The sequence below is a fragment of the Haliotis rubra genome, unplaced genomic scaffold, assembly GCF_003918875.1.
Source record: "Haliotis rubra isolate DU_JTF1 unplaced genomic scaffold, ASM391887v1 Scf76, whole genome shotgun sequence".
NCBI lineage: Eukaryota > Metazoa > Mollusca > Gastropoda > Lepetellida > Haliotidae > Haliotis > Haliotis rubra.
Genome location: NW_025767479.1, coordinates 1,737,158 through 1,809,246, shown reverse-complemented (window position 1 = coordinate 1,809,246; position 72,089 = coordinate 1,737,158). Strand labels below are relative to the sequence as shown.

At 39.9% G+C, this 72,089-nt stretch overlaps 5 protein-coding genes and 1 long non-coding RNA gene across 8 annotated transcripts; 3 read left to right on the top strand and 3 right to left on the bottom strand.

Moving 5' to 3' along the window:
• Positions 1-23,821: 23,821 nt before the first annotated feature.
• LOC124260314 (putative uncharacterized protein DDB_G0290521) lies at positions 23,822-25,247 on the top strand. Its single transcript, XM_046694593.1, has 2 exons — positions 23,822-24,646; positions 25,110-25,247. Exons 1-2 carry the CDS (start codon positions 23,822-23,824, stop codon positions 25,245-25,247), a joined length of 963 nt encoding a protein of 320 aa, XP_046550549.1.
• A 42-nt stretch (positions 25,248-25,289) lies between these two features.
• LOC124260336 (trypsin-7-like) lies at positions 25,290-31,635 on the bottom strand. Of its 2 annotated transcripts, XM_046694623.1 has the most exons (7): positions 31,485-31,635; positions 30,247-30,330; positions 29,737-29,932; positions 28,377-28,486; positions 27,730-27,870; positions 25,832-25,974; positions 25,290-25,512 (listed from the first exon to the last, which is right to left on the bottom strand). In XM_046694623.1, the coding sequence occupies exons 1-7, from the start codon at positions 31,579-31,581 to the stop codon at positions 25,336-25,338; spliced, it is 948 nt and encodes a 315-aa protein (XP_046550579.1). In that variant the 5' UTR covers positions 31,582-31,635; the 3' UTR covers positions 25,290-25,335. The 2 variants fall into 2 exon arrangements, with proteins under 2 accessions (XP_046550579.1, XP_046550580.1); XM_046694624.1 differs by lacking the exon at positions 30,247-30,330 and having other exon boundaries at positions 31,485-31,634.
• Positions 31,636-33,305: 1,670 nt separating this feature from the next.
• Positions 33,306-40,664, bottom strand: LOC124260338 (putative serine protease 42). 2 transcript variants are annotated; one of them, XM_046694627.1, is made up of 7 exons: positions 40,558-40,664; positions 39,928-40,008; positions 39,407-39,554; positions 38,470-38,588; positions 35,468-35,597; positions 34,757-34,908; positions 33,306-34,490 (listed from the first exon to the last, which is right to left on the bottom strand). In XM_046694627.1, exons 1-6 carry the CDS (start codon positions 40,625-40,627, stop codon positions 34,854-34,856), a joined length of 603 nt encoding a protein of 200 aa, XP_046550583.1. In that variant the 5' UTR covers positions 40,628-40,664; the 3' UTR covers positions 33,306-34,490; positions 34,757-34,853. The 2 variants fall into 2 exon arrangements, 1 of the variants encoding a protein (XP_046550583.1); XR_006894052.1 differs by lacking the exons at positions 38,470-38,588; positions 39,407-39,554; positions 39,928-40,008; positions 40,558-40,664 and adding an exon at positions 36,369-36,865.
• A 2,150-nt stretch (positions 40,665-42,814) lies between these two features.
• On the top strand, positions 42,815-48,793 carry LOC124260313 (plasma kallikrein-like). Its single transcript, XM_046694592.1, has 6 exons — positions 42,815-42,953; positions 43,363-43,482; positions 44,698-44,893; positions 46,362-46,480; positions 48,100-48,260; positions 48,638-48,793. The coding sequence occupies exons 1-6, from the start codon at positions 42,884-42,886 to the stop codon at positions 48,791-48,793; spliced, it is 822 nt and encodes a 273-aa protein (XP_046550548.1). The 5' UTR covers positions 42,815-42,883.
• Positions 48,794-54,199: 5,406 nt separating this feature from the next.
• LOC124260340 lies at positions 54,200-55,619 on the bottom strand. Its single transcript, XR_006894053.1, has 3 exons — positions 55,468-55,619; positions 55,136-55,137; positions 54,200-54,210 (listed from the first exon to the last, which is right to left on the bottom strand). It is a non-coding gene; the product is annotated as an uncharacterized LOC124260340 (long non-coding RNA).
• A 4,424-nt stretch (positions 55,620-60,043) lies between these two features.
• LOC124260335 (trypsin-1-like) lies at positions 60,044-70,522 on the top strand. The gene is made up of 7 exons (XM_046694622.1): positions 60,044-60,154; positions 64,734-64,853; positions 65,808-66,000; positions 66,902-67,020; positions 68,010-68,156; positions 68,941-69,101; positions 70,117-70,522. Exons 1-7 carry the CDS (start codon positions 60,085-60,087, stop codon positions 70,291-70,293), a joined length of 987 nt encoding a protein of 328 aa, XP_046550578.1. The 5' UTR covers positions 60,044-60,084; the 3' UTR covers positions 70,294-70,522.
• Positions 70,523-72,089: the final 1,567 nt, after the last annotated feature.

Sequence of the window (72,089 nt, the reverse complement as noted above, 5' to 3'; positions counted from 1 at the left end):
TCCATTCCATGGCCACCTCACTCAGTTTTTGTCCATTCCAAGGACATCTCACTCAGCTCATGTCCATTCCAAGGACATCTCACTTAGCTCATGACCATTCCAAGGACATCTCACTCAGCTCATGTCCATTCCATGGCCGTCTCACCCAACCCATGTCCATTCCAAGAACATCTCACTCAGCTCATGTCCATTCCAAGGGACATCTCACTCAGCTCATGTCCATTCCATGGCCATCTCACTCAGTTCATGTCCTTCCAAGGACATCTCACTCACTCAGCATATGTCCATTCCATGGCCATCTCACCCAGCTCATGTTCATTCCAAGAAAATCTCACTCAGCTCATGTCCATTCCAAGAACATCTCACTCAGCACATGTCCATTCCATGGCCATCTCACTGAGTTCATGTCCATTCCATGGTCATCTCACTCAGCTCATGTCCATTCCAAGGACATCTCACTCACCTCATGTTCATTCGAAGGACATCTCACTCAAGAACAAAGCCATTCCAAGGACATCTCACTCAGAGCATAGCCATTCCAAGGTACAAGCCCATTCCGAACACATTCCGACATCCTTTAAGTCATCTCACTCATCTCATGTCCATTCCAAAAACATCTCACTCAGCTCATGTCCATTCAAAGGACATCTCACTCAGCTCATGTCCATTCCATGGCCGTATCACCCAACCCATGTCCATTCCAAGAACATCTCACTCACCTCATGTCCATTCCACGGACATCTCACTCAGCTCATGTCCATTCCAAGAACATCTCACTCAGCACATGTCCATTCAAAGGACATCTCACTCAGCTCATGTCCATTCCATGGCCATCTTACTCAGTTCATGTCCATTCCATGGCCATCTCACTCAGCTCATGTCCATTCCAAGGACATCTCACTCACCTCATGTCCATTCGAAGGACATCTCACTCAGAACAAAGCCATTCCATGGCCATCTCACTGAGTTCATGTCCATTCCATGGCCATCTCACTCAGCTCATGTCCATTCCAAAGACATCTCACTCACCTCATGTCCATTCGAAGGACATCTCACTCAGAACAAAGCCATTCCAAGGACATCTCACTCAGCTCATATCCATTCCAAGGACATCTCACTCACCTCATGTCCATTCGAAGGACATCTCACTCAGAACAAAGCCATTCCAAGGACATCTCACTCAGTGCATAGCCATTCCAAGGTACAAGCCCATTCCGAACACATTCCGACATCCTTTAAGTCATCTCACTCATCTCATGTCCATTCCAAAAACATCTCACTCAGCTCATGTCCATTCAAAGGACATCTCACTCAGCTCATGTCCATTCCATGGCCGTATCACCCAACCCATGTCCATTCCAAGAACATCTCACTCACCTCATGTCCATTCCAAGGCCATCTTACTCAGTTCATGTCCATTCCATGGCCATCTCACTCAGCTCATATCCATTCCAAGGACATCTCACTCACCTCATGTCCATTCGAAGGACATCTCACTCAGAACAAAGCCATTCCATGGACATCTCACTCAGTGCATAGCCATTCCAAGGTACAAGCCCATTCCGAACACATTCCGACATCCTTTAAGTCATCTCACTCATCTCATGTCCATTCCAAAAACATCTCACTCACCTCATGTCCATTCAAAGGACATCTCACTCAGCTCATGTCCATTCCATGGCCGTATCACCCAACCCATGTCCATTCCAAAGAACATCTCACTCACCTCATGTCCATTCCACGGACATCTCACTCAGCTCATGTCCATTCCAAGAACATCTCACTCAGCACATGTCCATTCAAAGGACATCTCACTCAGCTCATGTCCATTCCATGGCCATCTTACTCAGTTCATGTCCATTCCATGGCCATCTCACTCAGCTCATGTCCATTCCAAGGACATCTCACTCACCTCATGTCCATTCGAAGGACATCTCACTCAGAACAAAGCCATTCCAAGGACATCTCACTCAGCTCATATCCATTCCAAGGACATCTCACTCACCTCATGTCCATTCGAAGGACATCTCACTCAGAACAAAGCCATTCCATGGACATCTCACTCAGAGCATAGCCATTCCAAGGTACAAGCCCATTCCGAACACATTCCGACATCCTTTAAGTCATCTCACTCATCTCATATCCATTCCAAAAACATCTCACTCACCTCATGTCCATTCAAAGGACATCTCACTCAGCTCATGTCCATTCCATGGCCGTCTCACCAAACCCATGTCCATTCCAAGAACATCTCACTCACCTCATGTCCATTCCACGGACATCTCACTCAGCTCATGTCCATTCCAAGGACATCTCACTCAGCACATGTCCATTCAAAGGACATCTCACTCAGCTCATGTCCATTCCATGGCCATCTTACTCAGTTCATGTCCATTCCATGGCCATCTCACTCAGCTCATGTCCATTCCAAGGACATCTCACTCACCTCATGTCCATTCGAAGGACATCTCACTCAGAACAAAGCCATTCCAAGGACATCTCACTCAGAGCATAGCCATTCCAAGGTACAAGCCCATTCCGAACACATATCTCACTCAGTACAGAATATAAAAGGCATATCGTAAATCTCTTTTACTCGACATATTGTTCGATACAAGGTAACTATGGAAGCATTATCGACACTTTTAAGATACATGGAAAGTACGCACAAGTCGATGAATAGACTCTCGTCCCCGATTTCGAGATAACGAAGCTGGTCTTTGAATTATCTCGTAACCAGTTCAGAGTTCAAACTACACACTGCAAGATTCATGAGTAAAGTATATTTTATGACCAGAAATTATTGAGAATTTTAGGAATATGTTTAATTGGATTTCTAGTATAAACAACCTTGACCAGCTATCAAGTGCTTGGTTTCATGCAAGAGAGACAACTCCGTTAATCCTTTTTCATTAGTTTGTGAAGAGTTATCCCCCTTTGTTTACTTGCTAGCAGACGACATTTTCAGTGATCCTCAGTATGGATGATTCAGAGAAGAGGAAGTTGATTTTAGAGTATTATAAGAAGGACATCAGATTAGCTAAAGTGATTTCAAGTAGAACAGGCATCCCTTTGTCCACTGTTTATCGTGTTTTGAAAAATATTGCAAATGGACATGGCATTGAGCACCAGGGAGGCGCGGATAGGCCCAGAAAATTGACTGTCGGTGACAGGAGGCAGCTTGGTATTCTTTAGAAAACTTAAGTCTGGATATGATTGATAGAGGAACTGTGGCTGTCTGCAAGGAGACAATTAGAACTGCAATGGGTTGGCAGAAAAGTCGAGGAATTCCATCACCGATCATGAAATCTGAACAAAAGGAGCGAAGGTTGAAGCTTACAGCATAGAAATTTTAACTGGGACAATGTGATTTTCTCAGATGAAAGTTCTGTGTGCCTGTTTCCTAATACACTGAAATTCTGGACCAAACAAACTGAAAAACCTTTGTATTAGCGCCCAAAGTACAGTCCGAAATTAAACGTGTGGGGTGGCATATCTGTGTAAGGGGCAACGCCCCTCTGTGTATTTAAAGGGAAAAGGAACAGTGAGCGGTACAGAGATATTTTCGAGGGACATTTATTTCCATCTGCTCACGTGTTCTATGGAAATTTTGGGATTTTCCAGCAGGACAACGACCCAAAACATCGTTCAAAGCATTCACAGGCCTGGTTTCAGACCCAAAATATGACATTATTAGATTGGCCAAGCTACAGCCCTTACCTAAATCCAATAGAAAATGTTTGGGGAAAGTGTCAATAAGAAGAATCTGACAAATATTGCTGAAATGAAAGAAGAGGTGGTCCGATATTGGGACAGCATGGACCACGACTTTCTAACTTCTTTGATCAGTAGTATGCCCCGCCGCATTGAAGCCTGCATTGCTGCCCATGGTGACTTGACAAAATACTAACTGTTCACCTGTCTTTGAATCTAGAGTTATGTTCTGCTAATATTCACATTTAATACGTGAGTAATGAGTGAAAAAAATATAAAAAAATTACAATCTTTAAATTCTCAATAATTTCTGGTTGTACTGTATATATAAGCAAAACATGATTGTATTGCGTTCTGGCCATCGTCCACAGTTCTCGCCACTCTTTGTACCACTCTGTCTGCAATGGTCAGTTCAGAGGTTTGAGGTGATCCAATCGAGGTGTTTGCTGACTTGTGTGTAGACCACAGGGATGTTTAAATTGCAGTTGCTGTCACTGATGAGGCCGAACAGGCTCCATGTTCCTGTACCATCTTCACATACCAGCATCCCACCCTTGTCTCTCTAAAAAAATAGGTAAAATCATATTCACCATCTTATACTATGGGGCAACATAGAAATCAAATTCATTATGCATTGATGTGTCTTAGTATTTTCTGAACTGCGAAATGCGATGTACCGTGTACAAATCCCTTCCATTGTGTACAATGAAACCCCGTTAAATCCGGACCCCGTAAGTCCGGGCATCTTACCTTCTTCACAGTTACTTTGGGAACATCTATAAATAATCACAATAAAGTTATTGTTCTCATGATTCGTTAGTGTGGACATTCATTAATCCAGACAATTTCTCAGGAACTGGTGATGCCCTGACAAACGTATATAAGTGGGACAATGTAAATATTTCAGCGTAATTTCTCAACATATATGCCATCCAAAACGTTTGGGATCGTGAATAATTGAGGGGATGTTTATATAAAATTTGTGTTCAGTCCTCACTATGAATATAATTTCTCAAATTATTCACAATACCTAACTATTTTCTTCAGTATATGTCACGCGCTAACAGAACAGTGAGTGTGGATTGAAACAGTACTATTAAGTAAGTTGAAAGTCTTATGAACAAACAATACTAATTAAATTGCATCTTTATATATGTGTTTGCATGTCTTGTATGTTTAATGTAGGTAAAGATGTTAAACTTTTCAGGTTTAAGATTACGGAATATTTGTGTGTACCTGACAAGCGTTGGTCCGATCAAGGAGGGGATGAGAACAAATTTTGTCCGACGGCAGGTTGTTTCCTTGTCCAGTTACGAATGCACAGTCGTTGTTTTGCATAATCTTCACTTTAGCCTCGTGGAGACGACCGTCCCCGACTGAAAAACATTGGAGTGAGTGAGTGGGTGGGTGAGTGAGTGAGTGGGTGGGCGAGTGAGTGAGTGAGTGAGTGAGTGAGTGAGTGAGTGAGTGAGTGAGTGATTTTCTACGCTTTAACCATGTGAGTGAGTGATTGGTGAGTGTGTGGAGTGAGTGAGTGTGGTGAGTGAGTGGAGTGAGTGAGTGAGTGAGTGGAGTGAGTGAGTGAGTGAGTGAGTGAGTGAGTGAGTGAGTGAGTGAGTGAGTGAGTGAGTTTTCTACGCTTTAACCATTAGGTTACCCTACCGTACCTTCAGGAGCCTATTGGTGGCAATTAAACGCGTCTAACGCCGCCCACCCCCTCAAACACCCCATCCACCCCAATATTCAGGTACAACACTGTATGTCGGCTTCTGTTTGAGGAACATCCAAAGTGATGCTGGCCAGGGAATGGTGCACACAAAACCAATTACCATAATCAGTACGAATGCGGGATCATTCGATCAACCATACTGTTTGCACCACGACAAATGTGCTGTCTGTATTTGAAACAGTGAAGCCTGTATTGTATCAACTTTGATTTCATCATTAATTCAACACTGATGTTTCTGTTACATCAGGCCGAAGACCCGGGTTCGAATCCCCACATGGGTACAATGAGTGAAGCCCATTTCTGGAGTCCCCCGCCGTGATATTGCTGGAATATTGCTAAAACCGGCGTAAAACCAAACTCAGTCAGTCAGTCAGTGTTACATCAGCGGTTATTCGTGTATGTGTCATCTCAGAACAGGGTTGTTTGGATTACCCAGTTTTGCTGTCTGCATAATACAATATAAGTTATTCACTGGTCTCGAGGGCCTCATGGGCTGATGTACCCTTGATGTATGTTTATGTTCCCTGAGCCCGAGGGACCAGTGAACAACGTATTTATCTTACCGAACACCTCAAAGGTAATTTTGAACTGTTTAAAGCACGGGTAACGGTTGATAGTCTGGAGTACCAGACGACAAGAATTTGTTTTTAGAGTTATCTCCCTTACATCGATTTGCATTCGCGAAACATCGGTAATTTCCGTACGTCATACGTGATTCAATGTTATTCGAGATAAAGTATTACTACTACGAAGTACCAAATGAGTTCGGCATTCAGCGGGGTACATTGAAAATGTTACTCGCTTGTAAGCGGGGTACATTGAAAATAATAGAAGGCTGCTCAGCCAATCAGAAAACGACATTTATGGTTGAGGCAAGATGATAATAATAATAGTCCATTTGTAACGGGCTGAATCCATGCATGCTCAGTACATGCTCTAAGCCCACATACCCGAGAGGAGATGGGATGGGTTACACAGAGAAGGCAAGTCTGAACAGGAAGGTTTTGAGTTGGGTGTCACCGAAAGAACGTTGTCGGTATTACATCAAGAACGATGTCTCCAGTCTCTAACAATGTTGATGGGTACCCGGTGGTATAAGTCATGTGACTATTGAGCGCCTCACAGGCAGCTTGGGTTATCCGGGGTAATAATGTCTATCATGTTGTATGCGCTTAGAGCACGTCCCTGTGTCGTCAGCGGTATTTAAGTGGCCAATTACTATTGTTATTATTATTTACTCACGTGTATTCGGCCCCCAGCCCGCTATGTAGCATCTGCTGTTCGAGCCGACGGTCTCCCCAATCCGAGGGAGGCACACAGGTTGCGCACATGAAGATCCATCAGACGGAATGGCCGATTCCAATGTCAGAATTGCTATGTCGTCAGCTGTGAATTGTTGGATAGATTTATGGATATATGTACATGTCATTGTTAATATGTATCCCCTTTGTATATGGGCCTATGGCCTTTCATGCTATAAAGAACTGAAATTAACAAGAGATGCTTAACTCTTATGAAACCTTTAATGTTGTTTTATGAATGTCATTTAAATTAATGAATGCGTAAACATCATGATACGCTCATTTGAGAACAATCAATTCTAAGCCAAATAGGGTGCTTCACATACGAACAGTATTAGTAGACTGTCGTCAAGCAATACATGTGTTGACATCGGCGGTGGGGTAGCCTTGTGGTTGAAGCGTTCGTTCGTCACGCCGAAGACCCGGGTTCGATTCGAATTCTCCACATGGGTAAACTGTGTGAAACCCATTTCTGGTGTCCCCCGCTGTGATATTGCTGGAATATTCCAAACGGCGACGTAAAACTAAACTTACTCATTCACCTACCTCTTAATGGCTGTCCTTGGTCGGCCGGGTTCGGATTTGGGGTGGCTACACCAGTAACAGCCACGGTCTGCTCTCCGTTTTCCCAGAAGATGTCGATGTTACTTTCGCCAACAGTCACAACCACCTGGCGACTGGTAGAGAAGGAGACACGTTCCTCGATATTGTAATCAGGAATAAATGGATTTTTTATTTATTCAAGATTTTACATCCGAAGATTTACTATACCTCATATGTTACTCAGAGCAAACACATGGTGCTTATATTTACATCAATATTAATTGGTGCCTTATCAAAATCAAGCTATATAAGTATATAATTTTCATCATCTATGAGAGATAATCCAATACAACAGAAGGGATAATCTGATATATCTTACACATTGAAAATGTATTTACAGAATATTAACTACTCTGGCTCATAATTCCAGTCTGTATTTAAACTGAGCCCCAGACTAATGCAAGCACACCATGAGTTTAAATCGCACAAAAATTTAACATTACGAAGAAGCAATAAGGATAAAGAAATTGGTGTAAGTTACGCAACGTGATCGCAGAGCTTGGACTATCGTAATAACATGTGAGTGTCATCCTTGCCGTCGATAGCCAAGGAATCAGTAATATTCTAACAAAGAAATAATGCGCTTTTTAACAATTACTTTAAAAGGTTTGCTCGTACAGGGAAATTGAAACTTAATAACTATAATGTATTGCACGTATCCTCTATTTCACATGTATTATTATTAATATTATTATGTTTACAGATTAAAGATAGTATGCAACAGAGAGGGTTCGGGTGATCCTGGCACAGTCAGGCTGGTAAGGCTCATCATCAGCTCAGGGCCCTCGCCCCCTCTACACGCAGCCCAGACAGTGAATGGGACTTCTCCCAGGAAACGCTGCCTAGTCGAACCCACCAAGAACTTTCCGGAGAATATGAAGGCTCCCCAACACTGCAGCCTTCTGCATTACCCAGAGTGTCAGAAGGGCTGTACTCCCGGAGGAGAACCCGGGCACTCTCCTGATCTGCGCCAAGAGATCAGAAGGTACCAAACCAAGGGCACCGAGAACAATGGGGAGCCTGGCGACAGTGTACTTGGGATGCAAGCGAGACATTTCAAAGGCGAGGTCCGCATATTTATCATGCTTTTCCTGAATCTTGCCAATCATATTGGTGTCAAAAGGGACAGAAAATTCAATGACATAAATAAATTCATTGGCTTTATCAAAAAGCACAAGATCAGGTTTGTTGGCAGGAATTCATCTGAGGCTGTATATGGGCCTATTCCACAGAAGTTTGAAAGCATCATTTTCCATGACGCCCTGGACATGTTCAGGGTCGTACCATGGATGGACCTCGGAGTCAAAGCCACAGGCATGTCGGAGACGGTAGTAAAAGCAACGAGCCATGCCATCATGTCGTTTAAGATATGCTGTTTGTGCCAAGGAAGGGCATCCACTGACAAGGTGTTGGACAGTCTCTCCAAATTCATTACACAGTCGACATTTCATATTGATATTTTCTTTAAGAATCACATTTTGGCGATTACGAGTGGGAAGTGACTGGTCCTGAGCAGCAAAAAGGAAGCCCTCAGTTTCACATTTGAGACCAGCTGACTTCATCCAGGCGAAGGAGTCGGTGGGATTGTCATTCCGTTCCACACACTTCATGTACACACGATGCAATGGCTTCTCAGAAAGCTTCTCCACAAGAGACCGACTCTGGGCAGACTTGGTGAAGAACTTCACCTGGTTTACTCCCATCGCTGTACCGTCCAGCAGTACATCGCCATCAGCAAAATCAACCTCAAATTTCAGATTCTGTCCAACTACCTTGGCACGCTTAAAATAGCTGTGGAATTCCTTGCTTTCATCATGAGTCTTCACATGCATCACCAGAGGATCATCCGATAAATACATATGTGCAAAAGTACACACAAGAATTCTATCATGAAGAGCCCCCACATTAATCAAACCCCGACCTCCAGAATTGATTCTTCTTATTAGTATTATGTATGAAAGGTTTACAGTTGAAGTTATGTGTTCTGTTTGTTTTAGATGCGATATTGCTGAAACGTCGTTATAGCATATGAACTTTAATCACACATTGATAACGTCTTCTGAGTTGAAACGTGCAATAATTTATTGATTTTAAATCACGTGGTTATAAATGGTTCATTGACATTTTGGCTCATTGATTACAAATGAACTCCTTGTCCGAAACTGTTCATCCGTGCATATTTTACTGTCAACTATATTTGAAATAGACCAATGTCCTCGTACATTGACGAACAACTTACCCGAGCACACAGCTGGATGTGGTGAGGACCTTGTTAGGGTTGACGAGCACTCCAGCACACACATGGGAGCCAATGTTGGAGGTTGTTCCTAGCTTGATAGACACCATCCAGGGCCACTGACACGATGAGCTCACGGACATACCACCCAAGATACGACCAGTTACAGGATTAAATCTGGGTCGTGAAGCACATGCTGCAAAAACACTATGTACCGTCCATGAATCACAGCAAACACAATGTGTAAATAAATTAAACGAATATCTTGAGTTTCTGCCTTGGGAATTATCATTACACAAATTAAAGTGAGCGAGTGAGTTGGGCTTTACGCCGCTTTTCGCAATATATCACGGTGGGGGACACCAGAAATGGGCTTCACACATTGTACTCATGTGGGGAATCGAACTTGGGTCTTCGGCGAGACTGGGCTAACCCACCGCCTCGCACACATTAAACGAATTCAAGAATAATAAAGAATCAGAGAAAGTCTAGGAGCATCTAATCACTGTTGTTAGCATGTCGAGGGTTAGGATTTTAAACTAAACTGTCTCCGAGTAAAACAGATGTATTCTTGTTTCAACGTTCATAAGTTTGTGACGTCATGACATCATGGAGAGAAAGTGTATGAATATCGTGCAAACGAAATATTTAAGTAAAAGCAAAGACAGAGATATTGCTTCAGTTTCAAAAACAAATTCATACTGAGAACGCATGACCGTAGAAATGTCGTCTGCAGTGATATTTTCCTTAAAGTATGAACCCGCGAAGATCCGAGTTAGAATTGGACACATGGTTGACACATGTCGCATCTCCATTGCGTGGAACGATGCTCATGATGTTAATCACTGGATTGTCTGGTCCAGACTCGATTACTTACAGATCCCCGTCATATAGCTGAAACCAGCGTTGAACAAGAAAACAATATTTGAAGTACACGATACATGGCAGTTGGGTGCTTAATGTTGATACCGCTTTCATTCTTCATTCTAATTATAAGGATAAGGATATTTGATAATGACACACAATTTCTTTGTTTGCTTCGATCTTCAGGATCGAGGGTGCTCATATTTCTCCCATTGTGTATATCTTATAAAATAGTTGAAAACTAGTTGGAGATTATAATTATTATTATCAACTAGCAACGAACCAGCCGGCACGGGACTCGTAGTAGTTGTGGTCGTTGTGGTCTGCGTCAGTGGCCTTTTCCAACGCCTCACACAACACGCTCCTCCGAACCGGCATCGAACGTTGAACTGAAGATGCACCTCAAAGTTACTGACACATCCATCCAAGCGACACACTCCGCCATATGAAGAGCAGGCTACAAGAACAAACATCTTATTGATCCTTCAGTAAATTTGTTTCTTGTATTTATCAATTCGCAATGTTATTAAAACATCAGAATATAATATAGGCATGCAAAAATGTAGTTGACAGGTGTCGATTTGGTTCGGTTCCTATCTGACTGCAATGTAGGATCGTTTCTTGTATTATCTTTGCTGTTTTTGTATTGTAATAACTACGTATAACTATATCTATCCACTCACTATGCATGTAGTTTGAGTAAAATCAGGGGGATCTTTGTTGGTAAGATAATGCAGCTAGTGTTGGAATCTGATCAGAGATAGGCAACTATACAGCAGTTTTTGTTTGTACCGAAGCCAAGAATGTTTGAGAAGTATGCAGATTTACATAGTAACGAATCAAATAGTAACATAAACAGATTATTTTGTCTTATAAGTGACATACAGTAAACAAGTTTTACCATTGTATTTGTGACGCTCGTGTTCATCTCAGGGCAATCATATCTCATATCTAATCAGGAATGGTATATGTTCTCATCAAGAACACCCACAAGGACTGATGGCTTAAAAGAAATTAAAATAGCAGATGCTATATTTGAGATTCTACTTTCTCAGTAAAGCACAGATTGTAGTACTTTGGCTGAATCCCTTCTGGGATTCTTGAGTGCTGGCTATTAGGTGACTGACTCTGAGAGTAGGGGTTCGAATCCCGGAAGGGACTCAACCCAACAAAAGCGCAAGAATCTGTACTTTACTGAAAAATAGCGATCCCAAATACAATATCTGTTACATTTGACCACTTTCTAAAGAGAAATTAGATCAACTCTGCATATGGGTAAGATGTTAGTATTTCTTACGTAGAGAACGAGCACAGCAGGTACCAGATCCGTCACATGGTTTTCGGCCTAGGACGTAGTCTCTGCTGTCACAGAATCGCTTGCATTGTCCACCATATTTCCATCCGCAGGTGAAAGCGCCTGGAAGAATTAAAACGCTGATGATAAAAACTGGATCGGAAACAGAGGGCGATACATATACATGGTTTTACAAATGGGGTCAATACTACCCTTGTCATAGAGTAACATAGTAATCCTATGTTCCTGGGTTCGAATCTCATCTTCAAATTATTCTCGGTTTGTCTGCACCATATTGGTTTCCCTACATTTGCAACAACTAGTATGATCTTCTTTTTACGCTAGCCGAGATGTACCCCGCTAAAACACCCAATCCAATCACTTGATCAGCATTAGATCAAGTTCTTATTAGGAGAACGTATGGATTTCGACAAATTTAGCTCGAAAACAAGTCTTTGAATTTACGAAACGTCATGTTCCTCACAATAAAAAGTTCCTCATAATAACAAAGAAGTTGACATCCATAAAGTCTCACCTTTTATAAACATTGGATGGTTGGATCAAATTGATTGATTCTGAATCATTCAAACTCACATAGACAGGCATACAGACAGACAGATATTAACTACTCATTATGAGAATTGATTATCAGCAGTCTTTGCGTGTCACATGAGGCGACTACCGACATCAAGTGGTCAGGTTCACTGAAAAGGTTGACAAATATCATCGTTTCGCAATTGTGTAGATCGTTGCTCATGATGTAACCAATATCTCAATTATTAAATAATGTTACATGTAGCTGGAATATTGGTGTGTGCGTTCTACACTAAACAGGCAATGGTCATTACAAGTTGAACTTTTGACCTGCGTCTTCATGGCAGCTGGAACAATTGTCATTAATATCACGGGTTTTTAAAGAAAATAAACAAATGAAACCTACCGAAATTGGGAATGAAAAATTGGGCGACCGTCTGAGAAACAAGAACTAGTCCTAACGTCAACAGCCTAAGTGCCACCATGATGGTCTTGCTCAAAGGTTAATTGTATGACTAAGCTCTTTTATATGGAACACTTAACTAATGGCTTTTATATTCAAATATTTGAACTAAAGGCGTCCCAAAGAGCCGTATTGTTGGGGAGGAGCTGTGTAAAACATTTAGCTTTATTTCAGAGATGTTTCTTTGGCACACCAATTAACGGATTGGATTAACAACACCCTTTTTGTCTTTTTGCACATTTTAATTTATACATCGTTGTGAATTACAAACCCATACAAAGGCTATGGTTATGCGGGTAAGGTAAAGAAGATCGAGCTTAAACCAGATTTCAAATACAAACATGTTGGTGAAAACATGGTTCAAACTGTGAAGGTGCATTATTACAAATCTCTTGTGAGGTGTGCAGAGTGTGACGTGCATGCCGGGCTTGGTGGCGTTGATGTTACCTTGGCAAAGGTGTGCATGTGCATGATGCAAATTCACTTCAAAGTAAATATCGTAATGTTCTGTTTTACCCCAACGTACTGATCTGTATCTTAGTACATGCATGTATACGTTTAAAAGGTTCTCCTAGCCTTGAGCTATTTATTTCAGGAATTATTTTAGTCGCTACCCCTACTCACACCTTAACCTGTGTCTACCGCTTCATGTTATTTGAAGGTGTACGTTTAAAACTGAACGATAAACATTAATTTTAATGTAGGGAGTCCGTGTATTTGTTAGCGCCCTTTTAAACAGTAGGGCCGTTAATGTTTTGTGTTTGGCAGCTTGACTCCTGAGTGTTTTGTAGGACTTCCGTCCTCTCCGACAACAAAACACATGTGGTCTCACCTTAAGCAAGTGAGTTTGTTCACAATTGCCTCTGTTCACCCAGGACCCGTGAAGATACGGGGTAGAATAGGTCTTCAGCAACCCATTCTTGTCATAAAAGGCGACTATGCTTGTCGTAAAAGGCGACTGACGAGATCGGGTGGTCAGGCTCGCTGACTTGGTTGACACATGTCATCGGTTCCCAATTGCGAAGATCGATGCTCATGCTGTTGATCACTGGATGGTCTGGTCCAGACGCGATTATTTACAGACCGCTGTCATATAGCTGGAATATTGCTGAGTTCGGCGTAAAACTAAACTCACTCACTCACTCACTGTTCACCCAGCAGAAACTGGGTATCAGGTGGGATTAGTCATTAACCTTCTACAGCCTCACAGGCAGCTTGGGTTATCTGGTGTAATAATGCCGATATGTTGTATGCGCTTAGAGTATGCTAGTGCGGTTCTGTGTAAGTGACCTTATTATTTATTATCATATCACATCGTACCAGCTTAATGTGGGTGGAAAGCAAGACGTGATACTCGTATGAGACAGGTACTATGGGGTTAAACCCATGAGCACAGGTATAATGCTGTCAAATTTAGAATCAAACTGAAGGGAAAACGTGAACTACTGATCATTACATTTCGGCACTTTTCGCGTGAGTGAGTGTAGGTTTATGCCGTTTTCAGCAATATTCCAGCAATATCACTGCGGGGGATGCCAGAAATAGGTTTCACACACTGTACCCATGCGGGGAATCGAACCCCGGTCTACAGCGTTACGAGCGGACGCTTTAACCACTAGACTTCTCCGGTAAGGGCAACAACTCTGCACAGCCACCTTCTGTCGCCTTAGACGACTTGCAAGCTATTCCTGAGACTCTCCAACCCAACTCATCATGCTAGTCATAAGTGTCATCAAACATGAAGATCCGTTTGTGACAGTTTGACTTTGCTGTTGGTATGATACGTTGGTGTCACTCACTCTTGTGACTATAGCTGTAGTGTAGTGTAAAATAGAATCACAAATACGTAAACAAATTGTTTGTCAGACCTTTTATTCGAAAATAATATAAGTATAATGATATGCATAGTTACATATTATGAAAGTATACACAACTGTGGTATCATTCTTAAGATATTACTACGAGCAGTATTCCGAGGTCAGTAATCTATTACTGAGATGTAAATTGATTTTCTATGCCTAATACTCTATTGGCCATCGTCATCTACTTTCCTACACCTAATGACCCTATGAACCTTATTGCATTGTCTGTGCTTGGATCAGTGAATTTGCTATGCCTCATGAACATTGGTTAGGTGTTATTGCATATGAGCTAGTGTGATTACATTTGCAGTACTTAATTAACTATGAACCAGTGTCTTTACATTTTATATTCTTAATTAACTATGAATCATTTCACTACATTTTCTATGCTTAGAGAAATATGAACGATAGACATTACATTTTATGATCAATGAACTATAAATTGTCGTTACATTTCCGGGGCCTACAAAACTTTGAACCAGTGTCACTACATTGCTCTGCTTAATGAACAGAGAACCAATGTCATTCCATGTTCTATGCCAACTAAGCAATGGACCAGTGTCACTACATTTGTTTTCCTTAATGATGAGAGAACCAATGCCATTCCATGTTCTATGCCAACTAAACTATGAACCAGTGTCACTACATTTGTTATGCTTAATGAACAGAGAACCAATGTCATTCCATGTTCTATGCCAACTAAACTATGAACCAGTGTCACTACATTGCTCTGCTTAATGAACAGAGAACCAATGTCATTCCATGTTCTATGCCAACTAAACTATGAACCAGTGTCACTACATTTGTTCTGCTTAATGAACAGAGAACCAATGTCATTCCATGTCTTATGCCAACTAAACTATAAACCAGCATCACGACATTGCTCTGCTTAATGAACAGAGAACCAATGTCATTCCATGTTCTATGCCAACTAAACTATGAACCAGTGTCACTTCATTTGTTATCCTTAATGAACAAAGAACCAATGTCATTCCATGTCCTATGCCAACTAAGCAATGGACCAGTGTCTCTAAATTTGTTCTGCTTAATGAACAGAGAACCAATGTCATTCCATGTTCTATGCCAACTAAACTATAAACCAGTGTCACTAAACATTGCTCTGCTTAATGAACAAAGAACCAATGTCATTCCATTCCATGTTCTAAGCCAACTAAACTAGGAACCAGTGTAACTACATTGTTCTGCTTAATGAACAGAGAACCAATGTCATTCCATGTCCTAAGCCAACTAAACTATGAACTACTAGTGTCTTTACCCTCTGCCTTACATAAATATACAAATACAATGCCATTTTAGTTTTAAATACGACGTCGTTTTACATGTAGATGATGACCTTTTCACATATACCACTTCAGCCCGCTTAGAAGCTTCTTTTCAAGTTGAAGGTGATTCTGATCATAACGTTCACGGTGATTAATGCCACTCCTGCCAATCAGGACCTCACGCTATTTATCCATGAGACATAGGGAGGCACAAAGGCGTAGACACCCGGTGCCCTTCGCCGTCCACACCCTCTCCCGAAAGAAACGATGCCCATGACTTTCCAGTGGGTGCCGGAACTGCACATCAGAGGGCCTCCAGAGTCTCCCTATAGAATACATTAAAAACAAAATATATGTTATGTAACTTAATTAGTTTCATGTTTTATTACACTCGCTTCAGCGTCACCCATATCTTTCAGATGGAGAATGATTGCTGCTTCACAAGCGAATTGGTGCAACGTAAAATAATTGTGAACCATCTTCATATCCCCGTGTGCTATTTTACATTGATTCCACGAGGTGTGTAATGCGCAGTTTGGTACAGAGAGCCATGATATAAATCAAATTCTCTTTAACTCACTCACATATCCATGCTTTCTCAAAGTCTTTTTCGATATATGTATCAGGGTTTTATATTCATAGTTACATATTGAAACACATTTTGTACAAGGTTTCATATTAATTATTACATTTTGAAAAAGCTTTTAATACAAGGTTTCATATTCATAATTAAATATTGAAGCTATTTTAGTAGAATGTTTCATTTTGATTGTTACATATTAAAACAAATTTTATTACAAAATTTCATATTCATTATTACATATTGATAAAGATTTTAATACAAGGTTTCATATTCACAACTAAATATTGAAACATATTTTGTACCCGACAAGAGTCTCTTCCTCCATATCTAAGGTCGCCCGCACAAATGTTGTTTGCGTCAAAGCTTCGAGATCCATATATCCTTCTGCAATTAGCACTGCTCACTATCGGCACTTTGACGCTACGGAGAACATTCTCTGCCCGCGAATTTTGCTCTGAAAATAACGGAGAAAATAAAGCGATGGAGGACTTTTAACAGGCATTTTGGCAGAATTATCAAAGCGATTCTTCAAACGACATTAGACTTAACACCTCACTTTCCCTTATACTGACTCCGGCTTTTGTACCCTTTAGCCGCATCTTTTTGCGATCAAACCCGGACGGGTTCGGTTCCCATTCGATTCGTTGCGATTGGACGGGTTCGGTTCCCATTCGATTCGCGGCGGGATCTCGAGCGACTAACCGCGAGAATGCGATTGGTTCGCGTTTGGATAAAGCTTTAGTTGTTATGTGTTCAGTGGTTGTTGAGATCGTAAGAAGTTTTTAAATATCTGTACATATAATATTTACCATTTGTAAGTCCCCAACCTGCGGCTACACATATTTCTCCAACCATAGCAGTGTCGGTTTCATTGGGGACGCAGATAGGGCGAACGCACTGTGACCATCTCAACCTCCTGCTCAGTGTAATGACTGCAACGTCGTCAGCTGAAATAGATAGGAATATATACATTGGTACCAATGTCTTATTTTCTCCTGGGTGATATTCCTCATTATTAAACTCCACATTAGGCAGACATATGGGGTTTAATCTCATTACTTACAGAAACGGTTGCTTCTATACTGAGGATGGACCGTGACTTGAGACACTCGAAGCATCGTAGCTCTGTTCCGACGGGTAGATCCAACTCCTATTCTTAATAGTCTTGGGTTGACCACAACATTACGTCTTCTAAAACACAGAGGCACATGACTATTACATTTCTAAACACGGAGTTTAACCGAGATGAGGCATTGTCATCGAGCGAGAGGTACGTCAGATGTCCAGAAAACTAACCATCCCAGTAAGCAAAACAAACAAAACGACATTCATACGTTTGGACTCTTCCTCCATGGCGATTTGGAAATTCCTGAATATACTTCATTATGACGTTTTAATTTTTATTAAATTTAATTTAATATTGTGCATGTCTATAGTGAAATTGCGTCAAAGCGTTTGCTCGCCCCAAAAAGCGAAAAAAAAAAGAATTAGTACAGTGGGGGAAGTTTATCGCTTGTGTGCCTGTAGCATCGGTAAAACGACGTAAAACTTCACTCACTCACAATACACACCACTTACACGACGCAGTGGGCAGCAGTGAGGACGTGTGTTTCGTCGATGATGCTGCCACCGCAGAGGCTGCTTCGGGTTCCTACTACAGCCATCCACGGGAATTGACAATCCGCCGACGCCTCCCCTCCTACAATACGACTGGATGCCACGTAACTCTGGGCGGGGCCGGTTACTTGGCTCACACCACAGTCTAGAACAAATAGCCAAATTAATGAAGTTTATTACACAACGATCTGAGTTATACTGCATTAGATGAACGATGAACAAATACGTACAGATCATACTGTTTTATCATTAATGGAAAACTACGGAAGCGTAGTAGGGCCACGGTGAATGTTTTTAGTCTCATTATCTCCTGCGTAGGAGATACGATGTCCTACGTAGGACGTACAACCTCCTACGTTGGTGTTATTATGTCCTACGTAGGAGATATTAAGTCCACTTAAGAGATAGTGAGACCAAATTGTTCTTTTTTTCACCGTGACCCTACTAAGCTTCCGTAGAAAACACGCAAGATGCTAAAAATTAAATTCTTTCAATATTCAGTGCACGTACAAATAAACTGTGAGACAAAGTATTGATTGAAGTTTCACTGTAGCCCCGTTAATCTGGAAATCACTAGCTTAGTATGTTACTGTTTGTAACAACAACATAAACACAAAATTCATCATCCGAACATTTTTAATACAGATCATTTCACTGGGAAGACGACTGTCGGGATTAGAGAGATTTTGTTGCACATAATTTATCTCGTAAAAAATTCATAATAATTCCTAATTTGGAGCCTTCTGTGCACACATATATTGATAATTTCATGTACACGTTTCATGATTTATATGCAAACTTACATGTAGTAATTGTTGAACTATTTTGTATACTCTGAAAAATGTATTTAATCGAGGTATCAAATGACTAATAAAACACAAAGTAAACATTCGTCTCATTAAATTAATTTAAGGAAAAGTCGAAACTTCAGCATTATGTCACGTCGTGTGTTCCTTTCAGATTAATGTCACGTCGTATCTTTTTGTTATTGTTTCTTTTGGGTCTTTTTAAATTAATTTGATTTCTTTGTCCTTATGTGAAAATAATTGCAGCTGTAATTACAAAGTAAATTAAAACTCCTGTCTTTAACGTAAAGGAGATCATATATATGTTTCCATTTTTCAACTGGCATCAGACATAACAATAAATTCATTTGGGATATAACTAAACATTAAGCATCTTGCATCAACGATAAACAGGTCTACATAGCAACTTATAAATAGATACAGTGAATGAGTGAGTTTAGTTTTACTCCGCACTCAGCAATATTCCAGCTATATGGCGGCGGTCTGTAAATAATCGAGTCTGGACCAGACAATCCAGTGATCAACATCATGAGCATCGATCTTCGCATGTGGGATACGATGACATGTGTCATCCAAGTCATCGAGCCTGACCCCTGATCCCATTAGTCGCCTCTTACGACAAGCATGGGTTAATGAAGACCAATTGCAGAAGATCAATTCCAACCCGGATCTTCACGGGTCATAAACAGATACAAGTATACGTAGAATTTCAGTTTTTACCGTCAGGTAGAGGTCCACATTGACAGTATCTGTACAGTAGCCGGCACACCTGTGACGTAGGGAAACACTGGCGGAAGTACGGACAGTGCTCTCCACATCTGTCTGGGTCACGAAAATGTACAAATAAGAGATGTAACTTCCCCATAAAACAAATCTTACTGAGAAATCTATGTGCTTTTGTAAATAAATATAATATTAATCGCAGGGGATCTGGCCCCACAGCATGGTGCAAATTTATGAAAAGCTCTGAACAGTGTAATACATCCCGTGATATCTCTGTGAGATTTGAGCTGGCAGACCAGGCAAGCGTTGTTTGAGGTTGATTTGATAGGGTTACCAATTGAGCCTAAATGCCCATTAAACGAACGGTATTTCTTAAGATGCCAAATAAGAAAGAACACTGATATCTACAAGGTAGAAGGTAAAATTGAAACAAGTGATGCAACGTAAAACATGCTATATGTGGGATTACACTTTCTCAGTAAAGTGCAGGTTTTGGTACTTTTGTTTGGCTGGGTCCCATCCGGGATTCGAACCCACGCCTGCAGACTCAGGCACCTAATCTCCAGCACACACAGTCAGCCGTCTAACCCACTCAGCCAATGCAGCTTCCACTGGTATTACAAAACTTAACATATGTTATATTTGACCACTTTCTAAATGACAATGTTTAGTCAAATAATACGATATAAATTTTACTAGTGAGTCACTGAAACATGGTGATGTCAGCAGGTGCTCTCGAAAAGGTTATGCCTGTTCTGCTCTATCTGTATCAACTGGCCCTTACACATCACATAGTCCAGCAAGTACCGTGTGAAAACTCTACGTACAGGTCATAATGTGGAAAAGCAAACGGCACCACGTCATATTAAATATAGACATATTCAGTAAGGATATTGAATTATATTGAGTAACGATACGTGTTATGTTAGGTAAAGACATGCGTCACATTATGTAAAGCCACAGATCATATTAAGTAAAGACATGCGTCACATTATGTAAAGCCACAAGTCATATTAAGTAAAGACACGTGTCACATTATGTAAAGCCACAAGTCATATTAGGTAAAGACACGCGTTACATTATGTAAAGTCACAAGTCATATTAAGTAAAGACACGTGTCACATTATGTAAAGCCACAAGTCATATTAAGTAAACACACGCGTTACATTATGTAAAGCCACAAGTCATATTAAGTAAAGACACGCGCTACATTATGTAAACTATCTGCTCTATTATCAATTAAATTAATTGATACTGTACATTTACGACCCGTGAAGATCCGGGTTAGAAATGATCTTCTGCATGATTGTCGTAAGAGGCGCCTAACGGGATCGGGTGGTCAGGCTCGCTGACTTGATTGGCATATGTCAGCGTATCCCAATTGCGTAGATTGATGTTCATGATGTTGATCACTGGATTGTCTGGTCCAGACTCGATTATTTACAGACGACCGCCATATAGCTGGAATATTGCTGAGTGCGGCGTAAAACAACAAACAATCAATCATGATACATTCTCACATGTTTTCCACTGATTAACCACACGATCCAGCAATATCAAACTGCTCCAAAGAATCTAAGGATCTAATTCGTTAATATTACTGTAATTAATATCATGCGTTCCATAGTAATTTCTTTAGATTAGTATGCAACTGACTTGTTTGATGTTATTGAAACATTAGTAACATGAATGTAGCAAGGTAAGTTATACCGTTCAAGGGTTAACCGTGGTTTAAACTTACCTGACACATTTATTTTTCAGAAAACTTGTCAAATATTTGACAAGATCTTGCTCACACTTACTTTTTTGACCGTGGCTGCATCTCACCAGCGTCAGGAAACACAGAGCAAACACACTAATTCGCCACCAGAGACTCCAGACGCTATTCCCCTCACACCAACTCATGACTCGATTTCAAATGAAGAAAGCTAATTCACCACACGGTTTTATTCAGAAATATATAAAGCAAGACGTTGTTGAAAATAACGATGATCATATCTACCATTGAACAACGATTACTTGATACTTCGTTTGACAACAGTTTGTAATCAAGGACGTGAAGATGGACCAGGACAAATGTATTACTACAATAGGCGAGCCACATGAAGGTCAAACAGGTGTGCGCTCGATAAACAACAGGATGTTTGTCTGTTTTGATGTCACCAATGGATGAAGTCACTATCGAAATATTTCACTGCTGAAGCGACTTCAAACGAAAATGGATGTTTATCACTGTGACTGGACGATAGTATTAATTGAGGTATAATGAACAGAGGCGACAGAACCTTTTCCACATCCATTAAGAAATGTCTGCTAAAAGCAGAGTCGATTGTACAATTGTGACTATATCATGAATATATATTTGTTTCAGCAGTATTACAGCTGTACAATGTTATTTGAAACCAAATCGTGTCTGGACCAAACAATCCAGTGATTGTCACAATGCGATACAACAGAGCATGTGTTTATGAATCACTATGAAATAGTGATGCTACCAGGTGTTCGCGAAAAGGTGACCGTATTCTGCTCCACCGATGGTACCCGTCATAAACACATGCTAAGTCAATTGTTCACCTGAAATAATTTGGAAAGGTATGGTATAAGTCAAAATAGGGAATTGCATCGGACATCATTTTGTCACTGATGCATCAAATTTGGAAAATTCCTAAACATGTCTACCATAAACTTCTTGAAAGCTTTACTGAGGACTTGAATGTTTGTAACCTTGATCAAACAACTTCTTCATTTTACAATTGTGACCATTTCACGAAACAAACATCAAACACAATCTTTTTATCGCTTTTATGTAGATGTACATTTAAATGTGTTAGCACAGGTGATAGTGTACTAGTCGAGTGAGTGAGTATTGCATTTTGTTTCCTTTTGTTTCGTTTCTAGAATCCCTACTTATGTGGGTATCTTTCCTGTTTGTCTGTTTATCGACGAAATACGAGCCAGCTCTACAAAGCTGAAGTTTTGACTATTAAAACAGATTAATATCATATTCCTGAGAAATCACCATTGGACGATTCGGACCTGAGAAATGGTGAGCATATCATGTCCCACCTGCGACGCACATCACACACACATACAAAGGCAAGTCAATAAAACAGAAATTGGGACAATTTTAATTCGAAATTGGGAATTTATGGAATCGGAGCCTAAAATAATACGACTCTTTTGGGAACAATGTATGTGTGTATCTGTGTATTGTGTGTCAGCACTTATGTGTGTGTCAGCATTCACGCGTTTTAAGTGTGCATGCGTCAGTGTGTGTATAGGTGAGAGTCTGACTGTCTTCATTTTATATTACGTGCATATATGCGTCTGTGTCATATATCTGACATGTGCGCGCGCGTGACCGTGCTTGCATGCGTGCGTGTGTGTGTGCGTGAGTGTGTGTGTGCGTGTGCGTGTGCGTGCGTGCGTGCGTGCGTGCGTGTGCGTGCGTGCGTGTGCGTGTGTGTGCGTGTGCGTGCGTGTGCGTGCGTGCGTGCGTGCGTGTGTGTGTGTGTGTGTGTGTGTGTGTGTAGCATACTTAATACGAGTTTACGGTGGTATAACATTCCAGGTAAATCGTGTAATCACAACATTCTGTCAGTAAAAGCCTTCATCTAAAGATAAGTGTTTATGTTAGGAATTTGCATTAAATACACTACCGATAAAAACTTTAGATAAACTGTTATGAATATTACACAATTCCACAACCGCTTCCACTTAACTCCTTGTTAATTTCCTAAACCTTCTGCCTATATTCTAAACCGTGTTTCTACATGTACATATCCAAACAAAGAGCTGTGTAGACGCTTAGACAGCATCCAATGAATTCTTCTGTAGGGATTTATATCTTTTTAAAAAAAACTTTAAAATAGAATCAAATGTCTTGTTTGCACAAATTTACACATGGTAGGGATTGAGTATTGCAAAATTCGATTCAATACGAAAACTATGCCGAGCAGGAACGAGGGATGGTTGAACAGAAAATATTAAATCCAAAATTAAAAACAGTTCTTTCAATGACATTTTTGTAACATAGCACGAAAAGTTGGTAGACGCTTTTTTCTACATTTCAGGATGTATTTCATGTTAATATGTGTTTGTTTTTTTATATATTCCTTCCAACAAATCTTTCATTTTTCAGCCAATAGACAACAGACCAACCACTTCCCCATCCCAATCCCAGTCCATATTCCCATCCAAGACTATCCCATGGTCCACATTCCAGGCTACACCCACACCCCCTACCCCACATCAACATCCCAGGCTACACCCACACCAACACCTCAGGCTACCCCCACACCCCAGGCTACAGGCTACACACCCACATCCCAGGCTACCCCACATCAACATCACAGGCTACACCAACACCCACAACCCACAGGCTACCCCCACATCAACATCACAGGCTACACCAACACCCACATCCCAGGCTACCCCCACATCAACATCACAGGCTACACCAACACCCACACCCCAGGCTACCCCCACATCAACATCACAGGCTACACCAACACCAACACATCCCAGGCTACCCCCACATCAACATCACAGGCTACACCAACACCCACACCCCAGGCTACCCCCACATCAACATCACAGGCTACACCAACACCCACACCCCAGGCTACCCCAACATCAACATCACAGGCTACACCAACACCCACACCCCAGGCTACCCCCACATCAACATCACAGGCTACACCAACACCCGCATCCCAGGCTACCCCCACACCTCAGGCTACCCCCACACCCCAGGCTACCCCCACATCAACATCACAGGCTACACCCTCACCCATATCCCAGGCTACCCCTACACCCCAGGCTACCCCACATCCCAGGCTACCCCCACACCTCAGGCTACCCCTACACCCCAGGCTACCCCACATCCCAGGCTACACCCAGACCCACATCCCAGGCTACTTCACACCCACATCCAAGACTACACCCACACCCACACCCCCAGACTACCTCACACCCTCAACCCAGGCTACACCCACACCCACACCCCCAGACTACCTCACACCCTCATCCCAGGTTACGCCCACACCCAAATCCCAGACTACACCCACACCCACATCCAAGACTACACCCACACCCACACACCCAGACTACCTCACACCCTCATCCCAGGCTACAACCACACCCACAACCCAGGCTACACCCACACCCACCCCACATCCCAGGCTACCTCACACCCACATCCCAGTCTATCTCACACCCACAACCCCGCTACACCCACACACACACCCCAGGCTACCCCACACCCCTCATCCAAGGCTACACCTACACCCCACACCCCAGGCTACACCAACACCCCAGGCTACCTCACCTCATCCAAGGCTACACCCACTCCCACACCCTACACACCCACACACCCCAGGCTACACCCACACCCCTCATCCCAGGCTACTTCACAGGCATCCCAGGCTACACCCACACCCACACCCCAGGCTACCTCACACCCACACCCCAGGCTACACCCACACCCACACCCCAGGCTACACCCACACCCACCTCCCAGGCTACAGCCACGCCCACATCCCCGGCTACCTCACACCCACATCCCCGGCTACCTCACACCCACATCCCAGGCTACACCCACACCCACATCCTTTACCCCATGGGTATGGCTTAAGGCATATAGTGACAAAAAATGCAATATAAACATTTATAAAAATGGTATTGCAAATGTTTATTCTATTATTCAAGCACTGTCCGTTTCTTCAGTAGTGATATGGTTTCCTCACTGATGTTACATAGTTAATCCAAGAGATATATTTTGACACCCTTGTATATTTTCCAGGAAGCATGGGCCTAGCACATCCAACACCACTTGACACAACTCCAATCAGAGTCCATCGGTCATTATAGTCGCAAATCAGAGGACCTCCGGAATCAGTCTGAAAAAGAAGTATCTTTTGTGGATCGGTTGGAAACATTTTCTTGACTATCGCCATGCACAAATGAGTGAGTATGGTTTTACGCCACTTTTAGCAATATTCCAGTAATATCACGGCAGAGACACCGGAAATGGGCTTCACACATTGTACACATGTGGGGAATCGAACCCGGATCTTCAGCGTGAGGAGCGAACGCTTTTACCACTGGGCTACCCACCACAAATGAAAGCATCAGAATGATCCTGACTTCTTCCCTGAACCTGTTTCTGACAAAACCCTCCCTCATACATTTCTAGAACCTAAACCTCAAACAACTTACATTACAGGAATCTTTTCCTCCTTTGACAAAGTATCCTGCGCAGAGTTGTGTGTCCAACACGTTGTATGCTGTCTGGCACGTCTCCAGATCCACCAGCGGCACCTTAACCTTCTGCAGCTTGAACGGCTGGAACAGCCTCGTCTCTGAAACACCGTGTGACACGTTTCAGCCGTTACGAAGAAAACATCTGGCTGTGGCAATAGAAGTCAATGAACACGCATGTTGGAACATTCATAATCTCAGTTCTCGCTTGGTAACAACAATAAATTAATTGTTAGTGTTATTTATATTGAATAAAAGATACTTTATACAACACCAGAATATGTCCATTTACACACAGCCAGATTCTGCGGTTGAAGTACAAGCTTTCCCAGATGCACTTCCTATCACGAGCTTGAATGTTGTTTGTTGTTTTTGTTTTAAGCCGCAGTCAGCCATTTTCCAGCTGCATGACGGCGGTCTATAATCAAGTCTGGTTCAGACAATCCAGTCATCAACATCATGAGTATCGATCTACGCAATAGGAGTGAATGAGTATTGCTTAACGCCGCTTTTAGCAATATTCCAGCAATATCACGGCATGGGACACCAGAAATGGGCTTCGAACATTGTACCCATGTGGGGAATCGAACCCGGGTCTTCGGCGTGACAAGCTAACGCTTTAACCACTAGGCTACCCCATCGCCCCCTAAGCAATAGGGATTTCGATGACATACAAACCACCTTTCATAGTCCATGCATGCAATTCAAGCCTCATTGCAAGGCAAAAAGATCTTAATAGGGATTATGAAATATATAAAAACACTTGGAGACTTCTCATACAACTCTTTCTTCAAGATCTTTGATGCTAAAATATGCCCCATCATTTTGTATGGCGCGTAGATCAGGGGAATCAAAGCCTCCGATGCCATAAAAAAAGTTCATTTGTATGCTTGTAAGAAATATCTTGGGGTAAAATTAATACATGTAATTCAGCAGTGTATGGCGAGTGTGGTAGATTCCCCTTATATATTGAAGCAAATGTGAAAGTTATCAAATATTGGTTAAAATTATTGAGTATGGCTCCAAGCAAAAATGTTATAATATGATGATTATTTATGATACAAATGGGAAAAGGAATTGGGTTACAAACGTAAAATAATTGTTATTTTCTGTTGGATTTGGTAATGCATTGTATGAACAGCATATTAAATCTCACTCGTTATTCCTGCTATCTGTTAAACAACGACTTAAAGATATGTACATTCAAAACTGGAGTGCAAACGTATCTCTTTCTAGCAAATGTTTTACTATAAATTGATTAAACAATCTATCAACAAAGAACAGTATCTGTCTGTGGTAAACGTAAGAAAATTCAGAATATGCCTTGCGCAATTCCGCTGTTCATCTCATGACTTACTAATAGAATCTGCTAGGTATTTAGGCTTAACAAAAGAACATAGGATATGTAAACTGTGTAATCTGAATGTAATTGAAGACGAGTACCATTTTCTTTGTATATGTCCAACCTATCATATGTTGAGAAATAAGTATATTAAGAGCTACTACTATGTACATCCTGACATTTACAAATTCATATCCCTTTTAACCAATTCTACCAAAGTACATTTAGAAAGGTTATCTAAGTATATCTATTACGCTACCACATACAGAAAAAATACAATTCTTAAAAATTCTACTAACTGATCAATTGTCATTGTATTTGTTCTATAGGCCTGAGGTCTCCTGAGTGCGGAAATAAATGTTTAAAAATTAAAAAATAGGGATTTCGATGACATGTGGGGTCAATTAGCCTAGCCACTTGATACCGATAGTCGCCTCTTACAACAGGCATGGGTTGCTGAAAACCATATTCTATCCCAGATTGTCAGGGTTTACGGGCTTGGAAAGACACGTACCTGATGTAAGTCCCCATCCAGCAACAATGCACGTCTGATTCGCTTTGTACTGATGGTCTTGTGGTGGAAGGCAAATAGGCCGTATACATTTATCAAACTTGATGGGTTCTTCCAGTCTTAGAATAGCAATATCATTGACATCTGGAAAAGATCATAGTTATTGCTCACATGAAAAATGAAGTTTTGAGCTAATTATAAAGCACACAACTAACTTCGACATTCCAGATTTACTAGTATATATGTTCCGGAAATTTAAAAGTCACGACTTCTGTTTCGGATGTATATTTTCATTCTGGTGTAGCAATGCTTGTAATGTTAACACTCATTGGATACATTCAGAGGTCTATTAGAAAGACTACTGTCTGTGTTTGGCTAGTCTTTTCCAGGAAGGCACATTTTCAAGCATGTCCTAATTCTAATCAACTTGGAAAGGGGAATATTCTCAAACATAAACCAGCAGAAGAAATATTTTGGTAGAGAAGATACCAACCACTCGAGAAGTATGAACTGTGACACACCAGTTTATAACAAAGAACAATGCATTGGTCGTTCCTATGTCGAGATTCAGTAACGTCCCTGCAGTGTTGACAGACATAAACCTTGTAGTAAAAAATATCGATGAAGAAATATTGAAGGATATGTCTCACCTGAATGGTGCTGTGGGTGCCTACTGAAGGCTGACACTGTAGCATTCCGTGTTCGACGTCTGTCTTTGGATCCAAGCCCCACAACCACATCTTTCGGATTCGTTAATCCCCTTTTTGAAGATAAACCATGTAAATATTATATATGTATAATTCATATCTAGTGTATACCCTGGAAACAAATAACAGATCTCTCTCGGTATATATATCCGTTCTTGAATATCAACAATATGATTCGATATGAAGTAATATATTCTTAATAAATCAAGTTTCAATTGCTGCTACATTATTGTTACATGCCTGGTTGAACCAAGCGATATAAATGTGTCTGTCAGTATCATAGGAAATGTTCTCCTGACTGCCCATTAAAAAAAGTTTATATAGCATAATGTGTATAGCATGATGCATTTCAGCATATGTCACGAAGGTTTGTAACATCGAGGTAGTTTGGTGATTAAAACAGTTTATACTTCATGCGTTTAACATAATTTGTTACAGCATATTTCAAGAATAGGTGTAAGATCGAGGTGGCTTGGTGATTCACACTGTTTGTACTTCATGCATTACAATATTTGTAAGATCGAGGTAGCTTTGTGATTCAAACTGTGTATACTTCATGCGTTACTGCTCATTTCAAGAATATTTGTAAGATCGAGGTAGCTTTGTGATTCAAACAGTTTATACTTCATGCGTTACTGCTCATTTCAAGAATATTTGTAAGATCGAGGTAGCTTTGTGATTCAAACAGTTTATACTTCATGCGTTACTGCTCATTTCAAGAATATTTGTAAGATCGAGGTAGCTTTGTGATTCAAACAGTTTATACTTCATGCGTTACTGCTCATTTCAAGAATATTTGTAAGATCGAGGTAGCTTTGTGATTCAAACAGTTTATACTTCATGCGTTACTGCTCATTTCAAGAATATTTGTAAGATCGAGGTAGCTTTGTGATTCAAACAGTTTATACTTCATGCGTTACTGCTCATTTCAAGAATATTTGTAAGATCGCGGTAGCTTGGGGATTCAAACAGTTTATACTGTTCAAGAGTCCATTGTATTTGTAACATCGAGGTAGCTTTGTGATTCAAACAGCTGATATTTCATGCGTATATCATAATTTCTTACAGGTATTTTCACAAAAAACGTCAACATTGAGGTTATCTCGTGAACCAAACAGTAGAACATCATAATTTGTTACATTATATTTCACGAATAGTGAGCGAGCTTGCTGACTTAAGCTTTGGCTCACGTCTTTAATTATCCATGTTGGCATAGTTTTGATTCCCAAATGATACTTGTGTCCTGAAAACATACATATCCTCTCATTCACCCTTTCACTCGAGTTAAGGTAGCTGCACTAACATGAGGCAATGAGCTGCACTGATGATGTGCCGGTCGTCGAAGATGGCGCCGCCACAACGCAGGGAACCCTTGATGAACAATGCAACGGTCCATGGCAACTCGCAATCGCCGACGTCCTTTCCACCAACGATGTAGGTGGATATCCGAGGTATCGGGGGAGATTCAGCAACGCCACATTGGATGTCTGGGGGAATAGCTTAGAAATGTTCAAAAAGTAACTTCATGATACATTCAATATTTTTTTACATTCATTTCTTAAAATTAAAATATGCTTTGTAATAGGTTGTTAAATGTAATGTAAACCATTTCATATACTTCTTTATCATTATTACAACTGAACAAAGATTTTTATAGTTCCAAATTACACGAAACAAATACAATATGAGGCTAGGAATGAATCATGCGAACATATTGTAGGCTTTGAATTTAAGCAGCTTTATTAATGAATATGACATGCGCTATGAAACAGCATTGTGTTTGCGTAATATTAGCACTTAAAGCTTCAAATACCTTCACATTTGCATATGTCCCAGTAGTGTTTGCAGGCAGGGAACCTTACGCACTGCTTAAAAACATCACAGAAGTCACATAGGTCTGTAATATTATGGAATAAAACCATACAGTGCAGGAATCACATATCGGTGAACATTGATATCACAAAAACCTCCATATCTATATCATGCCAGCGATCATTTACTGTGTATAAGTGTCTGAGAAAAGCAATTTTACTTGTGAAAGCGTTTCTTATATCCGACAGAATTCATGATGTCGTTTGCAATCCATGCATTTGTAATGAAGATACTTCAATGAACATGGTGTCATGCATGACTTTCAATCACATGCATCATGCACACGGGAAAGGATAGGTATATGACGACGATATGTTATACTCTGTTTCACTGAGGTAATGTTTTTCTTAGTATTAAAATGTAATTACCGTTAAGGTGATAATTCTTCTCTTTTTGCGAAATATGTTGTTTTCTCTGACAAAGCTGATTGTTTTGAGTATTCATTCTGCTTATGAAAATATCCACAATTGAAAAAGCAGAACTATATGAAAAACAAAGCAATGTGTTATTACAACTGAATATATATTTATGTTCTTCTTAAAATCCTGAAACATTTAATAACAGCTGAAATCTTTCGACGTGCACGTTGACTACAATGCTATAAAACGAATATTTCGACTGATTATAGATACACCAAAAGCAAAATTGTTTGTTGTTTTTATGTAACAATGAAATTTGAATGTAGCTGTTACTGTACCTCTTAACAGAATGCATTCATCCACATTTGAGATACCACTTACATCAAGAATAAGCAATAGCGGTTCATTCATGCACCAATACTATTTATCCTATTATCACTTAATAAGTGAAATATATTCAATTAATCTATTTCCTTATTGTGGTCAAATATTGACAATACATGTCTTTGCCACCTATTTATAAAATACTATTTCGAGCAGAAACATTGTACTCCTGTGTATATAATGCTTTTCCTTCAACATGTATGTTGGCTATACCGAACAAAGAAGTTTATTAAATATTATGTGGTTATAGATCAGAAATAAAGATGACATGACTCTTCTGCACCTAAGCTTGAGATGATGACACAGCATTATGACGATGCAAAGAAATATGAAATAAAGCTTTCTTCACAAGGCAGCTGTAATATGTCATTAAAAAATAATCAATATAGCAACAGCATATGCCATTTATACAATTTAAAAATGGTCAAGTACTTACTGGCACAGTCGGTTTTCAGGAATGTGGCACATAGCATAAGAAGTAAAAGTGCAGATTTCGTCCACATTTTACCCGTTATGTTGATTCCTCTTCTCATCTTCCGTAATAGTATACGAGACAAGAATGGCGCATCAAAGGCTGGTGTTCCCTCATAACGTTACTTAAATACGCGTACAAGAATTACAACTATTTCCTATGTTGACCCCCATTGGGATGATACAAGACAACACAGCGGCTCCTCCTTATAACTAGCCTCTGAAAACCAACCTGCACCATCTTTTGATAAGGATTATTTATTTTACTTTCCCCATTACCGGATGCAAATAAAAGGCTACACTTGAGCTTAGGTTACAAGCAAAGTGGGTGCTGGTGTAAATTCCCATTCTTTAAATGGTGTTTGAGATGTACTTAGGTCTGTGTTCGCGAGACAAGTAGGTTATCTCTTCTTTATCGAATGAGACAATAGATTGCCCCTGCACTGATGTCAACCCCCGAACAGGTGAATATGCAGGTTAGGTATACCAATGCGTGGTTGGCACGACTTCGTGGTCAACATTGGATCTACGTCGTCATCGGCAAGGTTCAAGTCAGTTGTAATGTACTTGATCCAGGAAGTGTTTATTCATAATAATCCCTTTTTACACGAAACACCTTTCTTCTTTTCTGCATCCTTCTGCGCACAGAAAATCTAGTTATGGTAACAAAAGATGTTTGTTTTCACTGTTATCGTGTTTGTGGAGTCATGTCTGAATGATAAACATGTCATTTTGTGCTCATACCATAGCCATCAAGAACACTTGTTATGCATTGGGATCATGCAGATTTGGTCTGTATTAACAAACAAACAAACAAAAGAACCTGTTGTCAAAATCCTTAATAAGGAAATATGTTATAATTTGTGAAACCAGTCAAAGTGTAATTTCACATTGGCACTTTATTCAATTTTTTATTTTTCATCAATGTGTTTATCACTTAGTGACTTCAGGGTAACAAGCGTTGATGAATTACCTTTTTATCTATGTTCATGTATCATATTATAATGCTATTATATTTGTATGTCAGAAGGAAGAAAGGCTTCAGGTCCAACCATATTTTGTTATTGGGATGCGAAATTTAAGCCCTTCATAACCTTTCCAGATTAAGCCAGCCTGTCCATTTTAAGCAGAGAGGCATTTTATAAACTGACGAAATGGATAACTTTTGGAGCATAAAAAGTGTAAAAATGACTGTTCCATCGTGAGAGGCAGACAGACAGACAGACAAACATATCATGAAAGCATATCCTTTTGATGGCTTGGGTTTTCAAATTGTATCATCCAGGTCAATTTTTAAGCGAAATCTATTATGGGATATAATTCTTTTTCAGATAACACTTCATTGTAGTGAAATATTAATGTGCATTTCACATAACACTCCATTTTAATGATATGTTACTTTGTATTTCTATTACTTGTTACCTCTTTCCTGTAATCCTGATTACCATAATCAGTCTCTTATATCATGTGGAACAAAAATGAGAAAGTCCCTAAGGCGTTTGAAGGTGCTATGCAGCGGACGTTCTGGTACTAAGAGAAGCAACTTCAGAAGGGTTAATTAGGTACTGTTCATCCATTCGAGTGGTACATGTAGAATACATAAAACAGCTCTGCGCGAACTCTGATGAGCATGTACTTTTGAAAAGCCCTATGAATTAAACTACTTCAGCATTTTCAATCCATTAAGTTGATCTGAAAGGTCTGTTAGAAAGAAGATAGGAAGCAAATGCTAATCACAGTTGAATACACATTTTTTCACACAAAGACAATTTTGACACCGGTAAAATGACAATTTCATTTTCGTTTTTATTGATAATTATTGTTTTCATACATATGTGCATTCTAATGGAGTTGGTTATAATATTTCATGAGGATATATATAGACATCTTTGTCAATGTATCACGGTCCAAGTTAAAAAATGTGAAGGATTTTTTTCAAATTAACATGGATACCAACTTTGAAACGAGGACAGTTGAACTACTCAGTGCAATGGGTTCATCATTACTTAAAAGCTTTTACATAAGACCCTTGTAACCGTTGGAACCTGTGAATGTGTTGCATACAAGTGTTATCTGGTAAACCTACATCCAACTGGTCAAGAATACTAAGTACCTTGCCTACTCAAGGGTTTATTACAATATGAGCAATAAAGCCTGATCTAATTAGAAGTTGTATGTGTAAATACGTTAACCTTTTTCAATTAAAACCAGAAGATGACTGTAGATATCAAAGTGTAAGGTGTGTTGGTATGGAATGAATTGCATGGATATAGCACGAGGGAAGGAAGGGTTGAAAATGCTTTGTTAATCAATATTGAGGTTTATTTTCTGATGGAAACAAGGATTGTCTCCCAATGCTACTTGTGTCGTCAAAGTAATATCAGAACAACTGCCGTGAAACAACATCAAATTCAATTTCCACAATGTCACTATGATGACCACAGTATTGCGAAATGAAAACTGTAACAAGGAACAAAGTTGATATGACGTCATTTTGTATGATATAAATAAGATAATTCTGCAATATTAGATGTGTTATTTGACTGATAATAGGCCTGTTAATGCGATTTTATATGGATAAATGTCTTATCTCATGATTTTAAAGGGACGTTACGCCTTAAGTTCTCAAAACATATGTAACCCAAGTTAATAAGACTGAAACATTGAATTATGTTTATTTCATAGTTCCAAGTTTTACACTCGCGTTAGTGCATTAAACAAAACAGAAACTAGAAACTAAAATGTTTTGAACAGTAAGTGTTCATTTTGATCATGCATCTATTTCAAGATTGAATGGTGATGTCTTTTAAGATAGCTGATCATATTATTTAACACCGCTGATCCAGGATGCATAATGAGGAATATCAGTGTATACAGACACAGCGTCTGTGCAGCTTCGGTGTGACGTGCTGATCCCGTACAGAAACCACTTATTTTCTCGCTGAAGGATCATCGGGGCTCCTGAGTTGTCCTGCAATTGTAAAATTATGTTTAATGTTAATGGTACGCTATAATGTAAAAATAATCTGAAAATTTATCTAATAATTATTACCCCAGATATATAAAAAAAACCTGTACATATGCTATTAACGAATGACAGACTGACTTAGTTTAGTTTTACGCAGCTTTTAGCAATATTCCAGCAATATCACGGTGGGGGACACCAGAAATGGGCTTCACACATTGTACCCATGTGCCTCTTATTTTATCATTAATGAGACATAATGTATTCCTTACGTGACAGACTGATGAAATTATGCTGGAACCCAATCCAGCGCAGATCGAATGTTGCAGTGACATCATTTCTGGGTAGATCCATCCACACTGCTTACGACTAATTACTGGCACCACAGCTGACTGCAATCTTGCTCTTCCTTTGTTCCAAAAACCTTACAGCATTAGATAAAAGTCATACTATATTAAAATATCATTTAAATATGCGATCAAAATTATGGATACACTTGAAGTTTGACTCAGGCCAAAACAGTACACAGCAAGGCTGGAAGCACCAGTAAATAAATGTATCCCATAAACAGAGATAGAAAAATAGAAGAAACATTTAAATTCCATTCTTATCATAGACTATACTTTCTTTAGTTATTTCCCTTTTTTATATTTCAGTTTAAACGGGAAAATAACTGGAGATGAGTGAGTGAGTGAGTTATTATTTAACGTCACATCGGCAATATCTCAGCCATATCGTGACGAAAACAATTTATACAATATAAAGAGAAAAACGTTTTGAAGATTAAAACCTGTCGACGATGGACAGTAAAAATACTAGATAATCACAGATATGAATAAAACTAGTGAGCAAAGCTAAAACATTTCAATTAAAGAGGACAATACAGTATAAAACACGGGCTATAGTAACTGGAGATGAATTGAACAACTGACAGAAACGTTTTCATGCTTGCAATGCTATCGGGTATAATAAAATCTTCTTACGCCCAAATCCTACGACTGTGACCAGGTCTCCCTTTTTCAGGATTGCTTGCTATTCCAGGAATACATATTGGTTGAACACATGGCTCAAACCGAACCTTCCTCTGCAAGGTAAGAACTGCCAGGTCGTCTTCTGAAACATGGCGCAGGCACTACATTAACCCTTTTAGAAATGCGCATATAACTGACATGTCTTCATGGATCAACCGTGCCAGTGAGGTCTACATGTTCTAACAGAATCACATTATCTGAACATTATTGTGTAGATTGTATCAACGCATGACAGGGACGGGTACGTTTAGCTTTTTGCGAACACCTGGTATATTCTTATTTCTCTTTATTAGTCAGTACAACTGTTTTATAATCTGAACACCAAAAGAAATAATACACCACTCAACATTAGAATATCCTAAAATGTTATATGGATAGAAGACTTTGGTTTGGTATGTTTTAACAACCAATCATGTAACTCTATTGAGTCAAAACATCAGACTGAGGAATTCATTGATAATTAGGATATCGACATGTTTGTTTAGGTGGGGTGCATTGTCCTATTTTCAATCATGTAAAAATTCAAATCAAAAGAGCAAAACAACAGTTAAAAAAGGGTCCAAATGATATTGTTTATGATGATAATTCATGCACATTCACAAAGAGTGATAAAGTTGGGTTTTGGATATGAAAAAATGGTTGTTTACCGTAAAAAGGGACCCAATGCTGAAATTGGATTTTTGTCTCTTTAAAACACATTCCAACCAATTGAGGTTTAGTTTTTGGATCATCATGACTTTCGACTGTTTTAGGAAGAGTCGTCAAACGAGAAAAGACTAATTTTTTCCCTTAGATACTGTAACATTTTGCCTATTTCTGTCCTTGTATAAGGAAGCATAACGCCAAAACGTACCCATTGTAACTTCACCTTGCATGAAATGCACGTGAAAACTGTTGGAAACGGGTATATAAGGCCCCTAGATTTATCATTTCACACCATACATTCACTACAATGCCGAGATTAACAGCAGAAGAGCGGGAGAGGGCCATTGGAATGCTGCAGACTGGGTCGACTGATCGGGAAGTGGTTGTAACTGGTGGCCTCCCGCTTCTGGGTCTGTCTCTTGTTGTGCCAGTATTCTGGAATCGCTGACGCAGCCTTAGAATGGTGAGGCGATGACACCCGAATGCAGCAGCCACTTCCCGATCAGTCGACCCAGTCTGCAGCATTCCAATGGCCCTCTCCCGCTCTTCTGCTGTTAATCTCGGCATTGTAGTGAATGTATGGTGTGAAATGATAAATCTAGGGGCCTTATATACCCGTTTCCAACAGTTTTCACGTGCATTTCATGCAAGGTGAAGTTACAATGGGTACGTTTTGGCGTTATGCTTCCTTATACAAGGACAGAAATAGGCAAAATTTTACAGTATCTAAGGGAAAAAATTAGTCTTTTCTCGTTTGACGACTCTTCCTAAAACAGTCGAAAGTCATGATGATCCAAAAATTAAACCTCAAGTGGTTGGAATGTGTTTTAAAGAGACAAAAATCCAATTTCAGCATTGGGTCCCTTTTTACGGTAAACAACCATTCTTTCATATCCAAAACCCAACTTTATCACTCTTTGTGAATGTGCATGAATTATCATCATAAACAATATCATTTGGACCCATTTTTAACTGTTTTTTACACTTTTGATTTGAATTTTTACATGATTGAAAATAGGACAATGCACCCCACCTAAACAAACATGTCGATATCCTAATTATCAATGAATTCCTCAGTCTGATGTTTTGACTCAATAGAGTTACATGATTGGTTGTTAAAACATACCAAACCAAAGACTTCTATCCATCTAACATTTTTAGAATATTCTAATGTTCAGAGGTGTAACATTTATTTTGGCGTTCAGTTTAGATGTACAGATCAGTGGATAATGCAAGGACAGCAGTATTCTAATACAATTTTAATGTGTCAATTCCCTTCGTAAGATAGTTTCTTATGGCAACTGATTTTTCCACTTATATGTTTTTGAGAATTTTAGATATGAATGAGATTAAATTTTCATAATTGATATAAACAAAATATATACCTTATGGAACCTTGGTGTAAAGCAACACAGAATTAAGTCTTTGTCAAAATGAATTGTCAAAATATTGTTATGAAATGTTCAGATTTTGACCACAGTTCTGTAAATTGTTGGCACTCCATAAATGCATGCATTAACTATTCATTTTCGGTTTAACAGAATGTACATTCACTGCGTATTACTTTTGTCAGTTAGGTATCTTTAAGGATATTCTAATGTTCAGAGGTGTAACATCTATTTTGGCGTTCAGTTTAGATGTACAGATCAGTGGATAATGCAAGGACAGCAGTATTCTAATACAATTTTAATGTGTCAATTCCCTTCGTAAGATAGTTTCTTATGGCAACTGATTTTTCCACTTTTATGTTTTGAGAATTTTAGATATGAATGAGATTAAATTTTCATAATTGATATAAACAAAATATATACCTTATGGAACCTTGGTGTAAAGCAACACAGAATTAAGTCTTTGTCAAAATGAATTGTCAAAATATTGTTATGAAATGTTCAGATTTTGACCACAGTTCTGTAAATTGTTGGCACTCCATAAATATATGCATTAACTATTCATTTTCGGTTTAACAGAATGTACATTCACTGTGTATTACTTTTGTCAGTTAGGTATCTTTAGATTAATTCCCACATTGTAGAAATATTTCATTCTATGACATGGCGTCCGTTAAACATGTCGTCACCTTTCTGAACAAACAAAAAGTAGGTTTCCGTGGTAATAGATTCCTCATAAAAATCCTAGAGGCTTATGAATGGATTAAATATCTAGGAGGGTATCTTTGAGTAACACCCGATATTTATACTGTTTGATAGTGATTCGTGAACATATACTTTTAAGATAAAAGAATTGTGTAATCGACTCCGCTTTTAGGAACGATTTAGTGTGATTATAGAAAAGGTACTGTGAGAACTTACTTGGTAAACCAGTGCTCCTGAATTTCGGGTGACGCGTGAAGGATTTCAAGTCTATGTAGGTAAGCTGTCCATTCGCTTGTGAACCCATACCGACATGGACATCATCAGGGAGGTAGTACCTTACAACGACAATCAGGAATCTGCATCTTGTTTTATAAACATATTCCATAAAATATACATTGTGGAAACCATCTGTTCTCTACTGGTGAAAAGTAAAAAGTGAAGCGTCAAGCATAATGTTTTATAATTATGTAGACATGCATTGCTTATAACATGACTGTATTTTGCCAATCGGATTTGACAGAAATTATATTTTTGAGGTTTTTCTATCTCCTGTTAAGTAAGCAGCTTGATTTTCTCATGGAGAATTACTTTTTAGTAAATGTAAAATGACATTGAAAATCTTTAAGGAGTTGTGAATTTGGAAGGGCTGGTAAAATGCATGAAAACTCGTAAATTCACATTCCATCATATACATATACCGCTCCAATAACAAATACACTTCAGCGTGCGTGGAAAATATAAGAAACTGAATTCGCCATCATTATTTTTCATAACCCTCTCATCTCATCTCATCTCATCTCATCTCATCTCATCTCATCTCATCTCATCTCATCTCATCTCATCTCATCTCATCTCATCTCATCTCATCTCATCTCATCTCATCTCATCTCATCTCATCTCATCTCATCTCATCTCATCTCATCTCATCTCATCTCATCTCTCATCTCATCTCATCTCATCTCATCTCATCTTATCTTATCTTACAAAAACATACATTAAAGGGTGACCATACATTAAAGACAAGCGGCCGTCCTCTACCCAGCAGATGTCATTTGATGGGTTGTTAGGACCGCCTGCCAATTATGTAAGTCCACCCCCACTCCCCCCACCCCCACCCCCGATCAGAAGTTAAAATGTTGTGTGAGGTTCGTACCTTTGATTGAAGCAATGGGCAGCAGTGATGACATGTCTCTCGTCTATTAACGTTCCAACACACATATCAGCATTCCTTTTCTTGTCACGAACTAGAACTATCCATGGTTGAGGACACTTTCTGTTCTGCACTGTACCACATGACGATACTGGAAAACAATATATGTTTAAATTTATTACATAGTTTAAATGAAGTGCACTGCATGTTGTAAGTTCGAAATACAACGGACCAGAAGGTACCTGATCTATTGATGTTATATTTCGACGAAATGGTACAAAGGTACAAAAATATTTTTCATATATCACCATACACTCGTGTATGTTCAAAAACAATTATGAAGAAATATGATAGATGTATAAAATATACATGACATAACAATATGACTGAATTAGTATGTTAACTAATTCTCATTAATATTTCCTGTCTAAAGCATTGTCAATTTTGAAATATCATCTTTCATCACTTTAAAACAACATCCAGTTTGAATAAAAGTACTGTGATGATGGTATGAATGTACTTACACATTTTATCACAGTCAAGAATGTCAGACAGTTGTTGGGAATGCGCATCATGACGGAGATTGGTCAGGATCCTGCACAACTCTTCATAAAATAATTAATAAATTAGATCCTTGATTGTTGACGCAAAGAAAATTTCTTTATCCTAAAGATAGTTTAGGCATAATATTTTCCCTACATAAACGTTTCACTTAAATAGTATTATGTCCATTGCAACTGATGTTGTTTATTTATTGTTAGTAATTTTAGTTAACAGACAGTAAAGTAATTAAAGATGCAGGTGTTTTTTTCAAACTTTACTTACTTAGCAATCGGCATAAAACCTACGCTACATTATGATTAAAGACTGACAAAAGTACTATTTTCCAAAAGATAATTACATGAAAGTACAATCAAACTCATTACCCTCTAGCAAGTAGAATACGTGCATCGTTAATTTTTCGCAATACACTTTATATCATACCCAAGCGGAACAATTAACTATCAATGTAAATATTTGTTGGAAGGAACAACACAAGGCAAAGCAGTTTATGCTGAAAATTACATAAATATTGTGGCATATTTTCATTCTGTAGCTCTGTCACATGCAATTACATATTGGAAGATAATTAATGCATTATAACATTCACATACCTTCAATTCTTTGTGCAGGAAAACAATTACATGAACAGAACAATAGACTGATGACAAGAAGGAATCGCATTATTCAAGATAGTTGGCCCCTCAACATTGCTTCACAGGATGATCCTGTCTGATTCTCACTCCATGGCTTTTGTATGTTGTACCTGGGTCAACATACACAGGGTAGGTCTTAAAGGCTAATCGGTTGTGTTTTTAATCAAAGTACAATTAAGATCAAAGGAAGCATGTGAACACACAGATATCTATTGAGTCAAAATTGAGCGGTAAATTAAAGAATTAAATTTAATGGAAGTGTCAACTATAAAAATGTCTTTAGCATGTGTCTTTTTTAAAGACATAATTTCTTTTTTGTAGTTATTTCTTTTTATATTCTATCTATTGCAATTATGTCTGATGTATGTGTACTAAAATTATGATTACTATAAGAATTTGTTGTTTCATCGAGGAGTCTGTTGTTGTTATTAGCGTGTCTTATCTACGATCTGCCTAAATATCTATCTCCCATATTATATATCATTATGTGTATACCATTAATCTAGTTATAATGTATTTATAGTGTCTCGTAAGCCCATGTATGGCTGGACGCACTTCCTTTAAATTGTTATATGTGAATTGTATTTTACTGTAAATGTTGTGCATGTGACACTTTAATAAGCAGTTTACTACTACTGTGTCCCGTGAGCGAAATACGCATTATATATGTTTCCAAATCACCATCATCAAGTATTTCTTACCTGTTAAGATGCAAAAGGACAGAAGCATTTTTACGACAGAATTTAACACATATACATCGGGAATGTAACTATAATTAATCTTTAGAAATGAATGTTGTTGTCATATATCCGTGGCAATGTATTTCTTCCGTCTACGAACATGTGATTTTTCATACAAAAGGAAAGTAAATAATATTTTTAAGGTTTTATATGGCTGAGATATATAATACTCGTCTCTAAAAGCTGCGATTGTTAATGACAAAAATCTAAAGGAATAATAGATGAGATTATGTGGTAGTGAAATTCAGTGCATTGGATCATTGGGCCACGGAATATACCTAAAAAATCTCCAAAACAGATTTTTCAAATAGGTCATTATCTTTTTCACAGTATCATGATGGTTTGAGCAGTTATCTAAAGCAGGCAATGAAATGTATAATTTATACCTATAAGTGAGGTTGAAATAAATTTCCACTGGTCTGACAAACTGCCCATGATCATGACTTCAGATATCTATGTCCAGGGTACTTTGAACTACCCATCCTTTTTCTTCTTTGATGGGCATTTTAGAAGTTGAGGTGATGAAGAATGATGATAATTTCAGAGCTTAAAGTGAAGCAAGTGCTTGACAACGACATTAGAATTTATGTCAAAACGTTGCCTTTCACATAATAAAGAAGTTGTATATCCATAAATTATCATCATTGCTACCCATCCTGTATAAAATTAAAATATTAAATTCTAAGAAATCTTTTGCAGAACATTTGAACATTACACCTCATTGTATCACGTTACAGAAGGATATTCAGCTTTAAGCATTTGACAGTATATAAAGACATCGAAATGAGAAGCTCTTTTTAAAATCAAATATATATAAACGAGAATGCCTATTGACAAAGACTAAACACGATTCCTGGAAAGGAAAAAACGTATCCACAGGAAAACTCTGCTAAGAGTCGATTGTACAATTCTGACTGTATATACTATGCATGTGTTTCGTCAGTGTTACAGCTGTATTATCTGGTTTGTAAACACTCGAGTCTCGACCAGACACGACTCCGCTAAAGTAAGAACGTGTTTTATAACGGTGGATAATCACCAGTGTCGCTGCATTTAGAATCATGGAAGGTATTCGAAAGGCTTGTGTTGTCTCACGTTAATCCTGACTAAACATGACGTAAGCAAAACTGCATATGCTAGCATAGGTGTATTTCGATAGGATTTGTCCTCGTTACCTAACGACTGAATGCTGTTATGAACTACAAATAATCTATGCGCACACCAATGTCTTAGCATAATTCTTTGTAGTTTGTTTCAAACAATCATTAGCTTCAAGGTTCAATTGCCCGCTTGTTACCTGGGTACATACTTCAAAGCGTGCAGCTTGACAGATCTCAGCTGACGCTCTCCCGTTAATTGCTTTTGATAAGAACCCGGATTTGAGTGGGTATCAATGAGTTCGTAAACATACGATAGTGTTATTTTAAGGCTTGGTTTACTGAGCTGAAATTGTAAGCAGAAACGGGTCTTTGTTCTGGGGTTTCGGTCATATCCACAGCAGATGAGAAAATATGATCTGATATTGTGAACTACGGGACCAAGAAATGACTTTGAGTATAAGAAGAGGCGTGTTTTTACGTGTTACCATTGTGAGCTTCTTATGCTGGAATGGAGGTAAGCCGTGTGTGTGTGTGTGTGTGTGTGTGTGTGTGTGTGTGTGTGTGTGTGTGTGTGTGTGTGTGTGTGTGTGTGTGTGTGTGTGTGTGTGTGTGTGTGTGTGTGTGTTTGTATGATTTTGAGTGCGTTTGAGTTTGCGTGTTTGTGTGTGCGTGCGTGTTTGTGCGTGTATGTGAGTGCGCGGGAGCGTTTTTGTGTGCGTGCGTGCGTGTGATTACAATGGATGTGATTTGCCCTAACAACAATGGAGTCTTTTTTCTCTTATTTAAAAAAGCCAAAACGACAATGCACTATTCCCGGGATCATGTCTAGACCCGGGTTAATATACCCATCCATTGTGTGAAGCACATTTGACTGAAGTAATGACACTGTGAAAAGTGGTTTAATGGTCTTTCATATATTTCAGCCGCCCAAGACAGAGCAGCTTTCTGTAATTCTTTACTGAACTGTTTCGCCTCCTCTCTACTCTGCCCTGTATTGTTTGGATACTACAACTGTACTGATTTCAACATTCAGAGAAATACTGGTAATGTATTTAAGCATATTAACCACATTAGTTACATCAATTACCGTTAGTTTCAGGTGTTGACGGATAAGATATGTATAACTTCATGATTTACCCCAACATGTTTTTTTTTCTTGTGTCTATTTCTCTAGTTACAGACACAATAGGTTCCATAGCATGTCGCTAATCAAATGTTCGCACATATAGTTACAATTGTTTTGCCGAGCGGTTGGGTAGCCTAGTGGTTAAAGCGTTCGCTCGTCATGCCAAAGACCCGGGTTCGATTCCCCCACATGGGTACACTGTGTGAGGCTATTTCTGGTGTCCCCCGCCGTGATATTGCTGGAATATTGCTAAAGGAGGCATAAAACCATACTCACTCGCTACTACAATTCGTATAATTATCATGAAAATGTTTATTCAAACTTCATGTCCTCAATTTGATGTGTGTAGAAAATGTATTAGTCTGTTTGCAGTGAAAACGTACCGATGAATTTCACTTTAAACTAAAAAGTAAATCAAATAAAGTGAAGTTAAGATTGCGAATCCTCATAATTTTACCTTGCCAATTGGACATTTAAATCTCAGAATTTTATTTAACTTAGGATAAAAGTTTCTTAACAAATGATCATAGATTCAAATCGCTATTATTGGTTTGTATTACAAGGGGGTAAGTGCAGTAGATTGAACAGTGAAACAAATGCACGTGCAGTACGTGATGAGCGTTAATTTAGACCAACCCTCCTTGTTTTCGGTGTTTCATTTAATTTGCATATCCCCTGGTAATTCAAACTAATAATAGCGATTTAAAACTATGATCGTTTGTTAAACAACTTTTATCCTAAGTGAAATAAAATTCTCAGATTTAAATGTCCAATTGGCAAGGTAAAATTATGAGGATTCGCAATCTTAATTTTACTTTATTTTATTTACTTTTTAGTTTAAAGTGAAATTCATCGGTACGTGTTCACTGCAAACAGACTGTAAATCACTGTAATCATATTCACCCTACTGAAAGAATATATTAGCACGTGATAAATAGTTAATTTTATGACTATTATATCAAACGTACAACTTTCCATGCACTACCTTTAGAAACAATGAGCACTACATACACAAAAAGCGGAAACCTTTACCATAAAAGCATTGTCCTTCAACAACGCATAAATATTCAAAGGGATAAGTTAGCTACATTATGTTGACATTGTTTTAGGTCATATGTCTGGTTTTATTCAGGACCGGCATGCGGGGAGAGCCGCGTGACAGGAAGAGCATCCCTATACGCCATGCCACGTGTTGTCGGTGGTGTCGACGCGGAGGAGAGGGAGTTCCCATGGACAGTGAACGTCGTAGATGAACAGGCCGTTATCAGCATGTGTGGAGGCTCCATTATAAGGAAAGATGTGATCCTCACGGCCGCCCATTGTGTCAGGTGATGCCTCTACTTAGGATTAAGAAAAAACATACCAAGCAAACCCACCGAATTAAAATATTTAACTTCACAGGATTGACTATAAGATACGATGACAGCATTGACCGGATATGTATGTATGTATGTATGTATGTATGTATGTATGTATGTATGTATGTATGTATGTATGTATGTATGTATGTATGTATGTATGTATGTATGTATGTATGTATGTATGTATGTATGTATGTATGTATGTATGTATGTATGTATGTATGTATGTATGTATGTATGTATGTATGTATGTATGTGTGTATGTATGTATGTGTGTGTGTATGTTTGTGTGTATGTATGTATGTATGTATGCATGCATGCATGTATGTATGTATGTATGTGTGTGTGTGTGTGTGTGTGTGTGTATGTATGTATGTATGTATGTATGTATGTATGTATGTATGTATGTATGTATGTATGTATGTATGTATGTATGTATGTATGTATGTATGTATGTATGTATGTATGTATGTATGTATGTATGTATGTATGTATGTATGTAAATTATATTGCTTTTCTGATAGCAATTTACTGATTTGGTTTAGCTTTAGTCAAATTCACTTACGTTTGTGTCGATATTTCACGGTTTTAGAGTGTTTAAGAAACGTTCTTTTACCTTATTGCATTGCATTACCATCTCGTCTTTCCAGTTCAAAAGAAAGAACTGACTTAGCGGAAGGTTACTCCAGACACGAGTACTAAACATTAGACAGATGACGTCACCCATGGCCGTTCTGTAATTTATTAATTTATCAGTGAAAGGATGTACACGGGTGATTCAATGCTAAAATTGGAGCGTAAAGTTAGGTAGCGTTGAAGCATATCACTTTAGTCACCAGGGGCGGATACAGCTTTTTGAGAAAGGGAGGTGCACACTATTGAGAAAGGGGGGGGGGGGGGGTGCACACTTCATTGCCAACCGAGTTTCAATGGCCAGTTAACATACTTTCAGAACAAAAAGGTGGGGGTGCGTACCCCTGCACCCCCCTCTGCATCCGCCTATGTGTACATATGTTTGTCGTACACCATTCATCTTCCAACCGCCCTCAACTGTGAATTACACCGAACGTTAAATTCTATTTCTGTTCCATACATGGCTGTCTATGGTACAGCTATACGCACTTTAGGTTTCTCGGTGTCAATGGTGGGCGGGGGTTTCATCACCATTCGCAATCACATGTCATTATCATCTTTAATGTTTGTATATAAATACAAGCTGATAATAAGGACTTATTGGAAATCTGCTTCTAGCACAAATGTCTAATTACGATTATAGAAACGGTTTCGTTTCTTTCATTTGTTGAAGTGACTGCGTCATGCATAACACAACGTTTATTAATATAACTGTGAACGTAAATGCGAATGCTGTTATACGTAATCAAAGTTTATACAACCGTAACTATTTTCACTGTAAAGAGAACGCTTGTTACCACAGATCTGTTGTCAGACGCCCAAACTCCTTGTCAGTTGGATATGGATCTACAAGACGATCCAACCTCGTCCGTGTCCGGGCCAGTCGGATCATCATCCATCCAGATTATAATGATAGAAATGGTACGGTAATTCATAATGGTGGCATGTTATCGAAACAGTTACACTGAAAATTACAATACTAGCAATGCACAACTGAGTATACTACTAGTTGGAAATCTATATCTTGGTAAGACAATTTGTTGACAATATGACCAGCAAGCTATGATTTATTGCCACGATTAGATAAGACCTGTTATGAGACGACCCAAAGAGATAGAAGGCTCTTTTCACAAACACATGGAACTGACTCGATTGATTACAGACCGGCTCCAAATAGCTGGAATATTGCTGAGTGCGGCGTCAACCAAAAATCAAACAGACTTTCCAGACATATTACACTCTGGTCCTGTTGTTCTACCAAAGATGGCACAGCGTCATGATCACACAAGGCATAACTCCACTGAAGTTAAGCAACAATGATCCCAGATTTAAGTTGGATGGGTAACCATCACCAACAGCTTGACGCCTGAAAGGTAGAGCGTCTAAACACTAGAGTTTATGTATCACAAGTAGTATCACTTAAGGCAAGAAACTTTGATCACGCTGTGATGCGAATAGAATGAGATGACAATGTAACCTATTAGCACCTATAGGTTGCATTCTAGCCAGGAAGCTGGAAACGTGGGTATACTGGTTGTTTGACGGGAGTAATAAAATGGGTTTTGTCGTTTTCCTAGTCTGGTTTAAACCACGTACCCACCGCTATCTGCTATACAAGAACTGGATCGGGTGATCGGTCTTGGTGATGTTGTTGGTTGAGTGGTATCGCACTTGAGGACGTTGGCGATTGCTTATCCAATATGCATCAGCAGAATCCTACACAAAACATGAACATAATTTATCGCCGAAACATATCTGGAACATTGCCGATAACGTAAAACAGCATTCACTCAAGTCGTTATGCTAATGTTTCCATTCTCTAGGGGACAATGACATCGCTGTTGTAATTCTTAATGAAGCCCTTGCCTCTGAGTGTCAACACCGGTCTAAGAAGTATATGTCTACCCGAAGCTGGGACATCTTATAACAGCAACCGTAGATGTATTATCACGGGATGGGGAATTCTAAATGGTAAGCATTCCATTAAATAGTCACGGCTCAATCATTTGAGAGTCTTATTCACATTTTCAACCCCACATTTCAGGAATCACGTCATCACCAGTGAAGTCGTTCGAAGGCATAAATAGGTCAAGCAGATATTTATAATCTATATCTTAAGTTTCATTTCAGTGATTATATTTCAGCTAAACAGTCTCTTACTTTTTCACCAACTGCCTGCTGTATCGCAGTTTTGTTTTGTGGTCAATGACGGACATTCTTACGAAATATACAAAACTGAATTATAGAATCATATAGCAATAAATACCATTCCACTTCTGAAATTGAAGCCGGTATATTTCCGACTGAAGCTAAGAATAACTTTTATGGAACTTTGTTCTTTTATTAACATCTGATGAAAATGGGCGATATCTATTGCAAATTAATCCAATACTATTCGCATGACGACTTCACCAAATAACTGCTTCTCATAACGTCTCTCAAGCAGGAAACACACATTTTTCTATGAAATGCTAACATGCATTACAAATAAATGCCATCATGTGTCGTCCAGTGAGTCAGTTCTTCCTTGTTCTTTTCAGAAACCGGTAATAGCTTCCCTGATAGTCTTCAAAAGGCAGCTGTGCCATTGGTCCCCCTGAACTCCTGTCAAAGATCCTATGCAGACAATTCATTCGTACTTGTCTCGGACAGACAGCTGTGTGCCGGGTATTTTGGCACTGGAGGAATTGATGCCTGTTCGGTGCGTGGACAATGATATCGTGTCTTGGACAGTCTGCTATAAGTAATGTCAATTCATACCCATCATCTAGAATTTGAAAGATTGTCTGACTTTCTTGACCTTTGGATCTTTGGACTTTCTTCAAGGGAAAACCGTTTGGTAATTTTTTCAAAAATTGAACAGGTATCAAATGATGAAATTTTGCTTTTGTTCTATCCCGATATTTCACGACAACTTGCACAACGAAAGCCTACACGCAGTCATGAAACGTTTATGATTATAGTTGGCGTATAGTTTAACATAAGAATGACTTTTCGCTGAATCAAAGACAATATGAATGGTAACTAAGTTGTGATATTGATTAAGCTCCTTCTGATGCATTGAATGGTTTGTTTCAGGGAGATTCCGGAGGTCCACTGATGTGTCCTGATGGGGACAAATGGGTTTTATACGGTGTGGTATCCAGAGGAAATGGTTGTGGCCGAGCTCAGTCTCCAGGAGTTTATACCAACGTCCCGCAATATGTTGACTGGATAATGTCGCAGATAACCTAACTAATGGGAGGAACACCAGCTCGACCGTCAGGATGTGTTAACATTGGCTGTAAACGCACACTGAACACATCTGAATAATGTACATCAATATTACTGATGTGACGCATTTAGATATCATGGTTATGTATCCTCATGACTTGTTAAGGTAACTAAACGGTTATGTATTATTTAAGATGGAATATGTTAAATAAATACACTTGAATGATGCATTGTCTGTAGATTGTAGATACAAGTTGGGGTATGGCGATCCAAGTAATTTGTTACTTGCATAAGGATCTGCGGATAGAGGGTTTTAGTGGCAGTTTCATTATAATTTTGATGCTGTGTGTATCTACTGTTACATGTTGATTTCCAAGTTGCAGTAGTTAACCGGAAATTCATCTCACAAAATATATCTGCTTAAAACCATCTAACAACAAAGTTATGTGATAAAAATAACAATTGTATTGTCAGATTTACTAAATTTACAAATTAATACAACGTACTACAAAGGCAGTACAAGTGCAGTACATTAGTAGTAAAGACAGAGGTGTGGTATATGTGAAGAATTCACCTTACTGCAACAATGATCACATTTCCAAAATAGGCGTAGGTATAGAATCCAGGGTAAGAATGATCACCACACAAATCCTGATCTTCTTGAGACTCAATGTAATGTCAGATGAAAGGCATGAGTTAGTTCACCTTATGTACCTAATCTATCCAAATAGCGCACACACACGGACACGCATACACACACGCGCGCACCTATATAGTATATATCTGTTACACAATGAAAAACCCTTCCAGTTAACACTACACATTGATGGCCTGCGTGACTTCTCTTATGATAAGGGCGATGGAATAGCCTTGTTCACCCGTCATGACAAAAGGCCGGGTTTGAATTTTCCTTTCACATAACGCTCAAATTCCTTTAACCTATGAAATGTTGTTTACGGCGCTCCAAATCAAGATCCCGAGTGCTGACTGATTATGAGGTGAGGTGAGGTGAAATTGGGTTTAACGTTGTGCTTGAGAATATTTCGCTCATATGACAACGTGCATGCGTGTGTGCGTGTGTATGTGCGGCTGCTTGTACTAGCCCAGACTGAAGCTGGTTTTATAGTGCTAGCTCACTGAGATACCATGCCGCAGTGAAGGATGAATACCCCACTCAGACACATTATACTGACTCCGAGCCGACCAGTCCTTGATGTACCCATTAATGCCGAGCGCCAGGCAGGGACCAACAAGTACCATATTTTAACGTCTTTTGGTATGACGCGGTCGGGGATCGAACCCGCGACCTTCCGCTCTCCGGGCGGACGCTCTAACCACTACACCACGGAGGCGGTCCCTGACTGATTATGACACACAAAGGAACAATCAAACTGGTTCTCTGTCATTGTTTAAATACAAAGTTGTTTACTTTCCCACAGTATTTCAGTGTGACGCGTTTGCAAAGATACGTGAACATTACATAAGAAGAAAGGTATCTTTGACTAGTAAATGTAAAGAAAAGTTTTTTTGTCAATCTTGCTAGGATATTTCTTCTGTGAGGGTTGTAAATAGAATATAGATCTTCAGTCATTCTTTACATAGATGTGTTACGTACACACACGACCTCTTTTAAAATATAATATGTTTAATCATAGATACAAGCAGTGTTGGCCTATGGGTCATATGTACACACGATTTTGACAAGAAACATATTTACAAGACTGGGTTGGACAATGCACCAGCGACATCTCTTCCTCGTCCACATCGCACGTCTTCAAATAGAACGAGCCAAGTTCAAAAGGTCTTTTCTGTAGGAGGAAGTACTTCTAACTGTCTGGTGTTGCCATCCTAACGATGCATATGTCAACACTTATAGAATAAGCACAGCGATAATAGACACAATGACCAAAATGATATTATCATTGCTGAAAAACTCCAGTATGTGTTGAACCCGCAATGGCGTATCTTGGGTGGTACAGCGTGTGTGGATTTCCCCATTGTCACAGGTTTGACGAATAAGGTGATTCTACATCTAACCATCATCGGGAATCTTATCGGCACTTCTGATATTTTGAAGCAACGAGGATTGTACTTATAAGGCGACAGAATATACCAGACACCTAGATTTGGTTCTGGACAGACGAAAGAAGTAATCTCTCTACCGCATTCAAGATGGCATTTGGTAGATATGATATAACAGGGTGTGTCTTGACGCTTGTGTGTATCTCCACGTTTACAGGTGAGTGATTTGAATTCACAATGTACATTATTTAGGTTGATAAACACAATATTAAAATGTTTAAAGATTTTCTTTCTCCTCTGTGGGCAATAATACAGTTTTTAAACGCGGATCTGTAAATATCCGAGTCTCGACATCATGATGATGATGATAATGATGATGGGTAATATTATAGCACTGTATCCAATCACAAGGGTCATGCTCAAAGTAGGTGGTAAACCAGTGGTTGATAGCGTGAACAACAATACAACGAGTTCGATTACCGCATGGGTCATTTGTGTGAAGATAATTCCTTGTGTCCCCCGGCTGAATATTGCTACAACTGTACACTCTCACACACTAAAAGTTTTAAATAATGTTTTATTTTATCGTTGGCAAGTACATGAAGGGTGTGCTTGTAAGAAATAGATGAGGTGCTCATAAATAGTCCATTTAATCATATTCGCGTGCGTCCATGAGTTTTCATTAACTGTTGATATATGTTTATATATTGCTAGCCACTGAAGACGTACGGGCCAGCTTGTGTCTTCACTTCCGGAATTGTTCCAACATTTCCCCTCTCTGCTTTCTGCTGTTGTTTTACTATCGATGCACAGGTAGGACTTGATCAATATGTATTAAAATGTAGTCATCTTCAAACGTTTATGACAAACTGTCACATTGGGTAGCTCACAGGTGATTCAGCATTCTCTTCCCACAGAGGTCACCTCTGTTTTAATGCGGCCATATTTCCCGGTTCTCGTAAAATCAACATGAATTATCTCCCTTCTTTCTATCCAACCAGAACACGTGTTACATCGACTTACATCCAATATGGCGGCCGCCATGGAGTAAGTTGACCAACATGCGAAGGACAGATTCGGTATTTCATGATAAACTGAAAATCAGAAACTAGCAATAGAGAGTGCAGGAATTAATCGACAAAATGTTTTTGTTAATGTGACACACAAAACATTTAATGGCAAGCTTGTCGGTAGTCAACGAGAGCGATCCGCCATTACATGACTGAGTTCTGTCTAGACGAAACTTTGGCGCATCGCGCAGGTGAAGAGGTTCTAGTTCTCCCGAAACATACGGAAATCACCGAGGCTTTGCGAATGATCACCTTTGAAACAACGTCGCTGTTTGTACAACTAAATCTGATTGCAACCAATCACGAATCCTGAACATTCGCACCTTAAAGGGCCGTCTTAGAACAGTGGTACGTGGGAAGATATGAATGGCGAGTCGGGTAAATCTGTGGGACTATCTTGTCAGTGCAAACTCAATAGTAGAATTTGTAATGTTGAAGTGACGTTAAAACCAGCTCATTCATTCATTTATGGAATGCTGAAATAACAAGATATTTATTTTAATAGAAACAAATAACGCCTTTAAACTGAAAAGGAGCGCTAGTTTGATGGGAGATTCAGAATCTGAGGAAATACAGACTTCATTTAGATCGTTACCATTGTAGAAAAGTCTGGGCAGAAGGGGAATTAATGTTGACGGAGTACCCTACCTTCACATATGTATTTTCCTATTTCCAGACCCAACCCCTTCGTGTGGATTCAGTTCGGTCACAGGCAATGCATCTCGATACCCAACGGTCAAGATAGTTGGTGGTATAGACGCTTTGGACGGGGAGTTTCCCTGGACTGTTCATCTTTTGAAAGAAGGACGTAGTAAATATCTTTGCGGAGCGTCGATTATCAGCAAGAACTCCATACTTACAGCAGCACACTGCGTCAGGTACGTTGTTTGTTGTTTAACGCCGCTCTCAGCAATATTCCAGCTACATGGCGGCGGTCTGTAAATAATCGAGTGTGGACAATAGAGTCCAGTGATCAACAGCATGAGCATCGATCTACGCAATTGGGATATGATGACGTGTGGTAACCAAGTCAGCGAGCCTGAAGACTCGATCCTGTAAGTCGCCTCTTACAAGCATGGGTTACTGAAGATCAATTCTAACCCGGATCTTCGGGTGTATCTACAGTATGTAAGTTGAGTATATGTCGTTTCGAAGAGTGTTATATGTATGTCAATGGTTGTAATTACTGTCATCGCCTAGACACATATGTCTTAGCATCGGGGTGGCTAATTATCAACATGAGTACATCGACGTAAAATAATCACTCAAAGTGAATCTGATTGTGAAAGTTTGACCTTGTGACACATGTGCATTCCTCTCTAACTACGATCACTGCATCGCTTATTGTATACTGTCTAGTTTAACCTGACTCTCTAAAATTATTAATGCGACATCAATTGATAGAAAGAGCTAAGATATAGAGAGTGTGATTTATCAAACTCATGTCAAAATGAGTGGCCGTACAATAGCAGCTTGGTTAAGGTGTCCACTCCGACCTTTTTGATTTCCCAAATGAAGGGCATTGCTTCACGTGAACATGCTGCTCTTGTAAACTATGTATTTACTTTTAGAATACACATCTCAACTCCTGACCCAATGTATGTCAATAATGTTATTTTCTGCTTTCACAGTGATTTGATACCACGTCCAAAGGATTTGAGTGTAGGCTACGGTTCCGCCAACAAATCATCTCTCACGTATGTGGAAGCCAAAGAAATTGCAGTACACCCATCTTATAACAGCTCCAACTGTGAGTGTGTTTCTTAAGTGCAATAGATTGGAACATATAGCCAAAACATGTCCCAACCATTTGGTGCATATAAACTGAAGGTTGAACAAATGTACCTCATTCCATATTACTTGCTCCTTAATTGTACACATCAACCCAAATGTGTACAAACTAGCTGAAACAGGACGCCCAGAAGAAGGCGAAACAATAATAACTGGCACTACATATATGCATGGCAACAGTATCAGAGAAGGCATCAATTACAGTATTTTCCGATCTATTTCTTTCCCATTCCATCAGTATTTCATCACAAATATTTGAAACATTTACTAATATAAGAACAAACAGTTAGGCATAAGTAGATATTCCTTCACTAATAATTACATTATTCCTTCTAACTGTGTTCAACGTTTAGAGGTGTATATGTTTTTACTTTAGCGTGTATGTGCAGAATATTGTATTTGACAAGTTTCATAACATGTAGATGTATATACAATACTGTGATAGGCATATATGACATATATTCCATACTGGTTTCCGTTGGCCAAAGAACGCTAAACACGGGAGACCAAAGTAGTCGTTGATTCTGTTGATGTTTGTAGATGACAATGATGTTGCTGTTGTGACCCTTAGTGATACTCTCCCACTGAACATCAGCACCAACCTCAGAAGTATATGTCTCCCTGATGCATCTGCTACTTATACATCTGGGACACAATGTATAGTCACAGGATGGGGAAGCGTTACAGGTATTCACGCTTCTCAAATCGTTGTGATTCCATTGTCATTAACACTAGATGTACCTACTTATTATAATCAAATTTTTATGATCAATGACCAAAAATGCTTAATTAATTCTGTCACAAAGGTTTCAAGACATATACTTATAAGCCCGGACGGTGGGGTAGCCTAGTGGTTAAAGCGTTCGCTCGTCACGCCGAAGACCCGGGTTCGATTCCCCAAATGGGTACAATGTGTGAAGCCCATTTCTGGCGTCCCCCACCGTGATATTGCTGGAATATTGCTAAAAGCAGCGTAAAAACATACTCACTCACTTTTAAGCCCGTAGGTTTCGAAAACAAATGAAAAGAAGACTTCATAATTTAGTTTTACATTTCATTTTAAGTTATTGACCTACAGATATACTGAGTCAATATGCTACTTGAATCAAGTTAAAGAACACCGTAATTGAAATGTTGAGTGTTGACAAGGACAGTTAGCAATGACGAATAAACATTGGAAGTTCTGTAACTTCACCGAGTAGTATAGATTGTGGCAGTAGTTTCAATGCTGGAATCATGTGATACCATTCTAGGTCAAGAGCAACATAAGTGTTTAAATTTATACGACTTGAATAAAACTAAATTTAATCAGTACCAAGTTCCCAATCGTAGTTTCTCAGTAAGCCTCTTTGTCTGAACATCGCCAGGACTTCGTTGAAATCATTTCATGTGTTCATACCATATTCAATTTCTATTATACTCACAGAACAAGGATCGCCTTTCCCTGATGTTCTTCAGAAAGTATCTGTCCCTCTATTACCACTAAATATTTGCCGAGAAGCCTTTTCAAATGAACCCATACTTCTATCGGAGAGGCAGATATGCGCTGGATACTATACCGTCGGAGGGAAGGATGCGTGTGGGGTAAACATTATTTACAATTTTCACGTAAATGAGAAGCATATGAACATATTTGCTTTGTTAATTAACATCTTGTGTGTGGCATGTGTAGCCGGTGTGACATGCTCATTATGACCTCTTCGCAAATAACGCGAATTGTGTATCATTATTTGTATTTGATGCCAAACAGAATTGTTTCGGTATATATACACAAAGAACTTAATTAAGAACACATTGTATTTTTTCAATGACAGGTTTTCAGCACGTACTTAAAACCATCTCGTGGTGACCATGATGGAAAAACATGAATTTTTCTGACACGTATGATCCTTTGACTCATAAAAAACGACAAAATGATTGGAATCCATGTTGATTTTATTTTATGATGACAACTGCTTATTTAAAGAAACACTGATTTTCATAGAAAACTATGTCTGGAATGTTTAATGTTGAATTTATTGGTCAATGTGAACGTTAACAAAATGTCATTTTGCGTGTCTTGCACGATTCAAGGTCAATACCGAGTGTAACCTCCATGTGACTGTATGACATCCAGCACCTCCTCTTCATACCCCCTGTCAGTCTCCTGATCCTCTGAAGGGCAGTCCACGCCAATCCTCGTGTAAAACAGCTTCCAACTGGGCAAGGTTCTGTACAGGAGGATCCCCTTGTTGCACAGGACGACCAATCATGTCCCAGATATGCTCCCAAGGGTTAAGATCGGGGCTCATTCAATCATGAGATATGTCAGGGGTGCTTAACTAAGTTCTTTGTGTATATATGAGACTGAATATTTTCTGTTTTTATTGAATCGCTTTATGTTATGCAGGGGGACTCTGGTGGACCCCTGTTCTGTGCCGAGGGAGACAGGTGGGTGCAGTATGGGATAGTGTCTGCCGGCAAGGGGTGTGCCCAAGCTCTGTACCCTGGTATCTACGCATACGTCCCTAAACATATACAGTGGATCAACTCATATATAGTTTTATAGAATAATACCATGGTCATTGTTTTGGTTAATAAATATGTTATCACCTTTTTATAAAATGGCTTTGGAGTTGGTATTTTGACAGGGTTTTGTTTTGTCTTGCCCTGCACCTGTCCGTATCTTCTGTAGCGAGGGACCTCTGCCAATTAGGGAGTTTGATAACCCAGGACAATAACACAATCAGAAATACACTTAAATAGTTAGAGGAATGGTTGAATGGTTCAGAGGTTGAGTGAGTGGAAAAGTGGTTGAGTGGTTGAATGGTTGAAATGTTCAACTCATGTCTATCATAAAACGTTTTGAAAGCTCGAAAGTTTGAAAGAGTGAGTGAGTATGTTTTTTACGCAGCTTTTAGCAATATTCCAGCAATATTACGGCGGGGGACACCAGAAAAAGGGCTTCACACATTGTACCCATGTGGGGAATAGAACCCGGGTACTCAGCGTGACGAGTTTAACCATTAGGCTACCCGATTCGAAATGCTGTAATGAAACACATAAGCACCATGGAGAATCTAGGATCCGCAGTGAACCAAGCACGATGGAGAATCTAGGATCCGCAGTGAACCAAGCATCAGGGAGAATCAAGGATCCGCAGTGAACCAAGCATCAGGGAGAATCAAGGATCCGCAGTGAACCAAACATCAGGGAGAATCAAGGATCCGCAGTGAACCAAGCATCAGGGAGAATCAAGGATCCGCAGTGAACCAAGCATCAGGGAGAATCAAGGATCCGCAGTGAACCAAGCATCAGGGAGAATCAAGGATCCGCAGTGAACCAAGCATCAGGGAGAATCTAGGATCCGCAGTGAACCAGGCATCAGGGGAGAATCAAAGACCCGCAGTGAACCAAGCATCAGGGGAGAATCAAAGGATCCGCAGTGAACCAAGCATCAGGAGAGAATCAAGGATCCGCAGTGAACCAAGCATCAGGGAGAATCAAGGATCCGCAGTGAACCAAGCATCAGGGAGAATCAAGGATCCGCAGTGAACCAAGCATCAGGGAGAATCAAGGATCCGCAGTGAACCAGGCATCAGGGAGAATCAAGGATCCGCAGTGAACCAAGCATCAGGGAGAATCAAGGATCCGCAGTGAACCAAGCATCAGGGAGAATCAAGGATCCGCAGTGAACCAAGCATCAGGGAGAATCAAGGATCCGCAGTGAACCAGGCATCAGGGAGAATCAAGGATCCGCAGTGAACCAAGCATCAGGGAGAATCAAGGATCCGCAGTGAACCAAGCATCAGGGGAGAATCAAGGATCCGCAGTGAACCAAGCATCAGGGAGAATCTAGGATCCGCAGTGAACCAAGCATCAGGGAGAATCTAGGATCCGCAGTGAACCAGGCATCAGGGGAGAATCTAGGATCCGCAGTGAACCAAGCATCAGGGAGAATCAAGGATCCGCAGTGAACCAAGCATCAGGGAGAATCTCCTTAGTGCACATCCCACTTGTTCAGACATAGTTTTACACACAGCATACATAGCATGCCCTTCGCTGTGACCAGTTTCTTCCTGATTACACCAGCTTACATTTTAACTCTTACACACCCATCCTGTCATTACATACATACACGTGTAACATGTAACACATGCGTACTACATACATGAACCCATCACAAACGCACACATACATACATGTACACCTCTCAATATCACCGTTCACACATACACAATTCACACATACACGCATACTCCACATACAAGCACACATGTTCACTAACACCAGACATACACACATGTACACAAATGCACTCACACGCACCTGCACACGAACACTGTCACTAGCAACATGCACACATACAGACTCATACACACACATACATACAGACACACATTTCACCAACACCACACACTCACTCACACACATACACGCAGGCACTCTCACTAGCGCCACACACGCATACAGAAGAAGGGAAGAAGAAGAAATATAGTTTATTATTGTGTCACAATCTGAATTACAATTACAGACATATCATTATTCCGGGGGATTTAAAAAACAGCATCCAGGCTTATGGCCTATGAGACACAAATATCACAGTTACATAAAAACATTGATAATAATGTCCCACCAACACAGTCACACATGCAAAACCAAACATACACACAAACGCATACACACACAAACACACAAGCACACACATTCACATACACAAACCAACGCACGCACGCACGCACGCACACATCCAAGGCCCAGTCTTATGATTACACAATGCCATTGTAGAAAGTGGTCAAATGTAACATATGTTAAACATTATTTGAGTGGTTTTCATTACACCTTTGGGGCTTAGTAAAATTAAAACCTGTTTCCCCAACAAAATTCTTTCAAATAGTACATTTTGGCATTAATTCAAAACACGAAAAGGAAAATAGTGAGTCCCATCCACGGGTTATTTGAGTCGGAAATGTTTGTTGAAGCCCACACCCATCAGAGTCAGGCACAGTTCGTTATAAGTCGCCAGCACCCAAAGTAATACAAAGTCAGCTCCTCGCCCCTCGAGGCCTCGGCTCCCTAACCATTGTATGCTCGCTCCATTACTTTTTACGTAATGCAGCGTGCTGTATCAGCCACCGCGACTTCCACAAAATTCTAGAATGAAAGTCGGACAACTGGTAGTCTAGACTGCGGACTTTCTGTACCCCTCTGATAAGTGTGAATTGGCACGGCTCCCACGGCCGAAAGCTATGATTACACAATGCCATTTAGAAAGTGGTCAAATGTAACATATGTTATATTTGGGATTACACTTTCTTAGTAAAGTACAAATTCTAATACTTTTTGGGGTTGAGTCCCATCCTGGATTCGAACCCACACCCTCAGAGTCAGGCACCTAATCGCCAGCACACACAGTCAGCCGCCTAACCTGTTCAGCCACCGCGACTTTGTACTAGTACTAGAATTTGTACTTTACTTAGAAAGTGTAATCCCAAATATAACATATGTTAAATCCACTTAATTCAACAATTTTAATGGGGAATGAGGACCTCTATATTCTGTACAGGCAACGTTTCGACATAGATTCTAATGTGCTTGACAACGATATTAGAATCTACGTCGAAGCGTTCCTATACAGAATAAAAAAGTTGTCTATCCATTACAATTGTCCCCATTCTTCATCTTCTCAACTTCTCGAATGCCAATCAAAGAAATTTTAATGAGTATTCTTTGGATCTAATAAGTGTTTACCTGACACACCATACACTGTTCATTGATAAAAAAAACAGTTTTCCTTAACTCATTTCACCATCTGTGTAAAAAAACAGTGTAAATACTGTATGAGAGTATATCTAGGATAAGAAAATGTTTTCAAAACGGTTATATAATATCAGACCTGCCACTTTAGGGCTTGTCAAAATAGTGAAACTGAATCAGAACACTCAACTAGAGCACTGCCGTCTAATTGTAAGGGGGGTGTGCCGCTTTGGCCTTCTCTGTCAACACTTGAATAGAGATCCGCACATATCCTTCACCACTGCAAGAATACACTCACAAAAGAGCTATCTTACTGTGCCTAAATCGCACTTTATTTTATAGAAACCATTTCATATTGAACACAATTATAATTGATACTCAATCCTGTTACCTGCTCTGTATAAGATAACAATCAACATCTGTCAATCAGGAGGGTTTTTTCTCCGGATTGGCAATGACACATCAATGAAACGCGCCATCGGTTATTCTTAAACGTCATCTCAGTACTAAAGGCGCTAGAGAAGACCATCACACTGGCCTGTACATCCCTATTCCTTTGACGTTCTCTATAATTAGATCTTATACTGGGATGTTAAACACATAAAGAGATTTTGTTGTGAAGAGTGTCTCATCATCGGGTGTAGAGACAGGTGTTTTTACATCGTGAAACATCTTTCTTCAAACTAATTCAAGATGGCAGCTTGCGTACGACAAGGAGTGCTGCTCCTTTTGTTGGTATTGCTATGTTTTTCTACACAAATAGGTGAGTATGGTTATTTTTTTAAACCCATGGATATACAAAAAGTGATGTATATGTCAAAGGTCCCTGTAAGGTTCTTTAAGACAGTTTCAAGTACTTATGAATTTTAATCTATTTTAATTATATATTTCCAACAGCATTACATTACAGTACCTTTTAGCATGGTGATGTTTCGTGCATGACTATATTAATAGTAGCTAAATGGTGATTTGTAGCCAAGTATATCTGGATGATGTATGTGGGTCTTGTCACTTTATTTTGGTAATTGTTTGGTATTGTGTTTTCTTCATACACTGATACTCACCGGTCTATTATATTTTAGACCATTACAGATCAGTAAACATCCCAATTATTAGATACTGGTAGATGGATATTTGACAAATTCTGTTTGTACAGACTTTTCATTAACTGAGGTGAACAATATCTCTAGTATATGTACAGTGTTAATAGGCTGTAGTATAGGTATATAAAGGCACGTGATGGTCATAATAGCATTATCACTATTGAGGGAATATTTGTATTTATGTCCTTAATATGGACAAAACAACGACGTGTCTCAATACCCTTAAGCTTGCGATGCTTTAATCGACTAGTCTTTATATTAGTATGTAGTTTGGACTAAAACATATAGGTTTATCAAACCATCAGTCTGGAACCAAAAGGAACGCGTGAATCCATATTACCAACCTTATACATTATAATTACTGTAACATTGTAGTGTCTAATTATCACATTCGTCGATAGCATTCTGAAAAAGAACAGAGACAGTTCCGCAGTATGTTCACAGATTTTAATGACACGATTCGTGACAGTTTGAGTTGACGCTATCTTGTCTTGAATATTTGCCGAACTAAAAGATGAAGTATTGATGAGAATTATATAAATTTATCACTGCAAATTAGTGATGACAACATGTATTCATGAAAAGGGTACGTTTTCCATCCTCCACTGGTACCACTAGACGTTCACAATAGGTTCATGTCAGTAAGTTCCTGCAATGTTACAAATTGGATAGCATGAGTTCAAGTTGACAAACAATGTGTCGTACATGTATTTAATAAAACCCTCCCAGTGTTCAGATGCAATTTCTGAAATGACTTTATGGTGTAACTTGATTGAAAAGGTTGCTTACTATAAAGTATGGAGTTTTCTTCCGTAAAGTTCGTATGTACGCTCTCAAAATTAATTCAAATAGATAATTAAAAAGTCTTGACACCTAACATCTCTAGAAATGAGCACACCTGATGTATTCATGTGGAGGTTTGCAGCCTGACAAACGACTAGACAAACGGTTGCTTTGTACACCAGGTTACCTCGTAGCAGCTAAAGGTTATTGACCTACATTGTAATGTATACTGACGGCTAAAAGAAACTTTACTATAGGGTTATATTAATCTTAGTAAAAACCACAAAAGATAGATGCCTGAAATAAAATGTATTGAATTGATCAAAATTTCATGGAAATATATATAGAAAATGACCGTCATACAGCAGCCAATACTGGCATGACGGTTGCCTACTTGAGGTGAGGATAGCAAAAGCAAAAATCTAAAATCGCTCAAGTTCAATGAGACGTCATATTGATAAGTTTTGGTTTCCCTTTTCTCGTCATCCCCTGCTACTAGACGCGCCGAAACCCATTTGTCTGTGGACGTCATGTAAGATACGTCGCCATTGTTCTCAGAAGGCTGGGTTTACAGAGAGCACGAGTAAATTAAGATTGTGTGACATAACAATCACATGTATTCATGTTGTAGAGGGGCGGTGGGGTAGGTTAGTGGTTAAAGCGTTCGACCGTCACGAAATAGCCCGGGTTCGATTCCCCACATGGGTACAATGTGTGAAGCCCATTTCTGGTGTCCCCCCGCCGTGATATTGCTGGAATATTGCTAAAAGCGGCGTAAAACCCAACTCACTCACTCTTGTTGGCTGGCTCTAGGATGTGGCTGCTGTTAAACATGACGAGCCATGACATCCCAGATGTTGTCTGTGGGGGAAAGGTCTCGGGAGCGTGGAACACTTGGACGTTGTTGGCTTCAGGGAAGTTCTGCAAAGTCCGGGATGTATGGGGCCTGGCGTTGTTATGATGTTGGCAGCTGTTGTAGAAATGGCAAGGCAACTGGACAATAAATTTTTATGCCATACATTTATCGCTGCATTGTCAAATTTCGGGAACGCCTTCCAGTACTGTTCCCTCTCTTGCCCACACATCCCTCCCCACACCAGAACTTCCGTTCCGCCATACGGCCCTACACACTGATACCGTCTTTGGTTCCCCCTTTCGGCCGTAAACAGTTTTTACTTTCATCGGCTCTTAACGGACAAATCGGTAAAGACGACCCTCTGTCAGTCACGTCGGTGCCAACGACAAACAGTGCAGGTTCATTTAAATCTCTGCTGCGCTGTCAATAACTGTCCTCTGTAATATCTGTTAGCCAATTGGGAAGCCGAAACAACACGTGTAATCGAATGACCGCTGCATGTCAGCAAACCATATACCTTTGTGGATGACATCACTACCAGGAATCGATTCCGAGACGCAGGAACCGGTCTTCATTGGGCGTAGTTACCCGGATTTGCCTGTTCTTGACCTGTCTGATTTCTGTCCGGTCTGTCCGAAACGTTGCATTAGGTTAGTTACAGCAACAATTGAGCAGCCAAATAAGAACAGCATTGGTGGCTCCAATCTGTATCATACCCAGGATCCGTTTGCGTGGTTCGGGTGTCAAGCGATCAATTTCAGTTGCGTTATATCTCTGACTGCGAGTGTTTCACTTGCTGTTTGCATCAAATATATATCCTGATTACACGTGTTGTTTTGGCTTCCCAATCGGCTCGTGTTTCACTTTTTATATACTCTCCCAAAAAGAAACGCATCATGAAAATAGCAATTTTATGTAGCAATGAATTAAAACGTGATTCATTTTACAAAAGGTTTTGCTCTGTTTATGAGTCCTATGGTGTTTATGTTTTGAAACATCACAACAAAACGCACCATCCGTAAAATACCCGTATTTAACAGCATGATTTTCAATTTCGGCGTGTAGGGTCACAGAATACACAATTCACATGCAATGCACGTGAAAGTTGGGGATCAGATAGTCTCAATGATGGGTATAAAAGGTTGATCGCTGTCTGTCGATTATTCACTGTATTTGGAATATTGTTGACGAACGCAAAATGCCACGTCTAAGTGAAGCCAACTGTCATATCGCCATTGGTTTGCTTGAAGCTGGCCAGTCTCAACGTGCAGTTGCCCCACGCATGAATGTTCACCAAAGCACCATTTCACGGCTCTGGGAGAGATATCGCCGGCACAATGCGGTAGCAGATGTCCCTCGTAGTGGGCGACCTCGAGCGACCACTGCGGCACAGGATCGCTACATCCGGGTACATCACCTGCGTCATCGAACAGCTACGGCGACCAGTACCGCTCGACAAATACCCGGATTGAGGAGGCTTTCTGCACAGACCGTCAGAAACAGGTTGAGGGAGGCTGGTTTACTTGCCAGAAGACCTTATTTTGGCCCTGTGCTTCGACAACAACATCGTCGACATCGAGTTCAATGGTGCACCAACGTTCAGGCCTGGAACCTACCGAATTGGCGTAGAATCTGGTTCAGTGTTGAATCGCGATTTCTATTGGAACGACGCGATGGAAGAATGCGGATGTACAGACGTCGACGTGAACGTTTCGCCGACGCTTGCGTTCCCCAGGTGGACAGATTCGGCCTGGACAGTGTTATGATGTGGGGAGCGATCACCTGCCGTAGGAGAAGTGATTTGGTGATGATCCAGGGCAACCTGACAGCTCAACGGTACTGTGACGAAATCCTACACCCACACCTCCTTCCAATCATTGATCGCCAGAGGGAGTTGTTTCAACAGGACAATGCCAGGCCCCACACAGCACGTCACACCAGAGACTTCCTCCAGAACCACAACATCAATGTGCTCCCCTGGCCCTCAAGATCACCGGACTTAAACCCAATCGAACATCTGTGGGATGCCCCGGACAGACGGGTGCAACGCCGTAACCCTCAGCCCCAGACACTTCAGCAACTCGCACAGGCACTACAGGCAGAGTGGGCTGCGATTGGGCAACACGAGATTCTGAGACTTATTCGTTCGATGCCGAGGCGATGCCGTGCAGTTCTGGATGTCCACGGTGGTCACACGAGGGATTGACTTCAGCGCCACCACACGTCTCCATGTGACACTCAAACTGACTTTCCTCGAGTTAGTGCCAAAGACGGATACGTCTGCATTCCCAGTGTGTAATTTCGCTATATTTCATTGACTCATAAAGCCTACAAGATGTTTCAAAATAAACATAAAAATACAGTTGAATTTCCTATATGCGTTTCTTTTTTGGGAGAGTATATTTTCTGCGAAAATTATTTGACGTAGCTATTGTTGTGTTTGGGCGATGTGTTTTGCATTGACTTAGTTTGAACGTGTTTTTTATTATTTTTAAGATGGTAACGTTTCAATAGTTCATCTGTTCAGCATTAAAGAAACGCAATTCATCTTCTATGCATTTGATGTCAAATTTTAATTTCAAAGTGATTCTTCCTTCCAGCTGCCCAGGAACGAGCTCTTATGTGTAACCATTTCCAGAGCTGCTTTACCATGTCCCCGGTGTGTGTTTACCTGTTCTACTATTACCAGTGTACACAGGATCCCATCAAACGTGAAACGGGTAACATTTCATCTGATTATCTTTACGACTTGGTTAAGCAATCCCATCAAATGTTGTCCAATATGTATGGGGTGTTTTTGTTGGTTTGTTTTTGTTTGTTTGGGTTTTTGTTTTGTTTTGTTGTTTTGTTTTGTTTTTTGTTGTTGTTTTTTTGTTTTGTTTTGTTTTTTTTGGGGGTGTTCTATTATCCCAATTCAGTTTTACCGGAAAGAATAACCTTTAACTAAATGTCTTCAAAATCCAAGTGCATAATGTTTCGATCTCCCCAATGGGTAACATTGCCCATCTACCTCCCTGCGGTATTCCTTTGAGCACGTCGAACGCATACCTTCCGGGACATTTACTATACGATCCTTCTGGTGTTCCCCCGCCGTGATGTAGCTGGAATATTGCTAAAAGCGGCGTAAAACCAAACTCAGTCAGTCAGTCAGTCAGTACTATACGATCCTATTGTGATAACGGCCAGTTGTGCAACAACAACGATCACACCGATCTGCATGGTTGATGTAAATGATTCAAAATGATTTAGCATGCATATGAACTACTTCTGTAAGAGCATCATACATGAGCATCAGATACCGCCAGTTCCTCCCAAACAAAAATCATCCTTGCGGTTCAAAACACCCCCGTTGTTCAGCAGGTTTAAATGCTTGTAGTAGGGATATGCTCCATACTTTAAGCTTCTAGAACTAGTTGAATATCCCAATGTACGATGAAGAACTGTTGGTGCTCTTTAAAAATGTTTGAAATCAACAGGGTAGACTGACCCCTAGAACGGAGCTCTGTCTTCATTTGGTAGGCTGTGAAAAGGGGTACTCTGTCCACGATCCCAACATTTTATTAATATAAATATCATTAAGACCTTTGTTGTTAAGATACCGACTGGGACAAGAACATAGATATTCTGTACAAAACATGACATGTGATCACGCAAGAACTTATTTATTTTTCAAGATCCCCCGTGTGGCCTAAGTTCAAAGACCGGGAACGCGTCTCGGTACGCCATGCCTCGTGTTGTGGGTGGCATTGATGCCGAAGAAAAGGAGTTCCCTTGGACAGTTTACTTGGAAGAACGGTTTACCTTAAGATTGTGTGCCGGTTCCATCATTGATAAACGACACATCGTCACTGCCTCTCACTGTGTAGGGTAGGTGAATATCGTTAGTGACGTGAATGTATCTTGCTGTGTGAGGTGTGTGAATGTCGTAAGTAAAGTGTTTCTCATCATGTGCGGTGCGTGTGAATGTCGTGAGTAAAGTGTTTCTCATCATGTGAATGTCGTGAGTAAAGTGTTTCTCATCATGTGCGGTGCGTGTGAATGTCGTTAGTGACGTGTTTCTCATCATGTGAGTAACGTGAATGGTGCTAGTGACGGGTTTCCGGTCATGGCAGGTATGTGAATGTCGTTAATGATGTGCATCTCGTGTTAGGAACGTGATCGTCATGTTCTGCGTCATCATATTGTGTAGGGCCAATGGATATTTTGTGACTGCTTTGTCTGTATATATATTCGTTATCTAGTTTTAGTTTTGGTATATAGAGAATTGAGACGTGCACGTGATTCATTAATCGATTGAGTCATTTTCAGTTCCGTCATACAGCACAGCACAACTTTAAAGAGAATCATTATGTTTAAATGTTATACGTCTGAAATTGAAATGAATGAGGGAGTATGGTTTTGGGCGCTGTTAGCAATATTCCAGCAATATCACGCCGTGGGACACCAGAAATGGGCTTCACACATTGTACCCATGTGGGGAATCGAACCCGTCCCTTCGGCGTGACGAGCGAACGCTTTAATCACTGTGCTAACACACACACACACACACACACACACACACACGCACGCACGCGCGCGCGCGCGCCCTAAATTGAAATGAATATCCAATGGAAATGCAGTACTGGCATGTTGTATACAAAAGAAAGCCGATGCGTTGAATTCGTCTTTGATGGTCGAATTCGTGTTCAAATCTTCAAATATATCACTGGATAAATACCTTTTGTACCATCAATAGCTTTTCACTGAATGAACGGGATGTATTTTGCAGATCTCTGAAAGACAACCCTGAGAGGCTTAGAGTTGGTTATGGCTCCATTCAGAGAAGGAGACTCAGTAATATAACTGCCGAAAAAATCGACGCCCACCCACTCTACAACATAACTAACAGTAAGTCGGACTTTCCATTTCCCAAAACAGTCAGTTTTGTACACATTATTCATTCATAGATGTATATGTATTCGGATAAGATTACGATTCTATTACTCATTAATATTCAGACATATATAACTATTCATTTGTAGTGCGTTTTTACAACTGAAATGAATAGAACTTGTTCTTGTTATTTAACAATTCTAGAATTGGATTCGAACTGTTACTCTCATAAGTGAGTGGTCGGAGTGATGGGCTTGCGCTCTGTTGGCATATCTGTAGAAAACATGCGAAGACATAAAAGAACATATATCCTTTCGTATTTGTGTGATTACATACGATTGTTGTGCACGGGTGGCGTAGTTTCGTGAGGAGCCACACCTCGCGTTGCAGGAACTTACACTTGTATATTTGCCCTGATTTTGTGTTACGGTTCGTCAACAGCATACTTCCCTTCTTCCCATTGCTTTGTGTTCTTCATCTCGTTATGCTTTTGTTCTTCATCCTGTTATGCCTTGTGTTCTTCATCTCGTTACTTCTTCCCATTATAGTGTTCTTCATCCCGTTTCTTCCACGCATGACTTTGTGTTCTTCATACCGTTATGTCTTGTGTTCTTCATCCCGTTACTTCATCCCATTACTTTGTGTTCTTCATCCCGTTACTTCTTCTCATTACCTTGTGTTCTACATCCCGCCATGTCTTGTGTTCTTCATCCCGTCACTTCCTCCCATTACTTTGTGTTCTTCATCCAGTTACTTCTTCCCATTATGTTGTGTTCCTCGTCCCGTTACTGCTTCCCATTACTTTGTGTTCTTCATCCCGTTATGCCTTGTGTTCCTCTTCCCGTTACTTCTTTGCATTACTTTGTGTTCTTCATCCCGTCATGTCTTGTGTGTTCTTAATCCCGTTACTTCTTCTCATTACTTTGTGTTCTTCATCCCTTTATTTTGTGTTCTTCACCCCGTTTCAGGTTTTCTCCATTCCAATTCTTTTTCTTTGTGTTCAGAGGACAATGACATCGCCGTTGTAAGGCTTAGTGAGGATTTACCCCTGAGTGCCAGTACAAATTTAAGAAGCGTGTGTCTACCTGAGCCGGGGACTTCCTACACAGCTGGCTCTGGGTGCCTCATCACTGGATGGGGGACGCTCCTGGGTGCGTAAATCTCCATTACCGACCATTTGTTTTAAATGAGACAATGAGACTTCAGATTTCCCTTTATTCTTTGAATAAATCTTTGCCCAAATCAAATTGTCATGTATGTTTCATTTAATTGTCGAGCAGTTTAATGTTCCCTTCCACCGCCTACAGCACAATAGTGTTAGGAAATCCAAATTGTATGGATAATGAAGTTCTTTATTGCATTGAGTGCGGCGTTTTGGTGTAAGTACTAACACCGTCAAGCAAAACCATCCAACTTGGTTTCCTTCACCTTTACAACTTCTAAAATGCCTCTCAAATAACTGACAATAGTGTTAGTTTTGAATCAGGTCAGCTATGTACAAGCGCAATGATTATCCGATCACATGGCAGGGTATTTCTGAGTTACTATGCGACAAACAATAGATAGTATTACGTATAATTCCCTTTTGAATGGAAACAATGACCACGGAGGTAGGCACTGGTAGATCAGAACATGCTGCCCCATCTCGCAAACACTTGTTGTTGTGAGTTATTTTCAGGAATCTATTCATATAATCATCATCAATATTCCGCTTTTTAAAAATATATTTCGGAAGATGCCGGAGACTCGTTATTCTCTAGCGTTAACCTTTTATATTTTACTCCATATATTTCCAACATCATTTTTTTAAGATGTTTTATTTCATTCTCCTTCAACCAAATATAAAAAGGAAGATCGTCATATTTTGTCTGTCATAATCGAAATGGTGTCATGATGTGGCCCTTTATCATATACGAATGTTGTTGTTTTCTTTAGATGGCGGTTTCACATTTCCTGATATTCTACAGAAGGCATACGTGCCCTTGTTCCCCCTTGACCTTTGTCAAAGGTCATATGCAGACAACGACTATATACTGGTATCAAACAGGCAGCTGTGTGCTGGGTACTTCAGAGAAGGGGGAGTAGACGCATGCAAGGTCAGTAGGGAGTTAGTGAGTGAGCTAGATTTGAAGTCTTTAGGAAACCCAAGAGCGAGTGTAACACTGCGATTGTCCGGTTTCATACATTCTTCTGTTAAGACCCATAACAGTGCATCCTTGAACGTTTAACGGAACAGAACAGGACAGAACTATGGACCACGAATTTTAGGTCTATCTGACACAACATGACTCTTGTCTTCCCGAAAGAATGACTGATTGGATGTGTTGATAGAAGCGGCAAAACCATTTCCACATCAATAAGAAATCTCTGCTGAAAGAAGAGTCGATTGTACAATTGTGACTATATCAGGAGCTATACTATGTATTTGTTCAGCAGTATTACAGCTGTACGGTGTTGTTTGTAATAATCGAAGAATCTGGACCAGACAATCCAGTGATTGTCACCATGCGATACGACGACAGAGCGTGTGTGTATGAATCATTATGACTGACTGACTGAGTTTTGGTTTTACGCCGCTTTTAGCAATATTCCAGCAACATCACGGCGGGTGACACCAGAAATGGGCTTCACACATTGTACCCATGTGGAGATTCGAACCCGTGTCTTCGGCGTGACGAGCCAACGCTTTAACCACTAGGCTACCCCACCGCCCCGAATCATTATGAAATACTAGCCCACTGAGATACCATGCCGCAATGAAGCATGAATACCTCACTCAGACACATTATACTGACTCCGAGCCGACCAGTCCTTGTTCTACCCATTAATGCCGAGTGCCAGGCAGGGACCAACAAGTACCATATTTTAACGTCTTTTGGTATGACGCGGTCGGGGATCGAACCCGCGACCTTCCGCTCTCCGGGCGGACGCTCTAACCACTACACCACGGAGGCGGTCTAAGATTCTGTAGTGGATGGGGGGGTTCAAATAATGAAAGAATACACACCAACATGGATTAACATTCAACTGAAAACGCAAAGACTTACCATTCACCCACTAAATAGTATGTTTATCTCTTATTATCCTTATTACCAGCAATTTACTTTTCAGGGTGACTCTGGTGGACCCCTATTTTGCCCGGTGGGGGGAAAGATGGGTTTTGTACGGCGTGGTGTCAGTGGCAGAGGGGTGTGCAAAGCCAGGCTTTCCAGGGGTGTATGCCTTCGTGCCTCAGCATGTCGACTGGATAAACTCAATCAGGAATTAATGTTATTTATAAATATGTGAGATGTATTATATTTTCTCTGGCTGACTAAACTTGCAGTTGGCGTTCACGAAATGTAATGTAATCTTCCTTACATTTTGCTACGTAAGGCATGAGAGAATTGTACTTTTAACCTGAAATCTTGGAATTTCTAACGGATTTTGAATAATATTCATGTTACATAAGAATTGTTGTTTCTTCGAATGTGTACATATACACTCTGAATCACTTGAATAAATTACATTGAAGGAGTTTTTGTTTCATAGTCTTTATGAAGAATGGATCCAATCTAGGTTTGCCAAAAACAAAACGGATACTCAAAGTAAAAGTATTTTGACAGATTGACTCTGCAGCTTAACTGCAGTGTATACTCTGGGTTTTCTGCATCCTAAAAGTATCTTCACTGAAAGGATGCCACGAACACGATACTACTGCTGGAGACCCATGAAGATCCGGGGTAGAATTGGCCTTCAGTAACCCATGCTTGTCGTAAGATGCGACTAATGGGATCGGGTGGTCAGTCTCCAAATTGCGTATATCGGTGCTCATGCTGCTGATCACAGGATTGTCTAGGTCCAGACTCACATATTTACAGACCGCTGCCTTATAGCTTGAATATTGCTGAGTGCGGAGTAAAGCTAAACTCACTCACTCACTCACTCCTTACCGCTGGATGAGGGTCAACTCTGATGCTACTGCGGGTTTAAGGAATGGATGAACTGGTTGACTACATGAATACTTGATATATGCAAACCATAATAAGAAACGGTTGGAAGATCAATTTTGCGGTAACTGCACGAGAGGTTTATTGAACAAGACAATATTGACCATTAATTGCACCGTAAGGCATCTGACGAGGACATATTCATGAGCGTTAGACATTGTCATTATCAATACATTTAACAATGCAAAACGAAGGAACAATCTAAAATGTGATCAAACTGTTAATGATACGATTTCAGGAAGCAGTTTTTTCTTTTACAGGAGTAAATTGTAACAATTTAATGACTTAATCCGAATTCGGAAACTATAAAACGGCAACGGGTGCAAGTTACCCAACAAAACAGATTCTGTCTAAAAATTAACAGATCGTTAGAACACAGTAATGACACCAGCTTATTGTTGAAAAGAGAAAGCATGTCGGGGTACCATCATGGCCCGCAACTGAACAAAATGGATTAAAAAGGCGTGAGTGTTTGTGTTGAATTCACATGACTCAGCTGGTGAGTTAGATTTAGTTTTAACGTAAACGTAAATCAAACACATGTATCTCAACAAATTTCCAAGTACGCCACGCCACGCCACGACACGCCACGCCACGCCACGCCACGCCACGCCACGCCACGCCACGCCACGCCACGCCACGCCACGACACGCCACGCCACGCCACGCCTCGACTCGACACGACACGACGCTCAAATATACAAACAGCTTAGTACAACACACATCGCAAACGTATATCACACAGCACAACACCACACAATAAACACACATCCTTTTCAAATTTAAACAGAGACCTAGATGTTCAAGAATCATGTAAGGTGCAAGTCCGAAGTGCACCATGAACCAGATATCCGCTATTGTCTCAAGTACGACATGCAGGCGAAACTCCTGCGCATTTATAATCATTAACAAGTTAACACACGTGGTCGAAAGAAAAACGTCGCCACGTTGTCCAGTCATCGCCATTAGAACAGCTCGGTGATGATTCGTACGTCATAATCATTGTGAGGTAATGAATCGTACGTCATCGTCGCTCTTTTGTGTGGTGATGAATTGTACGTCATCACCATTATTGTGAGGTGATGAATTGTACGTC

Coding starts and splice junctions, on each gene's coding strand:
- LOC124260314 (XM_046694593.1), top strand. CDS start 23,822: ATGGTCCACATTCCAGGCTACACCCACACCCCCTACCCCACATCAACA. Junction 24,647..25,109: donor ACCTCACACCCTCATCCCAG/GTTACGCCCACA, acceptor CCCACACCCCAG/GCTACACCCACACCCACCTC.
- LOC124260336 (XM_046694623.1), bottom strand. CDS start 31,581: ATGAGAAGAGGAATCAACATAACGGGTAAAATGTGGACGAAATCTGCA. Junction 27,871..28,376: donor GCACCCACAGCACCATTCAG/GTGAGACATATC, acceptor GATCTTTTCCAG/ATGTCAATGATATTGCTATT. Junction 25,975..27,729: donor TGGATGGGGACTTACATCAG/GTACGTGTCTTT, acceptor ACGGTGTTTCAG/AGACGAGGCTGTTCCAGCCG.
- LOC124260338 (XM_046694627.1), bottom strand. CDS start 40,627: ATGCGATTCCTTCTTGTCATCAGTCTATTGTTCTGTTCATGTAATTGT. Junction 38,589..39,406: donor GCCCATTGCTTCAATCAAAG/GTACGAACCTCA, acceptor TGTCGTTGTAAG/GTACTACCTCCCTGATGATG. Junction 34,909..35,467: donor CACAGTCGTAGGATTTGGGC/GTAAGAAGATTT, acceptor TAATGCTGTAAG/GTTTTTGGAACAAAGGAAGA.
- LOC124260313 (XM_046694592.1), top strand. CDS start 42,884: ATGACTTTGAGTATAAGAAGAGGCGTGTTTTTACGTGTTACCATTGTG. Junction 43,483..44,697: donor CAACATTCAGAGAAATACTG/GTAATGTATTTA, acceptor GGTTTTATTCAG/GACCGGCATGCGGGGAGAGC. Junction 46,481..48,099: donor AGATTATAATGATAGAAATG/GTACGGTAATTC, acceptor TGTTCTTTTCAG/AAACCGGTAATAGCTTCCCT.
- LOC124260335 (XM_046694622.1), top strand. CDS start 60,085: ATGGCAGCTTGCGTACGACAAGGAGTGCTGCTCCTTTTGTTGGTATTG. Junction 66,001..66,901: donor ACTGCCTCTCACTGTGTAGG/GTAGGTGAATAT, acceptor TGTATTTTGCAG/ATCTCTGAAAGACAACCCTG. Junction 67,021..68,009: donor ACTCTACAACATAACTAACA/GTAAGTCGGACT, acceptor CTTTGTGTTCAG/AGGACAATGACATCGCCGTT.